The sequence below is a fragment of the Sciurus vulgaris genome (assembly GCF_902686455.1).
Source record: "Sciurus vulgaris genome assembly, chromosome: 7".
Taxonomy (NCBI): Eukaryota; Metazoa; Chordata; class Mammalia; order Rodentia; family Sciuridae; genus Sciurus; species Sciurus vulgaris.
In genome coordinates this window covers 24,636,610-24,708,698 of record NC_136467.1, presented here as the reverse complement: position 1 = coordinate 24,708,698, position 72,089 = coordinate 24,636,610, and the positions used below count along the sequence as shown (strand labels likewise).

The 72,089-nt window shown below is 35.0% G+C and overlaps 1 long non-coding RNA gene across 1 annotated transcript; it reads left to right on the top strand.

Annotated features, from left to right (window-relative positions):
- The first annotated feature begins 13,162 nt into the window (after positions 1–13,162).
- LOC306666286 lies at positions 13,163–39,061 on the top strand. Its single transcript, XR_013765263.1, has 3 exons — positions 13,163–13,458; positions 13,667–13,794; positions 38,839–39,061. It is a non-coding gene; the product is annotated as an uncharacterized lncRNA (long non-coding RNA).
- The last annotated feature ends 33,028 nt before the right edge of the window (positions 39,062–72,089 follow it).

The window sequence follows — 72,089 nt, the reverse complement described above, 5'->3', positions numbered from 1 at the left end:
GATCATGAGTTCAAAGCCAGCCTCAGCAACAGAGAGGCACTAAGCAACTCAGTAACACCCTGTCTCTAAATAAAATACAAAAAAAGGGCTGGGGATGTGGATTAATGGTTAAGTGCACCTGGGTTCAATCCCTGGCATACCAAAAAAAAAATTCATTAGGTGTAGGTCAGATTTTTGTTTATTTTCTTCTGAGTCTATTTGAGAAACTGCTATCATTTTGTGAATAAATGCACAGGGAATTGCATTTACTGATGTCTGAAGTTAAACAAGTCTTGAATACCTGGTATTTACCACAATTTGGTCATGCCATAGTTGCTTTTTATATTTGTTTTTTTATATTAATGAATCTGATAAGTCAATCAGTATTAATTAAGAGCTAATGTAAGACAGTTTATTGGTGTGAGGTCCACTTCAGACTTTCTCCCCAGAAAAACAAACACTTAACTGCTAAAGATTCTTTAGAAACACAACCATTTTCAAATTCTGGAAAGAGCATACAGGATATGGACAAACATTTTCAAACAGAAATATGCTGTGACACCTACCAGCATATGTAAGAATGTCCGCAGAAGTTTGTTATATTAGGTTCTATAATTACTATCTTTCAAATTTTGAATCTAAAATATGTTGTTGCATATTCATGTGATGAAACAATATATAGAAATGAGTTTCAATTATTTCTGCATGGAATACTCTGGCTGATGTCAAAGACATAATGTTGAGTGACAGAATTCGGACCTCAAAGAATCACATACCATATCCTTCCATTTATATACAGTTCCCAAACTGGCAAAATCCATCTATGATGAGTTCAGAATAGGGATTATTGGCCAGGAATGGGAATGAAGGAGGATTCTGGAATGCAGGAAGCACTCTATTGTGTGTATCTTACACAGAAGAGATGGTTGAACTTATAAATTTGAAATTAATGTCAAATATGGGCAGAAAATATGTTTTGCTGTGAATAAGTGATTCAAACTCAGGTCTGTCTAACATCAAGAAACATCCCTTAATATCAATTTTTGATGAGCCAGTAAAAAGGAATTATCAAGTTTGGGCAAGGTGTGGCATGCCTATAATCCCTGCAGCTCGGAGGCTGAGGCAGGAGGATTGTGAGTTCAAAGCCAGCCTCAGCAAAAGCCAGGTACTGAGCAACTAAATGAGAACATCTCTAAGTAAAGTGCAAAATAGGGCTAGGGATGTGGCTTAATGATAGGGTGCCCTTGAGTTCAATCCCCAGTACCCTCCCAAAAAAGGAATTATCAAATATGCCTTAAAATATGAAAAGTTTTGTCCAGTCATGGTACAACTGGGATCAGGAAGATATCATTTAGACCACGGTTATTCTTGACTTCCGAAATTAATTTGGTCCAAGTCTTCCAGTTATTAAATATTGCATGCAAAAGATGTCAGTATTATGGTTTAAACTAACTTTTAAAGTGCAAGAAAACTGTATGAAATAAATATATTATGAAATGTCATCATTTATTCTCATAAATAATGGCATGTTTAGGATGAATAAAACAAAAAAGACAGGGAGAAATTTCATTGTCACCATGTGAGCGTAGACGAGCATGAGGCAGTATTAGAAAGAACAACATAATTTACATGTTCATGTGTAAAATTTTCAGTGATTTAAAGCTGCAGATTTTATTGGGATCATAATAGATTTGTTTTGCATATATATTTCTCTTAGCAATATGTTACATTTCAGATGTCTCCTACTTTGGAATGTGAGTTGTAGTGTAATTATTGAAAGAATAACAAAAGTGTAAATATACACCTTGAGTCTTTATCTTCCTTTATTTTACAGTTTATTCTACTCTTGCATTTTTGGTTCTATTTTGTTACAGATACTTTTCTCTCACTGAGGAAACTTATACAATAGAGTTTTAGCCCTCTATTTTGGATATGGCATAGCTTTGGTCATATCAGGAAAGAAAATTGATAAAGCTTGTTTAAAACCGTCAAAAGAGAGCCCTGTAGACCTCTAAAAAGTAGTCAAACTTTTACATGCTCATATGGACAGAGAGTTCAAAGAAAATTACAAAACGGAATGATTTTTCTGGGAATAAGTCTTGGTAGCATCAAGTACTGTAAGCAAAGGTTTCAAACCATGTTCCAAATTTTCTTCCAAAGAAAAGGGGGATTAGCAATCTTTGGGAGTTGAAGGGGAGAATGATAAGATAGCTTGGATGGTGGGATAAAGTCAGATACACTAGCTATGAGGCTCAGGATGTGGAAAAAAGGCAAGAAATCCAAAGAAGTATCACAGGGCTTATGGATGCCATGACAGTAGGTCCAAGACTTGAGGCAGAAACTTTACAGCATTTGGGGGATGAGGCATCTACACAAATACTAGGTTCTCAGGATTGCAGTTGGTCTAGCAGTAAATTGATATACCATTGAAAGGTCACCCTCATTTGCATTTTCTCTGGTTAAAATGATAAATGATTCTTAGGGGTCAGGTCAATACTGAATTTCTAAGAAAAATTTAATTGGGACAACCATTAAGTATAAACACCACAGAGTCAAGGGCCAGATCTGTCCATTAGATGCATAGTACTAACCAGGATGAAAGCCATCTTTGGTGTGCCCTAAGCTCAATTATTCCCTGATTGAGGTAGAAATAATACAACTATATTGAGATATTCCCACTGGCACTTATTTTGCATAAAAACATCTTTATCAATCTAGACACTCAGAAGTTTCTCATTTGAAATTATATTGGCATATCATAACTTTATGGATTAAACTGCTCACACAAATAGAAATATCCATGAGGGAAGTCTTCATTTTATAAAATAAATAAATAATGAAAAAATATATAGAATTAAGACTAAAAAAATTCCATTTCAGGTCATAAAGTCATAACTAAAAGTCCTGAAGGATGCTTTTTTCCCATAAAGAATACTCAAGAAAAAGAAAAATGGGTATGGAGACCAATATTTATTGTATGGTTTTCATGAGCCATATACCTCAATATGTTGTTATCTCATTTGTTTCTTTCACAAACCACAATGACTATCACTATCATTTTACATATGAATATCCTGAAAAAGATAGGATCTCATCACATAGGTAGAAAGAGATGCAGTTCTATTATAAACAATATTTATACTATTCTGAATTTTGACCTTTTAAAAATATACCAGGCTGCATGCCTACCTATAAAATTCACTCTAACAGGATCATTTGGCCATTTATATAATTCAGATCACAAGGCATGTGAAAATAACTTTCAATGTGTCCCTAAATAATCAAATGCAGAGTACAGTCCTATATTTAGTTAATGTGTTTATGCATCTTTAATTTAGTGCTAATAGTTTTCTTACTACTCAATTCTTTGCTTGGTTTCTTATTAGTGGTTTTAAATACACTCTAATTTCCTTTGATTAAGTATTAGCTCTTTTATAGTAATACTGTAGGCAATTTATTAATGTTTTATACAGCACAGGAAATACATTTTTAATTATGTTCACTTAATACATTCCAGTTCCCCTTTTCAGTATTCTTTCTCTTCTCATTTGTGTTATGGGGAAGCAGTTCACTTAATAATTTTATGTAGGATGTATAATGAGTTTTTCATGTATTGGCACAGACAATTTTATGAATAAGAAGTATTATTACCATTAGGTACATATTTGTTTATCTTCTGGCCTTATTGAATCCATTACTTGATAGATAGTTAAATAGATACTAATTTATGTGGCACATTCTTTTTGACCACAAAAATGACAAGTCAAGCAGTTTTATTTTAACCATCAGATTCATTATCCTTTCAAATATCTTATTTGGATAACTTGCATAAAGGGCTTGTCTAAAATGAGCATTGTTAGTCCCTACCCTAGACTTAGTGAATTAAAATTAGTGGAAGCTGGCACCAGTCTGCATTTTAGCAGAAGTGTAAGAACACAGAAGGTTAGAGGAAACGATCAGATAAAACTGCCTAGAAGAGTGGTATTAACCCTCCCTGAAGTCATTGCTCATGTTGTAGAGCTACACTGTCATGAGGCAAGGGGCCATATTGGAGGAGCCACCCTGGAAAGGAACTAACTGCAGGAGCTGAGAGCAGACTCCACTGAAGAAACAGAAAACTTTAGTCCCGCAGTCACCAGTATTGAATTCTGCCAAACCCAACAGGCTTGGTAGTGGACCTTTCCCTAGTTAAGCATCTGAACAAGTCACAGCTCTAATTGACACCTGAGTCACATCCTAAAACAGAAATATCAGTTAAACTATGCAAATCTTTCAACCTACAGAAACTATTTGTCATCAGATGATAAACATGCATTGTTTTAAGCACCTAATTTTTTTGTGAATTTTTAATCCAAGGGCAGAAAACAAACAGAAACACATATTGCTCGGTGAATATTTTATCACATTTAATGTAACTTTCCAATAAGGTAGATGTATTATAACTCATTTCCACTTTAATCTTGAGGAAATGAGAATTATACTCATTAACTCATAGAAGTAAAAATTACTTCTATGGTTACATAACAAATAAGTAGCAAACAATAATATTTGATCCATGAGTCCCTGAATCCAGAGTCCATTCTCTTATAAGACCAAAAGACGGGTGAAGATTTCCCACAATCATTATGTGCACTCTTCCCAACAATTCAAATAACTTATGCTTGCACATCAACAAGTTGAAGAGGTTATGCGGATAGAGGTTTAAATTAGAACTAATACAGATGATCCCAGTGAGAAATTAACATCTGTGTCACCATCAACCTGCTGGGTAGTCCAGAAACCACAAGTGACTCATGTAATTCAACTGAGGTCAAGAGAGCCTAGACATAAACCAAACCAAACCTCACTCACACAAAATGTAGAGGCTCTGTTTCACAACAGGCAAGACTGCTGAGGCTACTAAGCATTAGTTGTTTTCCGAGCTAGTGAACTAGCTCCCAGAAGGTCAACCTGTCTGAGAAACACGGCTCATAGACTGAGAGTTACTTGCTCCTTGCATTCTACCAAACATTACAGGTTGGCAAGTGCTCGACTGGAAGACATAAGCCAAGTACTCATTTCGAAGATTCCTGGATGCCACCAGGGACTTGTAAGTTATAGACTTGTTGGGCCCCTGGGGCTGAGGAACACCCCTACCCTGAAAATACGGGCACAGTAGGCACTCTAAAGTAGGTGTTAACAAACTCTGATCCACATTTTAAATCCTACCACCACCTGTTTTTGTATGATTCATGAACTAAATTTTTAAAAAATATTTTAAATAGTTTTTGAAAATCAAGCAAGGAGCATTTTTTCATGACCCATGAAAATTATAATTCAATTTCCATTTTAGAATCTACGAGGAAAGTTTTATTTGATTATGCAAACACAATTTGTTTTAGCCTTGTAACTGCTTTTCACTACTTGTTTTTTGTTTTGTTTTGTTTTGTTTTGTTTTGTTTTGTTTTGTATTGAGTAGTTGGGAAAAACCTGGTGATCCACAAAACTGAACAGATTTACCTGTGGTCATATCTAGGAAAACCTTGCTGACTCCTTTACTAGGAAACACTATTCAAAGATTGGAGCAAGATTATATTTCTATACTTAGTTTCCCTTGGTTTAGGAACTGGAAAGGATTTTGTTAAGACGTTTAATAATAATAATAATAATAATAATAACAATAATAATAATAATATAAATCTTTTGTATTTCTAACTTTGAGGAAGCATGGAAGAGAGGTAAACACACTAATTATGACTACACATGTGACAGAATATACAGTTTCAAAGTGTTCAGGATACTCTCCTTCTAAAACACACACACACACACACACACACACTCCAAAGTGACAGATTTAAATGTTACTAATTAAAAGTTTAAGTCAAAATAAGAAGTGCATATGAATTTTGCTGAATTTAAGTGAAGAGTAAATTGAATCACTTTTTATACTTTAATGGCCAATGCCCTAAATGAAGGAAATTATTCCTAATAACTATTATAACAATCTTTAGGAGAAATTTTTTCAATACTTTGCAGGAATGTTTATCTTTTGTCTTCCAAATAGCTTTGAAGAAATGCAAATTTTCCAAATTTGGCAGAATCATACTGGTGTTAGGATAGCTGTGTCTTTCCATTATTAGAGATATTTAGAAAAAGTCATTTGTGTTCAAATATTCCTAAAGGTAGGTTTTACTAGTTAGTGCTTATGAAAATCATAAACATTTACAAGTGTGTATTTATGTTTATTTATTTACCTATCCTCTGCCAATATCTCTATCTAAATGTCAAACAAAACACAGTCCAAAATTACCATATTCAGAGGACACTAATAATTTTCTATATAAAATAACAAAATTTCTTGCATATTAATGTAGTTCTTCAAGTACATCTAACTTCCTAAAGTCACATTTTTGTACCTTTTTCAAATTATTCTTGGTATCCGTTATTTAAATCTATTGTCTGCCATGTTTTTGAGTTTCATGTTATTTTCAACCCATTTAAGCAATATTGACTATGAAAAGTATATTTAAGCAACTCTATAATCACAGAAAGTTTGATTCTAAAGCAAAGCCTTAAAAGTATGCCTTCAAATGTTTATTCATGTGAGAGGGAATTTTAAAATGTGCTGCAGGAAAGAACTGCTGAAGATGTTTTGATAATTTAAAATGTATTTGCTGAAAAATGTGTAAATAGCCATGCCTTTCAAAGTTGATATCCCAGATGAAATGAATGTCTTATGACCCCCCCAAAAAAAGGAACTTGCTCAGTCTTTCAGGCAAATCCCTCCTGTGATAAAATGATTTCTGAAAGACATAGGATTCAATTATAAAGAGATAAGTCATCAAAGAATTATCTTCCTGTAAGGATTTTCTAAGAGTTTGTCAGGGTAATTCTATGGTGAAATAGTAATGAGTTTAATCCTTGTGCTTGCTGAGGACAGAGAGAAGATGGAGAAAATGAAGGAAAGTTCCAGCATCATCTAAGCTCTGTGGAAACATGATCTGAATTGTCATCTCTCGCCTCTATTTAAGGGCAAAGCCAAATTGTGCAAATTAAAATCTATGGTGCATCCGTTATGATCTCTGGGGAAATGGTTGAAATCTCAGCCTCATTTTTTGGATGACTTGCTTCCCTTTGTTATAGAGATAGATGTTCTTCTGGAAAAGGTAAATCTCACAGAATGGTAGTAATTCACATGAAATCCTAACAAACTAACATCAGAGGATCAGATTTGGCTCTGGAGCTATTTATAGATATTTTGCTGGAAAATATTCAGTTTTCTTGAGTTTGAGATAGAGGAGAATAATAAGTAGAAACCAACTGGATGATTTAGGCCCCCACAATTTCTTTTGCTATACAGATATGAGAATGTGGAATCAATATTCATGCGCTTAACACTAAGAAGTCTTAGAAATACTTAAATATGCAAAATGTACTTTTATTTCCTAGAATTGGTTAAAGAAATTTGACATCTGCCTTGTATGTATATAAATGCTGACAAGGTAATGTGAAGCATTGTTCATATAATAATTATTTAAAATTTAAAATATTATGGTTATTGTTTGAAACTTGTGGTCATTCTGGACAAATATTTTCATTAACTCAAGTAAGTATTTCAACCCTGAATGCACACTTCATGTCAAATACAAAATGACACTCTCTGCCAAATTCCCTTGAATCGTATTATAGATATATTGACAATTCTAGTCTGGTGACCTAACTAATTCTAACTAGTTTGCAAATCAGCAAAATGCAGTCTTTGGATTCAATACTGTTTTCCAAAGAAAGTAAGAAAATCTGTTTTGCATTTAAGACTATGATGTAATGTCTCACATTTGCAGATTATTTAAAATGAAAAACAGGCTTTCACCACTTGGAAGTCCTTATTTTTATTGGTGTACATGAGAGGAAAAGCATATTTGAGGAGATAGATATACATATATATATTTCAATATATTTCAACTGGTGGGCCTGATCAGAGCAGGTGACATTAAATAATTAACAAGTTCTCTTCCAAACCACACTCGATGTTTTAATTAATATCATTCCTTAAAATAAGAAGTTGTTTACCAATGCTGCCTCTGCGAGCTGATTGCTACACACAAAAAAACCTCTGAGACATGACTATGCCCAAGGGATTTCTTTCACTTCATTGTTTATAATAACTACAAACAAAGAGCTGCAAAAGCTCATCTCGCCATGAGGCATCCTGACAATCTGCCAGTTTAGTCACCAATAATAATGAGACCGGCACCAGCAATAAGCTCAGTGCTAATCTAATGAGGGCCTATTTCATTCTTCTATTGATATTACAGCAGCTGCTAAGCACCCGATGTTTAGGACATACAAACAAGAGGTGTGTCTCCAACCAGTTGAAAGATAATTACCCCCACAATATGGCCTTGATAACACACATAAGCAGCAGCATCTTATTTTTCTGTGAGGCTTCCTAGAAATAGAATATCTTGTCAGGATTACAGAATTAATGAGGTCATCTGCCTGTGCTAAGCTTGAAAAAGACTCAATTAGTTGTTATTGTTGCTCATGAAGTTTGTTGTTGTTGTTTTGCTTTTTTCTCCCTCCAGTCATCCATGCAGATAAGAACATACATGTGATTTACGAACTTGTGGATATAAGGACCATGTGATGTCACTTCCTTCACTTAGTTCCTGGGGTGAATGCAATTATGAACAGATGGGCAAATGACATGATTCCACTGCTAATGAACTTCCCTACTGAGCAAGAGGACAGTGCATTACCCTTTTGTACTTCAGACTCTTAATTATCACTTTTTTTCCAGTGTGAATATTACACATGCAAACATCTTTGAATTGAAGTCATATTGATGAAGCATTATGGACATCATTAACTGACTCTGTTCTGGTAGAGAAGAAACAAATGCTTATGAATGCTACAGAATAAGACATCTTGTGCAGACAGAATTGTCACACTGGATTCTAAATTAATCATCCATAAAGGGAGAGATCTTAGCAAACATGCCATTAGTTGAAAAACAAATTCCATAAAGATTCTCTCACTTTCTGTTTTTTATATGAGATGAAGGAGAAAAAACATTCCTAAATAAGCACCTACTCAAGGTGGGGGAATTTTGCATCTGCCAGAGTGCATGTGTTAGAAGTCAACTCATACTTTAACTGTAGTTATAATCCATTACTGTTTTCATTAGAAATTATTTGTGTTACACTGGAAATTTCCTTTACCACATCTAAACTATTTTCAAATCAAGGTATCAATGGTACTTTGTCATTAAGCCAAGGGAATGTCATTTCCACAGCAGTCTTAAAAAGTTAGGGTCACATGCTCATTCTAAAAGTTCACTGGATAGAAGCGTCTGTAAATATAGTTCTATTAGGGTCACATGCTCATCCTAAAAGTTCACTGAATAGAAGAGGCTATAAATATGGTCCTATTCATAAGCATTTCTCAAATACCTAAACAAATTAAACTTATAGTTCTACTTTAGACAATATAAAAATGAAATCAATTTGGATACTGACCTGAATTGCCTACATTTAAAATAGATCTCAAAATGAAATTCTGAGTATTGAAAACCTTGGAATGAACTACTTCAGTCTTGTATCTCAGTAACATATTAAACTATGGTTGTGTTATAAATTACAGAATATAAATATAGGAGTCAGCTAAATATGAATCTTATATAAAGAACAAATAAATGTAAGTATGTTCCATGTGAAATTTGGGACATTCTTATAGAAAACAAATTGTTATACCTGAAATTCAAATTTAGTTGGGTGACCTGTATATCTGGTCACCCTAATCAGAATAAAAAGATGAGTTCTACCTTTTAAAATCATCTATCTAAATTTTCAGTGTTGCTATAACCTTCGGTTAAATGGAAACACCATTATCATTTAAATTTCAGTATCAGTCCTTTATTTTAGGGCTTTGAAGGTTTCTAGAATACCTTACATAATTTACAATTTTTTCTTAACTTGAACCAATTATTAGCAACTCCTCAATTGGGGAAGATAAAAATTTTGCAGCAGATGCCAAAGAGTGAATGTGAAAATAGGGATCAGAAGTCTTGTTGCCACTGTTAATCATTCATTCTTGTGCATCCTTAGGCAAATCAGTTACTTCTCTGAGACCCATCTTTCTTCTTATTAAAATTAAATAGCTTACTTTGAACAGTTTTAAGCAGTTTTGTAGTCTAAAATAGTATTTTTAAATTACTAGTCTCTTTTAAATTATAGTCTCTTCTCCCAGAAGAGACTTCATCCCCCTTGTCCATAAAGACCACAGAAAAATGTAGCGTATGCTGGCTAACTCATCTCAATTTTTTTTAACCAGACAATAAACCTTTTCTTGTATTTTTAAATTTTCTAGTTACTGTAATGAATACAAACTATTGTGCTCATTTTCCATTTTTGTGGTAACAAATTGCCACAATTTTTTTTTTTTTTTTTTGCTTCAGGTAACACGTAGTTAGTATCTTACACTTTTGGTAGTCAGTAGTTAGGAATAGGTTTACTGAGCTAAAGTCAAGAATTTTGAAGAGCTGAGAAAGTCTGGGAGAAAATTCCTTATTTATGTATTTCTTTATTTACTCATTTTGCTTTTTCCAGTTCCTGGAGGGAACCTAGGATCCTTGATTTGAGGTTTCTCCATTCATCTTCAGATCTGGCTGGGTGACGTCTTCAAATCTCCCTCTTAACCTCATCGTCCCGACTCCCTTTTTTCAGGAACTTTATGATTACAGTAGGTTTACGTGAAAATGCAAGATAATCTTGCTTTTCAAAACTCTTTAGTTGCACCTGTGAAGTATATTTTACCACATGAGGTTGCATATTCACAGATTTTAGAAAGCAGGATGTAGTAATATTGGTGGGCCCTAATTCTACTTATCACAGGTGCTTATTCATGAATTCAGTCAATTCAGTCAATTTCTTCATTTCATTTGCAATTATTAAACACCCAGTTTTCTCTTGGACAACAAACTTGATTTAAAGAATCACAGTAGGAGAAATTGGCAAAGAAATGGCATTCAATCAGGGTTAGAAGTCACGTGTCAACATTGGAGGGAACTAACTCAATCTGAAAAATGAATTTTTTTCAGAGAAAAAGAGAAGTACCACCAGAGGCTGAAATGCCTGAGGTAAGCTATGAGAGAGCAACAAGTGCAGAGGCAAAGAGACAAGCACGTTTCTTAAAGAAAATATTTCGTAATTAGATACTGACATACACATGGGTGGCGAGGGGTTTAGGGGTGAGCAGTGACCTGGGAAATGAAACCAAAGCTCTGGACGGAGGAGGACTTTATATAACATCCTAAGGAGAAGGCATGGCAATCACCGAGACAATTTAACTGGAAAATTACATGATCAAGTACACATTTAGGAAAATGAGTATTATTGTATGAGTGAGTCAGCCTGATTCACTAGGATCACAGTGATTCAACTATTGCTATGAATCACACATGAGATTGACATTATTTTAGGCAGTAGTAATGAGTATGGAAAGAAGGCGGGCTTCAGAGAAGCAGACACAATCCTATTTCAGGAGCAATTGAGGATGAAGATTAAAGTCTTCACTAAGTGTTTTCCATGCTGTTGGCCTAAATAAAGAGTTGCTATTGGCAAAAGAAATGGGCTGTGATGTAATGGTATAAAGATGACGGGTTCATTTTTATATACTTTAGAATTTTGGTGTTAGTAGGATTAGAAACTGACTTTTTTTTTTTTTTTTTTTTTTTACTGATCTCATAGTATCTGAGGCTAACTATAGGGGTCAGGATTAAAAACATAGTTTTTAAATTTATCTAACTACAGGTGGTAGAAGCCATGACAATAGATCAGCTGTATCTGGAAATATATTTAGATGAACAAGTCAAGAAGACTGAGTGGAGAAATATTACACAGACTAATTAATTAAAGGACAGACAGAGGGAGAATCTACAAAGTAGACTGCAAAATGACTGGTTTGATGGATAGAGGGAAAACAAATAGAAACTAAGTCATGAAAGCTACAATGGGAAAGAGTATTAGGGTTCTAATCAAGTAGATAAAAGCCAATAAACATCTAATGGGATTTAGAAACTAGAGGGCATTACTGACTTTTCAAAAATAACACCTGTTTTACAATAAGCATACAACACAGTTGAGGACATGATATAAAATTAAAAGATATTAAATGCTCACATGCACACACACATGCACAAATGTCACATACATGCACTGTACAAAGCACATGAATTTAGATTGACCTGTAAATTAAGTAGCTGCTTATTTTTTCCTTTTCTGACAACTTTGCCTGATGCTTCCAGTTTTAGCCTTGTGTTCCATTTATCAAGTGGATCAATAGACACAGACTTAACTTAGCTGCCTCCTCTCTGTCATTCCAGGTTATGGTCAATTATTTCTTCATTTCTGGAAATTATACTTCTGTTACTTGGATGAACATGAAAAATAGGATGCTCTTGTTTCTTTCAAAAATATTCATTTTAGTTGAAGATATTTAGACTCAGTCTAAATATGAAGATTCAATGGACATTTTATCTTTGCATTTTGACCAGTTTCTCTAAAGCAAAATTATTAGTATTATTTATGATAAAATGTTAAACAATGTTAACATTGTACTCTCCTCTTCAGAATGAAATATTTAAAATAAAATTAATCATTTAAAAGTTAGTGTGTTCTTCAACTAAATCTAGAACTGTTTTCTTTAGTTCAGAAAAATTATCATGTTATAACTTTCTCCGAGATATTTGCTCTATGTGAGTAAAATCACTCAGAATTTTCTCTCCATACGAAGTAAAATACATTCTGTAGTTTTAAACCATTGGTTCAAATTTTCATAATAATATATAGTAAGAAAATAGGAGGTAAAATATTGACAATTTTTTCAATGCGTTTGTGATGTATTTATATAACAATTACAAATCATGATTCAGATTCAATATGCTTTTAAATAGAAGATTGTCAAATGGCATGTAAAACTTTCAAACCTCTTTTCTTAAAAGATCATTTATATAGTTACTCAAATAAATAATATTACATAATGACCTGTAATGGTTAATTTGAATTGTCAACTTGATTGGATTAAGAGGTTTCTGGGTGTGTCAATGAGGGGGTGTCTAGGAATGACTGGAACGTGTGATAGTGAACTGAAGTGGAGACCCTCCCTAAGCATGGGCAGCACCTCCCACTAGAACGGTGGGTTAGATAGAAGGACGTTGGACAAACAAGGAAGCAGATGCAGGTGCAAGCTGGACTCTTCTTGAAGGGGTTTTTGATTGCTGCTTTGATCATCTGAGGATATCCAACTCTTGCTTCTTCACTCTTCCAAAGTGGACTCTGCTAGTGATTCTCCAGGCAGTTTCCAGAACTTTGGTCTAAGACTAGGGTAGCACTGTTGATCCCTCTCATTCTGGGGTTTCTGCTTCTTGGATTGTGCAGCTGCTGGTTCTTCCAGCTCTTCAGCCTGCAGACGGCCATTGTGGACTACCCAACTTCTGATGGTGTAAGCCAATCTAGGAAATCCCCTTTTATAATCATATTTCCTGTTGATTCTGTTCCTCTAGAGAACCCTGACTAGTACATTACCTTAACTTTCTTTTGAAAAGTAAGCCTCATTAAAGTGAATTCAACTTTGTTTTTTCATATTTTGAATTGAACCCAATAGTGCTTAACCACTGAGCTGCATCCCTAGCTCTTTTATTATTTTTCAGGCCTCACCAAGCAGCTGAGGTTGGATTTTAACTTGCAATCTTCCTGCTTCACTGTCCTGAGTCACTGGGATTATAAGCATGCACCATGCTGAATCCAAATTTTGAACTCTGGAATGGCACAATAATAGGCAAGTTGATTTTTTTGTTGTTGTTGTTTCATAGTTATATAATACAAAGATCATGTGGTATTTTTATTTCAGTACAGAACCCACAGATATGGAAGGTCAGGTATCCTTCATTTTGATAAATGCAACTTTCCATGCTTTCAAAATGCTTATTCAGGTCTTGTAATTTTCTACAAGGTAGGCATGACATTTGTCCCATGAGAATAGAGAAACCGAGGCATAGAGAAATGAAGCAATTTGCCTAAGCTAAAACTGGTGGTCACTTTTGGAAGTTACTTGCAAGATGCTAAGGCTCTTCTTGAGCCATATTTGTCAGAATGCAAAGCCAATATTAGTTAAGAGGTTATCTAGTGTGACTTTCTTAATGATTTCTCCTTACACAGTCTCTGGTAATAGATGCAGTCCACAGCTAGAAGAGAATCCTCTATTACTTCATTGCTCTTATCTCTCCGTCCCTGTGGCAACCAGGCTGAGGATATTGCTCTAGCCAGGACAATGGTGGCAGCTGAGCCTGTAATGTTCTCTTTGTTCCTCACTCCTGAAATATAATTCCTCTTGCCTGATGTCTTAGATTTTTTATCTAGTTCAAACTGGGGAGAAAATAGATATGAGGTGGACTTATGTATGTGAGTAAACATGTGTGGGAATAAAAGTGGGAGAATTGAAGGTCAAATAGAAGCCCAATGAACTAATTTTGTAATAACTAACTTGAGATGAATAGATGGTGCTTCCTTATGTTGAACCTGATTTTCTAGGGACATCAGCTTTGGTACGTGAGCCCAAACCTAACAAATAAACTGTTAATACTTTGTTAGCATGTATGTGTATCTTTCAGTCACCTTGCAAGGGCATTGGGAGGCATTAGCTATGATTTGTGATGGTTATACATCTCTTGAATAGTAAAGACAAATATTATATAAATATATCAAAACATCACCTAAAATTCTAAAGATACTTTTGAACCATGAAGAGCATCACTTCCATTCAGATTACTTATCATAAATGCATTGTGCTGTTCATAGGAATTCTGAAGTTCACTTCAGCACAGCCAATTTCTTCCCTTGTTTTTGGATCCCTTCTCTTCCTTTGGGACACTCAACTCTGAGATTTTTGCTCTCATAAAATGATTCTTATATTGAGATTGATGTTTTATCACTGATGAAAGTTATTTTAATGTACCATCTTCTGTTAAAAAAAAGAAAAAGAAAACTGGAAAATCCTTTGAACTTTTTGAGTCATCATCATTGGCCCTTAGAAATAGTATTATGGCAGCTGATGCCTTGTTAACAGCCAAATCCTCCCCACTGACTAAGCAAGCCGTAGAAGGTCAGCACAGACTCTTCTCATGAAGGATATGAATTTTTTGCAGTTTAAGAACCTCTGCTATCTTATTAGTATATATATATATATATCCTGATGAGTGGATGGGGGCACATTTTCTCTAATAAGCTGAAGAAGAAAAAGTACTTCAGTAGTCTTCCATAATAAATCCTAATTCTTAGTCTCTTTGCTCTTTAGAGAGTTTAATCAACAGACTCATTATCAAATAGGATCCTTTTATCCTTTTCTCAACATCATAAAATATGTCTCTCTTTTACTGTGACTCAACATAGAGAGGGTATTCTTAAAGCTGATAAATATCTGATCCAAAATGTCTGACTATATAAAGTAAGTTATGTCATAAAAAAAGATGTGAAACAGCACATGGCATGTAATAACACTAAAAATATCTAGCATTATCATTGCTACAACTTCTATGTTAAAATGATTCACATTTTTAACTGCCCTTATTATTTATTGATCTTAGGATATCAGTACTTTGAAAGATTAGATGTACCTATACATATTCTACTTCAGCAAATTGAAATTTATACAATAATAGCAGACAAATAATGCTGTGAAAAAATAAACACTCAAGAAAGAATTCTCACACAAATACACATACACATGTAAACGCGCACACATCACACACACACACACACACTCTCAGGAACATACAAAAATAAAGTCAGTATGATTTAGTTTGTTAATGTTTCACATTTAGCTGTTCATGCTTGCAATAAAATTTTTGCAGATCTATAATAAATTATAGATTTATTATTGGGATCTTAGTATAGTATCATGACCATGAATTAGGCATCTGTAATCAGGGATTATGAATATGATTTATATATGTTATTATTCCTATAATTTCTATATAGATGAAGAAAATGTTCTAACCCAAAAACAGATTTCTGCTCAAATTTTATCTTTATTTTTTATTTTTTTAATTTATTTCTATTGTAAACAAATGGGATACATGTTGTTTCTGTTTGTACATGGAGTAACAACATACCATTTGTGTAATCATACATTTACATTGGGTAATGATGGTTGATTCATTCTGTTATTTTTTCTTTCCCCCCAACCCCTCCTGCCCATCTTTTCCCTCTATACAGTCCCTCCTTCCTCCATTCTTGCCCCCTTCCACCCCCCATTATGTGCAATCATCCGCTTATCAGCAAGATCATTCACCCATTGGATTTTTGAGATTGGCTTATCTCACTTAGCAAGATATTCTCCAGTTACATCCATTTGCCTGCAAATGCCATAATTTTATTATTTTTTATAGCTGAGTAATATTCCATTATATATATATATATAATGGTATATTAATGGTATATGTATTAATGGTATATATAATGGTATATATTAATATATATATAATGGTATATATGTGGTATATATATATATATACCACAGTTTCTTTATCCGTTCATCAATTGAAGGACATCTAGGTTGGATCCACAATCTGGCTATGGTGAATTGAGCAGCTATGAACATTGATGTGGCTGTATCTCTGTAGTATGCTGATTTTAAGTCCTGTGGGTATAGGCCAAGGAGTGGGATAGCTGGGTCAAATTGTGGGTCCATTCCATGTTTTCTAAGGAATCTCCATACTGCTATCCAGAGTGGCTGCACTAATTTGGAGCCCCACCAGCAATGTATGAGTGTATCTTTTCCCCCACATCCTCTCCAACACCTATTGTTGCTTGTATTCTTGATAATCACCATTCTAATTGGGGTGAGATGAAATATTAGGGTAGTTTTGATATGCATTTCTCTTATTACTAATGATGGTGAACATTTTTTCATATGTTTGTTGATTGTTTGTAGATCTTCAACTGTGAAGTGTCTGTTGATATTCTTAGCCCATTTGTCAATTGGGTTATTTGTATTCTTCATGTAGATTATTTGAGTTCCTTGTATATTCTGGAAATTGGTGCTCTATCTGAAGTATGAGTGGCAAAGATTTTCTCCCACTCTGTAGGCTCTCTCTTCACATTGCTGATAGTTTCCTTTGCTGAGAGAAAGCTATTTAGTTTGAATCTATCCCAGTTATTGAATCTTGCTTTTATTTCTTGTGCCATGGGAGTCCTGTTAAGGAAGTCTGATCCTAAGCCAATAAGTTGAAGGTTTGTACCTACTTTTTCTTATATAAGATGCAGGGTCTCTGGTCTGATTTCAAGGTCCTTGATCCATTCTGAGTTGATTTTTGTGAGGGTGAGAGATAGGTGTTTAGTTCCATTCTGTTGCATATGGATTTCCAGTTTTCCCAGCACCATTTGTTGAAGAGGCTATCTTTTCTCCATTGCATATTTTTGGCACCTTTGTCTAGTATGAGAAAATTGTATTTATTTGGGTTTGTGTCCATGTCCTTGATTCTGTACCATTGATCTACTTGTCTATTTTGTTGCCAATTCCATGCTGTTTTTGTTACTATTGCTTTGTAGTATAGTTGAAGTTCTAGTATTTTGATACCCCCTGTTTCACTCTTCCTGCTAAGGTTATTCTGGGTTTCTTTTTCTTCCAGATGAATTTAATGATTGCTTGCTCTATTTCTGTACGGTACATCCTTGGGGTTTTCATTGGAATTGCATTGAATCTGTATAACACTTTTGGTAGTACGGCCATTTTGACAATATTAGTTCTGCCTATCCAAGAACATGGGAGATCTTTCCATCTTCTAAGGTCCTCCTCAATTTCTTTCTTCAATGTTTTGTAGTTTTCATTGTAGAGATCTTTTACCTCTTTTGTTAGATTGATTCCAAAGTATTTTATTTTTTTTGAGGCTATTGCAAATGGAGTTGTTTTCTTCATTTCCCTTTCAGATGTTTCATCGCTTGCATATAACAATGCTTTAGATTTATGCATGTTGATTCCATAGCCTGCTATTTTGCTGAATTCATTGATGAGATCTAGAAGTTTTCTGGAGGAGTTTTTTGGATCCTCTAAATATAGAATCATGTCATGAGCAAATAGTGACAGCTTAAGTTCCTCTTTACCTATTCGTATCCCTTTAATTTCTTTAGTCTGTCTAATTGCTCTGGCTAGATTTTCAAGGGCAATGTTGAATACAAGTGGTGAAAGTGGACATCACTACCTTGTTCCACTTTTTAAAGGGAATGCTTTCAGTTTTTCTCCATTAAGAATGATGTTGGCCATGGGCTTAACATAAATTGCCTTTACAATGTTTAGGAATGTTCCTACTTTGAGAAGCATTGGAATGAGTTCTTCTTTGAAGGTGTTGTAGAACTTGGCTGAGAATCCGTCTGGTCCTGGGCTTTTCTTGGATGATAGGTTTTTAATGGCTTCTTCTATTTCATTGCTTGATATTGATCTGTTTAAATTGTGTATGTCCTCCTGGTTAAGCTTGGGAGGAGCATATGTCTCCAGAAATTTGTCAATGTCTTCAGTAGTTTCTATTTTGTTGGAATACAGATTTTCGAAGTAGCTCCTCATTATCTTATGTATCTCAGTGGTGTCTGTCATGATATTTCCTTTTTCAGCATGAATTTTAGTAATTTGAGTCTTCTCTGTCCTTCTCTTTGTTAGTGTGGCTAAGGGTTTGTCTATTTTGTTTACTTTCTCAAAGAACCAACTTTTTGTTTTGTCAATTTTTTGAATTGTTTCTTTTGTTTCAATTTCATTGATTTCAGCTCTGATTTTCATTATTTCCTGTCTTCTACTAATTTTGCTGTTATTCTGTTCTTCTTTTACTAGGGCTTTGAGCTGTTATGTTAGGTCATTTAGTTGTTGACTTTCCATTCTCTTCTGGAATGTGCTCCATGCAATGAATTTTCCTCTTAGTACCGCTTTCATAGTGTCCCAGAGATTTTGATATGTTGTATCGTCGTTCTCATTGACCTTTAAGAATTTTTTTTATCTCCTCCCTGATGTTTTCTCTTATCCATGTTTCATTCAATAGCATATTCTTTAGTCTCCAGGTGTTGGAGAAATTTCTGTTTTTTATTTTGCCATTGATTTCTACTCACAGTTCATTATGATCTGATGGAACACAAGGCAGTATCTCAATTTTTTTGCATTTCCTAAGGGCTGCTTTGTAGCATAACATATGGGCTATTTTTGAGAAGGTTCCGTGTGCTGCTGAGAAGAAAGTGAATCCACTTGTTGATGGATGGAATATTCTATATATGTCTATTAAGTCTAGGTTATTGATTGTGTTATTGAGTTCTATGGTTTCTTTGGTTGGATTTTGTTTGGAAGATCTATCTAGTGGTGACAGCAGTTCATTAAAGTCACCCAGAATTATTGTGTTATGTTCTATTTGATTCCTGAAATTGAGAAGGATTTGTTTGATGTACAGCGATACACCATTGTTTGGGGCATAATTATTTACTATCATTATGTCTTTCTGATTTATGGTTCCCTTAAGCTGTATGAAATGTCCTTCTTTATCCCTTCTGACTAACTTTGGCTTGAAGTCCACTTTATCTGATATAAGGATGGAAACCCCCGCTTTTTTACTGAGTCCATGTGTGTGGTAGGTTTTTCCCCATCCTTTTACCTTTAGTCTGTGGATGTCTTTTTCTATGAGATGAGTCTCTTGCAGGCAGCATATTGTTGGGTCTTTCTTTTTAATCCATTCTGCCAGTCCATGTCTTTTGATTGATGAGTTTAGGCCATTAATATTCAGGGTTATTATTGAGAAATGATTTGTATTCCCAGTCATTTGGCTTATTTTTGGTTTTTAAGTTGGCTTGGTTTCTCCTTTGAGTGGTTTTTCTCTAAGGTATTTCCTCCCTTTGCTGACCCACATTGTTGTTTTTCATTTCCTCCTCATGGAATATTTTGTTGAGAACATTCTGTAGTGCAGGTTTTCTATTTGTAAATTCTTTCCACTATTGTTTGTCATGGAAAGATTTTATTTCATCTTCAAATCTGAAGGTTAGTTTATTATTTTTGGTTTTTAAGTTGGCTTGGTTTCTCCTTTGAGTGGTTTTTCTCTAAGGTATTTCCTCCCTTTGCTGACCCACATTGTTGTTGTTTTTCATTTCCTCCTCATGGAATATTTTGTTGAGAACATTCTGTAGTGCAGGTTTTCTATTTGTAAATTCTTTCCACTATTGTTTGTCATGGAAAGATTTTATTTCATCTTCAAATCTGAAGGTTAGTTTTGCTGGGTATAGGATTCTTGGTTGGCAACCGTGTTCTTTCAGAGTTTGAAATATGTTGGTCCAGGCCCTTCTAGCTTTTAGAGTCTGGGTTGAGAAGTCGGCTGCTATCTGTATTGGTCTCCCCCTATATGTAATCTGATGCTTTTCTCTCGCTTCCTTCAAAATCGTATCTTTATTTTGAAAGTTAGGCATTTTCATTATAATGTGCCTTGGTGTGGACTTGTTGTGATCTTGTGCATTTGGTGTTCTGTAAGCCTCTTGTATTTGATTTTCCATTTCATTCTTCAGGCTTGGGAAATTTTCTGATATTATTTCATTGAATAGGTTGTTCATTCCTTTGGTTTGTATCTCTGTGCCTTCCTCAATCCCAATAAATCTTAAATTTGGTCTTTTCATGATGTCCCATAGTTCTTGGAGATTCTGTTCATGATTTCTTACCATCTTCTCTGTTTGGGCATCTTTATTTTCAAGATTAAATATTTTGTCTTCATTGTCTGAGGTTCTGTCTTCCAAGTGGTGGATTATTTTGGTGATGCTTTCCATTGAGTTTTTTATTTGGTTTATTGTTTCCTTCATTTCAAGGATTTCCATTTGTTTTTTTGTTTTTGTTTTTGTTTTTGTTTTTTTTTTTGAGAATCTCTATCTCTTTGTTGAAATGATCTTTTGCTTCCTGCAGGTGCTCTTTCAGCTTATTGGTATTATAATTCATTGCCTGCATTTGCTCTCTTATGTCATCCTCTGCTTCACAAATCATCTTAATCATGTATAATCTGTAGTTCTTTTCTGACATTTCTTCTACCATACTGTCATTGGATTCTATTAATATAGAATCTAGATTTGTTTGGATCATTTTCTTCCCTTGTTTTCTCATGTTGTTCATGTATCTTCACCTCTAGCAGTGCAGATCTGGGATATTGCAGCTTTTCCCCTATAGGCTTGTAGTGACCCTACAGGTTTCCAAAACCTTTTCTTTAAGGGGAGATCAATATTAGCAGTGCCCAATTCAGACACTATACAATCCTAGACCAAATAGCCCCTATGAGGACAATAACAATATTGTCATAATAAACAGAATGAGTTCAAATATTATCTTCAGTAAAACAAACAGATTTGAAATAAGGTCTGCAGTTTCTAATGGAGGACAAAGAGGATGCAGAGGGATGTAGAATGTAGCTGTTAATGGGATAAGAAATGAATATACAGAAGTTCTAGATAATAGAAAGTGTGAGAGTATAATCAAAAGAAATTGAATGTAAGCATGCAAAAAAAGGGAGAAGGAGACTCTGAGGGAACAGGTAAACAAAAGGAAAAGAGAGCAAGAAAAGTAAAGAAATAAAAATTTAAAATTGTTCAATAAGGAGAAAAAAGGAAATCTACAGCATAACAGTCATATTTTAATGAAACCTCCCAATGTTCAGTAGCCTGATTCATGCGAGGTGCCTAACAATGAGCTTCAAGTCTCCAGGAGGCATCTCAAGATGGAATTTGCCCCACCCAAAATATATCTATGGCTTCTAGGATTATTCAAGATGGTTGCTCTGGCTTCCAAATGTGTTGGCAAATGGGGAGCTGCAGCTTGGGGTGTGGATGTGGTCGGCTGGAGGTCCTGGAGGCTGGGTGCAGTTGGTTAGGCAGGGATCCTGGAGGTTGGGTATGTTTGGTGTTGTTGCGGGATCCTGGAGGCCGGGTGCAATCAGTCGGTCTGGGGTCCTGGTGATAGGGTGCAGTTAGTTGGTCTCAGGGTTCTGGTGGCAGGGAGCAGTCAGTCGATGTGAGAGCCCCAGAGGCAGAGAGTGATCGGTCGGGCTGAGGGATCCGGGAGATGGGGCTCAGTCAGTCTGGCCTGGGATCCTACTGGGCCTGTTTTTTATCTCAAAATGGCGGCAGCCATGTGCAATCAACAGCAGGCAGTTGGTGCTCCACTGGTGGTTGGCAATCAGTTTGCTGACTGTTGTCTGACGATTAGGAGGTGAACCTCATGCATTGGGTAATGGATAGGTGTAATGCAGGCGATGGACAGGTGAGAGGCAGGCAAATGGCGGATGATAGGTGCCAGAGAGTGAGCAATCTGCACTCAAAAAGGGTGTCGATATGCTGGCAGACTGCAGGTCATCTCAGCAGACAAATGTGGTAAACAGCAGGGGATCGATATGCAGCACAAACTGCCTCACCAAGAAATAGATATCCTGTGCTTGAAACTGGAGTTACGGAGTGACAAGGAACACAGCCTCCCTCTAGTCAGCCATCTTGGATCCCGCAACTTTTATCTTTAAACATTAGGGTGAAATGATTAGGAATGGCTTTTCCTCCATGGTAAACACCCGGGTTTTATTAAATTTTGTATTACTTGAACCTATTATGTTAAATATTTGCAGGACACAAATTCTATAAAGACTTGATTAAATGAAAAGAAAAAATACAAAATAAAATGGCTCTTCAATATTTACCAGCAAACCTCATCATAACATTTATGTGCATGTTCAATGTCTTCCTAAGAATTATGAGGGACTCAGATAACTACAATGAAGAGAAAAATTATTATCCTTAATGAGCTAAAATGCTAAATAAAAAATGCATAATTCCTTCTTTCATACAGCAGATATTTGTTGAAAACAATTTTTATATGCTGAGAGCTATTCCTCTTCTGTTTTGGGGAAATACAGAACAAAATGCCTGCCCTTAGGGAAAAACTACATCCTAGGGAGGAGAAATAGAAATTAATATAAAACAATGAATGCAGAGAATAGGGATGAATGTACCTTACATAATACTACATTTTGTAATATGGTCTAGGAATGATTCATTGATACTGCTATACTTGAACAGAGATTTGTGGTAAAACTAGTAACTTGTAGTACTCTTAGAAGACAGGTATTTATCTGTGGAAAGAATTTCTAGGAAAAGAAAATATTACACACAAAATATGGGGGAGCAAGCATATACTTCATTTATCAATAGAATATAAAGGAGGAATATGAGGATTATATATGAAAAATGCTTGACCTCACTGGCCATTATGGAAATTCCAACCCTGGAATGACTCTCACACATTAGAATAACTTTTGAATAGTAAGCAATGAAAAATGGAAAGTGCTGTCAAGGATGTGGAGAAAAGGGAACACTGGTACACTGTTGGGTGAAAATGTAAATTAATACGGCCATTATGGAAAGCAGTAATAGAAGTACCATCTGATTCAGCAATCCAATTTTCGCATATATATTCAAAGGAAATGAAATTGGTATGTCAAAGAGATGTCTGCATTCCATGTTCATGGCAGCATTATTCACAATAGCAACGATGTGAAATCTACTGTTGTATGATTGAACATAGAAAAAATTTCATATTATACCCACACACATAAAAATGATGAATATTATTCAGTCTTAAAATAAATTCTGTCATTTGTGACAATATGTATGAACCCTAGAGGAACTGAATAGATTTAAATAAAAGCTTAAAATAGGATGTTGAAGAAAAGTAGAAAAGCAATCACATGAATGAAAATGAGACAGAGAAAACAGGTAAGAGTATGAGACAAAAATGGTTTAAAAGGAATATGGACAACAAAGACCAAATATAAGCAAAATTTTATTCCTTAAAAAGGAAATTTGATTGATGAAACAATTAATTTTAATGATAAAATTTACTTCATAAGTAAAAGAATGGAATTTACAATTAAAAACTCCATCAAGGCACTTGAAAAAATTCTCTCCATATGGCCAACTAAATGAATAACCAATGGTTATTGGAACTTAAAGAAAAATTTCTTATAAGTTCAGTGCAAAAAGATCAAGTAATTTACCAGAAGATGAGGCTGGCTTCATATTTTGGAAAAGCAGGATAAAAATTAAAGCAACATTGAAGCAAGTTTTAACTTACCCAATAAATATGATTTTGATTTTTGTCTTCCAGCCTCATTTTATATAAGACAACATATCCAAAATAGAGATGAACAAAGTAGAAGAATAATAAAGCAAAGATTCACATGTTTTCCCAGCCAAAGAAAAGTTCAACCGAAAGGAGATTAAAAACCACTTTAATACTTAAATTCACATTTAGCCATGATGATAAAACAATTACAAATATCAATGCACAAAACAATAAATAAAATACTCACATAAAGCAGTTACTATCCAAATTGGAAAGAGACTAGAGAGAAACACTTTTAAAAAGGAGACTTTAAAAAAACAATCTCAGTATAATATTGATAAAGTGGGAAAAAAGACAAATAAGGATAGAGAAGAACTAAGTAAACATGGTTGATTTTATAAACCAAACTTACATTCTAATTCTAGAAAGAACACTTTCTTATCTAACTCTGGCATACACAGAATATATTAAGATTGATTGGATTATAAAGTACCAAGAATTTCAATAAAGTAGAAATATCACTAACAAAATTACTGTTCACAACAAGGTAAAATTAAAACAAAGAAAAACATTTTAAAAACTTCTATGTGGAAATTTGCCATTATTTTATCAAAAATGTTCATGAGGATTAAACACCCAAAACCACAAATTTCTAAAATATAATGATAGTAAGACCAGATATCAGAATGAATTGGTGGTGTTCAAACTGAAACAGGAAAATATATAACTGACAATATTGCTACTAGTCAAAAAAAACCTGAATGAAAGAAAATAAATGCATTATATCCACAATTAAAAAGTTTAGATAATCCAAATATGCTCACTAGTAGGAAGCAACTAATGGTATGAGAGACATTAATGGGTAGAACATAGAAATACAGTGGATTAATATCATTCAAAACCCCATATTTTGGAAAAAAATAGACAATTCACCAGCTAAACTGAGGAAATTTTTAAAAGGAGCATAAAAGAAGACTGTAGAGGGGAAATAACCACCAAAAATGCACATTTAAAAATTACAGGAGAGCCTTTCCACACAGAGCCAGCCCCAAACCCTGGAACCAGTAGCGAGCTAGGGGCAGGTTTCTTCGGAAACAATGCATTATCAAGTTCCTCCAAGACATCAGGCTACTGAAGACTGGGAGGTGATACACTGGAAATCTACAGGGACACTATAAGCCAATAGAGGAAATCTTCAATATCTCAGAGTCCCACTGATATCTGACCAATATGAGAAAACAAGGGAAGAAAATGTCCCAAACAAACCTAGCTACTATATCAATAAAACCCAATGACAGCACTGCAGAAGAAATATGAGAAAGGGAGTTCAGAATGTACATAATTAATCAGGGAAGCAAATGAGGAGATGAAAGAGCAAATGCAGGCATTAAATGATCACACCAACAGTTAAAAGAGCAAATGAGGAGATGAAAGAGCAAATGCAGGCATTAAATGATCGCACCAACAGTTAAAACAGCAAATACGGGAAGCAAGAGATCATTTCAATAAAGAGTTAGAGATACTGAAAAAAAAAAAAAAAAACAAACAAACAGAAATCCTTGAAATGAAGGGAACAATAAACCAATTAAAAACTCCATAGAAAGCATAACCAATAGGATAGAATACCTGGAAGACAGAACCTCAGACATTGAAGAAAAAATATTTAATCTTGAAAACAAAGTTGACCAAACAGAGCAGATGGTAAGAAATCATGAACAGAGCCTACAAGAATTATGGGATATCATGAAAAGGCCAAATTTAAGAATTATTGGGATTGAGGAAGGCTTAGAGAAACAAACCAAAGGCATGAACAATCTATTCAATGAAATAATATCAGAAAATTTCCCAAATCTGAAGAATGAAATGGAAAACCAAGTACAAGAGGCCTATAGGATACCAAATACACAAAATTAAAACAGACCCACACCAAGGCACATTATTATGAAAATACTTAACATACAAAATAAAGACAGAAAAGAATCAAATTACATTCAGGGGGAAACCAATAAGAATATCAGCAGATTTTTCAATCCAGACCCTAAAAGCTAGAAGGGCCTGGAACAACAGTTACCAAGCCCTGAAAGAAAACGGTTGCCAACCAAGAATCTTATACCCAGCAAAACTTACTTTCAGTTTTGACGATGAAATAAAATCCTTCCATGATAAACAAAAGCTAAAAGAATTTACAAAAAGAAAGCAGGCATTTCAGAACATTCTCAGCAAAATATTCTGTAAGGAAGAGATGAAAAACAATGATGCAAATCAGCAATGGGAGGAACTAGCCTAAAGGAATAGCCAAATGAAGGAGAAACCAAATCATGTCAAAAAACAAAAAGGAGTCAAATGACTGGGAATACAAATTATATCACAATAATAACTCTGAATGTTAATGGCCTGAACTCATCAATTAAAAGACATAGACTGCAGATTGGATTAAAAAGAAAAAAATCCAACAATATGCTGCCTGTAAAGAGACTCATCTCATAGAAAGAGATAGCCATACACTAAAGTTGAAAGGAAGGGGAAAAACATGCCTTGCACATGGACACAGCAAAAAAGCTGGAGTATCCATCCTCATTTCAGATAATGTGGACTTCAAGCCAAAACTAGCCAAAAGGGATAAAGAAGGACATTACATACTGCTTAAGGGAAGCATAAATCAGCAAGACAACAATCATAAATATCTATGCCCTGAACATTGGCTCATCCATGTACATCAAACAAATACTTCTCAATTCCAGAAATCAAATAGACCACAACACAATAATACTAGGCGATTTTAACACACCTCTCTCACCACTGGATAGATCTTCCAAACAAAAATTGAGTAAAGAAACCATACACCTCAATAACACAATCAACAATTTAGACTTAACCAACATATATGGAATATACAATCCAACAATGAACGAATAAACTTTCTTCTCAGCAGCACATGGATCCTTCTCTAAAACAGACCATATTTTATGCCAGAAAACTACTGTTAGCAAATACAAGAAGATAGAGATACTACCTTGTATTCTATCAGATCATAATGGATTGAAATTAGAAATAAATGACAGAATAAAAAACAGAAACTTCTCCAATACCTGGAGATTAAATTATACACTATTATATGATGAATGGATAACAGAAGACATCAGGAGGGAAATTAAAATATTCTTAGAAGTAAACGAGAACAAAGACACATCATATCAAAGCCTCTGGGACACTATGAAAGCAGTACTTAGAGGAAGATTTATTTCATGGGGCGCATTCAACAAAAGAAGTAGAAATCAACAAATAAACGACTTAACACTACAGCTCAAAGCCTTAGAAAAAGAAGAGCAGACCAACACCAAAAGAAGTAGAAGACAGGAAATAAATTCAGAGCCCAAATCAATGAAATTGAAACAAAAGAAACAATCGAAAAAATTAACAAAATAAAAAGTTGGTTCTTTGAGAAAATAAACAAAACTGATAAACCCTTAGCCACATTAACAAAGAGAAAGAGGGAGAAAACTCAAATTACTAAAATTCAGAATGAACAAAGAAAAATCACAACAGACATGAGTGAAATACAAAACATAATTAGAAGCTATTTTGAAAATCTATATTCCAACAAAACAGAAAACCTCGAAGATGTCTAGAGACATATGAATTACCTAAACTGAATGAGGAGGACATACACAACTTAAATAAATCAATTTCAAGCAATGAAATAGAAGAGGTCATAAAAACCCTACCAACAAAGAAAAGTCCAGGATGGGTTCTCAGCTGAGCTTTACAAAACCTTTAAAGAAGAGCTCATTCCAATACTCCTCAAAGTATTCCATGAAATAGAAAAGGAGGGAACCCTCCCAAACTCATTCTATGAAGCCAATATCACCCTGATACCTAAACCAGACAGAGACAATTTGAGGAAAGAAAATTTCAGACCAATATCCTTAATGAACATCAACGCAAAAAATTTCAACAAAATTTTAGCAAATTGCATACAAAAATATATTAAAAAGATAGTGTACCACGATCAAGTGGGTTTTACTCCAGGGATGCAAGATGGGTTTAACATCCGGAAATCAATAAATGTCATTCACCATCTCAATAGACTTAAAGTTAAGAATCACATGATTATTTCAATAGATGCAGAAAAAGCATTTGATAAAATACAGCATCCCTTCATGCTCAAAACTACAAAAAATGGGGATAGTGGGAACATTCCTTAACATTGTAAAGGCCATCTACACTAAGCCCATGGCCAATATCATTCTAAATGGTGAAAAACTGAAAGCATTCCCTCTGAAATCTGGAACAAAGCAGGGATGCCCTCTTTTACCACTTCTATTCAACATTGTCCTTGAAACTCTAGCCAGAGCAATTAGACAGATCAAAGAAATTAAAGGAATATGAATTGAAAAAGAAGAACTCAAACTATCCCTGTTCGCTGACGACATGATTATATATTTAAAGGAAACTGGAAATTCCACCAGAAAACATTTCGAACTCATAAGTGAATTCAGCAAAGTAGCAGATTACAAGATCAATGCTCATAAATACAATGCATTTTTATACATAAGTGATGAATCTTCAGAAAGAGAAGTTAGGAAAACTACTCTATTCACAATAGCCTCGAAATAAATAAAAAAGTTGTGAATCAATCTCTCAAAGAGGTGAAAGACCTCTAAAATGAGAACTACAGAACATTAAAGAAAGAAATTAAAGAAAACCTTAGAAGATGGAAAGATCTCCCATGTTCTTGGACAGGCAGAATTAATATTGTCAAAATAGCCATACTACCAAAAGTGCTGTACGGATTCAATGTAATTCCAATGAAAATCCCAATGATGTACCTTACAGAAATAGAGCAAGCAATCATGAAATTCATCTGGAAGAATAAGAAATGTTGGGGGCTGTGCCATATTGGCTGCGCCAGGATGGCGCCTGATCACATTGGCAGCGAGGAGGTTAATTGACATAAGCACACTCAGGTGATTTTCTCGTACACACACACAATGTATGCGCATGTGTTCCCGAGCACTAATTGCCTGCTCCGAGCGTCTCGCCTAATCTTTGTGTAAGAGGCGTGGCCCTGCTCTCCGCCTCCTGGAGGTGATATAAGCATAGGCGGAGCGAAACACACCACAGCAGCCATTAGCAGCCAGAGGGAAAAACACGTGGCAGTAGCTAGTAGGGACATACAAAACAGCAGCCATTAGCAGAAAAGCCAGAAGAAAGAACACAGCAGCGAGTAGGGGCAGCGGCGGAAGGCAGATCGCGGAACAGAGAACTGAGACGCATCACTAGGGCACCTTAGGTAGACGTACCCTTAGTTCACAGGATGCAGGACTTTAAGCCTAGTAAGTTTCTCTCTTAAGCAAAGTCTCTCTCTCTCTGATAAGCAAAGTCTCTCTCTCTCTCTCCTCTCAAAGCAAGTAAACCTCATTTCCTCTATCCTCTATGAACAAGCAAGAAAGCAGTGCACCAAAGAGAAAGATAGAAGTGCCTCAGTTTCCACTCCACAACCCATAAGACCCGTGCAAGTTGTTGCTGCAGGCAGTGACAAATATCCACGGATTTTGGAACCGCAAAGAGCCAGCAACAAGAAACCCAGAATAGCTAAAGCAATCCTCAGTAGAAAGAGCGAAGCATGGGGTATCGCAATACCAGATCTTCAACTCTACTACAAAGCAATAGTAACAAAAATGGCATGGTATTGGTACCAAAATAGACAGGTAGATCAATGGTAAGAATCGAGGACATGGACACAAACCCAAATAAATACAATTTTCTCATACTAGACAAAGGAGCCAAAAATATGCAATAGAGAAAAGATAGCCTCTTTAATAAATGGTGCTGGGAAAACTGAAAAACCATATGCAACACAATGAAATTAAACCCCTATCTCTCACCCTGCTCAAAACCCAAGTCAAAATGGATCAAGGACCTCGGAATCAGACCAGAGACCCTGCATCTTATAATAGAAAAAGTAGGTCCAAATCTTCAACTTGTTGGCTTAGGATCAGACTTCCTTAACAGGACTCCCATAGCACAATAAATAAAAGCAAGAATCCACAACTGGGATAGATTCAAACTAAAAAGCTTTCTCTCAGCAAAGGAAACTATCAGTAATGTGAAGAGAGAGCCTACAGAGAGGGAGAAAATCTTTGCCACTCGTACTTCAGATAGAGCGCTAATTTCCAGAATCTATAAAGAACTCAAAAAACTCTACACCAAGAATACAAATAATCCAATCAACAAATAGGCTAAGGAAATGAACAGACACTTCACAGAAGAAGATGTACAAGCAATCAACAGATATATGAAAAAACGTTCAACATCTCTAGTAATAAGAGAAATGCAAATCAAAACTACCCTAAGATTCCATCTCACCCCAATTAGAATGGCGATTATCATGAACACAAGGAATAATAGTTGTTGGCGAGGATGTGGGGAAAAAGGTACACTCATACATTTCTGGTAGGGTTGTAAATTAGTTCAACCACTCTGGAAAGCAGTATGGAGATTCCTCAGAAAGCTTGGAATGGAACCACCATTTGACCCAGCTATTCCACTCCTTGGCCTATACCCAGAGGACTTAAAATCAGCATCCTACAGAGATACAGCCACATCAATGTTCATAGCTGCTCAATTCACAATGCCAGATTGTGGAACCAACCTAGATGTCCTTCATTTGATGAATGGATAAAGAAACTCTGGCGTATATATACAATGGAATATTACTCTGAAATGAACAATGATAAAATTATGGCATTTGCAGGCAAATGGATGAAATTGGAGAATATGATGCTGAGATAAGCCAATCTCAAAAAACTAAAGGACGAATGATCTCTCTGATAAGCGGATGATGACATATAATGGGGGGGAGGGAGTGGTTAGCGTTAGGGTTAGGGTTAGGTTTCAGGTTGGGAAGGGGGTCAAGAATGGAGGAAGGAAGGACTGTATAGATAGAAAAGAGTGGTGGGAGGGGTGGTGGGGAAGGAAAAATAATAACAGAATGAATCAAACAACATTACCCTGTGAAAATTTATGATCACACAAATGGTATGCCTTGACTCCATGTACAAACAGAGAAACAACCTGTATCCCATTTGTTTACAAAAAAAAAAAAAAAAAAAAAAAGAATTGAGAATTGATGGTCATACTGATTATGTTAAATTTGTATTCATGTGTTTTTATTTGTGTGTGTTTCTAAAGTGGTATTCTTTTCTTTTACCCTAGAGGGTATACTAGGGGTTTAAAGATATGTCATCTAAGAGCAGAGGCAGTGCAAGTACATCCACATCTATTGAACACTGCAATGAAGACTTTAATCAATTTTGTTTGAAAAAAAGAAATCAAATATGGGTATAAGAACTGGAAAGAAAAAATACAAACTATGTCTAAAATATATGGGAAAACCTAGAAAAAAGTCAATGAGAGGCTAATTACAAAATGTATATATAAAAATATATATATGTACATATACATATATTGTTTTTTTTTCAGTTAGTTACCAGCAAACAAAATTAGCGCCCATGTATCATTAGACTTGATAAACATAAACAGTAGTAGATGACAATAGAATAAAACCTATTTATAATAACCACAAAGTTCTGCATTAGGAATTATGGTAAAAAGGAATGTGCAAAGACTAGGAATAACTTTAAAATTGTCCTGAAGGATACAAATGTAGACTGAAATATGATGTAATAACAGAAATACTATTTTCCTTAAACTAGTTGTTTATTTTTAATAAAACCCAAAAGAGCCTTTGTTTTTGTTTTTTGTCTTGTTTTTTTGGCTTTATTCAGGAATCAAAGGTGGTATTACTATTAGTTGGTTTTATTGAAACATAAACACAAAGAATAATCTAAAAATAAAGAGCTGAGTAGCATGACCCCAGCATGTAGTAAGACACACTGAGAAGTACCTCTAATGAAAATTAAAAGAATGAAGGAACTTTAAATTAGAAGAAAATGAGAGGGAAGGGGTTATGAAAAATGGTGGAATGAGACAGACATCATTCTCCTACGTACATGTATGATTACACAAATGGTATGAATCTAAATCTTGTACAACCAGAGAAATGAAGTGATGTACCCCATTTGTGTACAGTGAATCAAAATGCAGTCTGTAAAAAATAAAAAATAATTTTTAAAAAATTAAAAATAAAAGTACAAAGTTGAAAAAATATAAAAATAAAATGAATCTTGGTAGTCAAAATACTATACTGTACACTTGACTTTTGCTAAGAGAGTAAACATTCTTACCATGCCCATAATAAAATGTATGTAAGATCCCAATGTCCAGAATTTGAAAAACTACAGAGACTGAAGGTAAATCAGTGGTTGCTAGGGGTTAGAAGAAGAGGGCTAGGAGTGAGTGCTAATGTGCAGGAAGTTTCTTTTGAGGATTTTGAAACAGTAAACATTAAGTCCTGGCGATGGTTGCAAAATTTGGTGAATCTGTTATCAGTATTTCAAAAAGGTGAATTTTATGATAGGTGAATTGTATTTCAATAAGTTGTTATATAAAAAAGATACCATTAAAAAAATTAAGGCATCTCAAATTGGTTGAGTAAAATGAACTTTATTTATTCATTTATTTATTTGGTTCTGAGATTGAACCCAGGAACACTTAACCATTTACATCCTCAGTTCCCTTTATTTATTTATCCTTTATTTTTTATTTTGAGACAGAGTGTCACTAAGTTGCTGAGGCTGGCCTTGAATTTGTAATCCTCCTGCCTCAGCTTCCTGAATCAGTGGAATTACAGGCATGGACCACCATAACCAGCTGAAATAAACTTTTCAAAACATGAAAATGCTGCTGTAAAAACTAGGTAGCTATTTAAAAAAAAGATCAAGTTAGATCTATACCTCAAACCCAAACCAAGAATAAACACAAAATGGATCAGAGATCTAAATGCTAAAAAAAAAAAAAAAATAATGCACAGATAAAGTTATAAAATACCACAGAAATACTACACTAATAGAATTCAGGGTACATTTTTCTACATCTGATTCATATTCTAGATGCAATGAAGGAAAAAACTAATAAATTTGAGTTCATCGGTTTAAAAAATTACGTGGTTGAAAAAATTGGCACATAAATAAATGGAAAAGGCAAATGAAAATCTGGAGAATTTTAGGGTAAAAGTCCAAACATACAACAGAAAAAGAAAATTAACAGACAATTCATGAGGGAGAAAATGAAATGGTCCACATATGTTAGAAGTGCTGTTAAATTTGCTCATATAAGAGAAAAGCAATTTAAAACTATTTGGATACCATCAAAGTAACAAAAATGAACAAGTTTCACCAAGTGTTCTATTTTGAAAATTGTGTGGAATAACAGGCACTTTTATACTTTGGAAATGGGAATATAAATGGATGCACCTCCTGTGGAGTGGAAACTGGCAAGATTTAGGAAAGGCACACTTAAGTTCATCTTTAATTCATCAGTCTGGTTCCTAGAAATTTACTCTGAATTTTCACCTACAATGATATGAAAATACCTCTGAATAAGGTCATTCATTTGCAATATTTTGTAATATTGTAAAACATTGCAAATAAGATAATTGCACATATGTAGGATAGTAGTTTAATTATGGTATATACGCAATGAAGATCCGGCTACATTTGAAATTATATTTAGGGCATATAGTTTCAGTGAAAAAAAGACACCTAAAAAATATTGATAACTGCTATTTTATATAAAAAAGACAAGAATACAGAGAATCAAACATTTTTATTTAAAAAATAGTGTAAGAAGCATTAACTATCAACTCATGTGATTTGGAATGGTAATAAGGAAGAAGTAATTAGGGAACAATGGCATTCTGAATATACCTTTACATTTAGCTATTGTTTTAGAAACATGACTTATCTGACATGCTTTAAAAATAAATAAAATTTTTAAAAATTTGTGGTAAAACCTGCCAAAATATAATGTAAACCAACATAACTGTACTAAAAGTAACTTAATATAAATATTTTATACAAAATATATATCTAATTGTATAGGAAAGCAATACTCAAGGAATTTTGTATCAGGATCAAATACACAGCAACCTGGCAGAAGGTGTTTCCTGATGCTGGTCATATTTTATATTATTTAAGCATTAAAATGGGTAATGGTATCAATAAAGGCTTATGTATACTCCCAATTCATATGTTGACATTCTATCCCTCAAGATGATGGTATCAGGAGGTGGGGCCTTTGGAAAATGACTTGGTCATGAGGGAGGAACTTCATGAAGGGCACTTATGCCCTTGGGCTAGCAGATCATAAAATAATTCTTGCCCCCTCTCTATCATGTGAGAACACAGCAAATAAGTGACATGTGTAAACCAGAATGTGAGCACTAAGTCTGCTGGCAGCTTAATCTTGAACTTCCATCCTTCAGAACTGTGAGAAAAAATATTTCTGGTTTCTACAAGTCACACAGTCTGCAGAGGCCCAACCGATTAAGAAAACTGGTTATAAACCAGTGACTAAAAATAGAATACTTGAGTCCTTAATGATGTCAATTAAAGTATATTAGTGCATAAAGCAGAAGGAAAAATTCTATGTATACTAGAATGCCAAATACTAATGCAAAAAATGATGGAATTAGAAAATCACAATTTGACAAATTTTTGACAAACAGTTGATCCTAGTAGGGATAATAAATGAGTTCTAAGTAGTGGAGGGAATTTATAAGGGATATCGTATACTCTCAAAATAGCTCCCCTTGAAATAAATATGAACTATTTACTGTTAATACAAAAGAAAAATATAAAATAAGCCACTTAGAAATCTTGCTAACCTCGCTTAACTCAGTAACCAATTAATTTTAATAATGAAACAAAGCAGATGCAAGATTACCTGCATGCCCTCAATTTAATGAAAATAAAATACTAGTCAAATAGAAATTGGAGGAAGTTCTAGAAAGTGACTGTAGTATTCAAATATGCCTAAGTCATGATAGAAAAAAAATGACTAAAGGACTTACATAGGTATTTTTAAATAGTGAATACATAATAAAATCGATTGCAACATATAATTTTTGGAATTAGAATGTAGAAGTGTTGTGGTTATTTCCTTGTCTGTTTGCACAGGACTTACTGAAACAACTGGCACTAATATCTGTAAATTAGTTGATAAAATTGCAAAAATTACAGTTGTAATATTGTAAAACTGAACTATCACACAAATACAATAATTATAAAAGATATTTTTGCTATTAGAGAATACAAACAAACATCATAACTAGTTTATTCTTAAATGGGTTAGGAAAGCATAAAATGTATTTAAATAGAGAGAAAATGATAAAAGAAAATAGAGTAAGTGTTAATAATTTGGGAATTTGGGTTCAAATCATAGTGGAGTCTTCTCTTATTTTTGCAACATCTCTGTGAATCTGAGATCATTTACAATTCAAAATTTATAAAAAAATGAAATATGAAGAAAGTTATAAAATACAAATATTTTAGTCTTAACACCCACCTTTCAGAATAGATAGCTTAGCTTAAAGCTTATAAGTAAGTACTCTGGAGCCAAATGTTTCGAGTGATACAATACCACCTTTGCCACTTTTTAATTGAAATATTTTGGGCAAGTTACTTCCCTGGTTTTGTTTCATGTTTTTTGTCTTTATAACAGAGGAGCTTCAAATGGGATTATTATAAAATTAATTAAATAGCTTTGTATGAACAAAGCAGTCAGGGAGACGCTGGCACATAATTAATGCTATGTAAACTTTTGTTAATAAAGTGAAAATTATTTATTTTGACAACTTCATTTACTCAAAGCATAAAGCACTCATTGTATTTAATACTTATCATCAATGTGGACAATAAAGGAACCATAGTATATTTTCATGAGAAATGAATTCCTAAGATAGCACATATGACATTAGTTTTAAAAGTAGGGGGAAAATGTGAACTAAGGCAACATAAGTAATAGTAATTTTGAGCCAGAAGACCATCTGGGTGAGTTAAGATCTACCATTAGTGTAGTTCAAATTAAAAAATCAGCATTTCTTAGTTTTATGATTTAAAAAAAGCAACACACCAATCTAAATTTGGACCATAATTCTAATACTGAAAGAAAAGAAATGGAATTCTTAGAAAGCTAGATTAAGGCAGACAGTTGAAATTTTGTCAGGAATAACACATGAACATAAAACTATACATACTTCAAAATGTCATGTGAAAGCTGACCAAGAAGTTCTGTAAGATAAATATGAAATTTGTGTATTGTGTTGCTAACTATATATGTTTTGGACATGGAATGCATAGTTTAGTCTGGATGCAATTTGTTTATGGATGTTTACAAACTCTGTATTACTATATATATTTAGAAGCATGTGTGGGTGCATATGTGTGTATATATATATATGTATATTACATACACACACATATATATATTTCTGTTTTGCTTTTATATAGAATCAACAAAATAGATAAATAGAGAACAGACTTTAAAAGGAAACATTAGCTATTGGGAAAGTTTAGCAAAGATGAAAGGAATGTTTTTGTAACTGCATCACTTGAGAGGAAACAAAGAAATAGGAAATGTATGGATTGGTTTGTTAGAAAGATTCTGGAGAAAGTGCCCAAAGAATGGATGCTGGAACCTGATTCACCAGAGCCATCTCCAAGAGCCAGCCCACGGGGCAAGAGGCAGCAAGTAGATGGCGGCACATCTGCATTCAATCAATTTTTTTTTAAATGCTCTCTTTCTCCTCTCCTTCTCTGAAATCATCACTCTTCCCAGAGCCCCAAGGCCCTGAGAACACATGTGCTTCCTCCTTACAAACTTCTCTTGGCATCAGGAAACCTGTCTCTGTTAATTTAACACAAAACCAAAAGTATACACCAAACAGCTTTGCATTGACTTAGTTTAAGGACTTAATAATAACGATCTGAAGATGTTGTCCCAAATTGTCAGATTTTCAGTCTGCCTAAATCACTACTCTGTCTAGCTTTAACCAGTGGAAAAGGGAGAAACTGTAGTAAAATCTCATTCATTCTTTGTGAAACCTCTTTCACACCTTACTCTTCTTTCTTTTTTAATATCCATCTGTTTCTATTTGAAGTGTTTGACTTTTTAAACTTTAGACTATGTGGAAACTTTTTTTTTTTTTTTTTTTTTTGCTTTCTTATCTCCTATATTTCTTCATTCCTGTGTTTTTAAGAGTGGACGTTACATTGGTGATGCTGAAGTAATAAACTCCATTGAAATAAAAGATTTTCTTTTATTTTCTCCTCTATTCTTTATAAGACATTTTGTGATAGTTTTAATCTAATTGAAAATGCCACTTTCATTAAGGTTATGGATTTTGAAAATGATAGCAGGTCTTTATTATCATCATTTCTATGCTCATTATTTTTTCTCTTATCTGTCTTGCTTGGGAATCATCACGTCCATTTTCCTAGTATATTTTAAGCAGTCCTTTTAGTTTAGTTCTTATAAATTTCCCATGACATCCTTCCCAGACATATCACACTAGCTCTAACTTAAAAAAATGATGCCTGTTTGGCTTATTTTTTTTTTTTTTTTATTTTAAATTTTTGGAATTTTCCCCAAAGTACGTATTTCAATTTTTATATGAAAATGTTGTTTGCTCTTTATACCAAAATTCAATTTAAACAAGAAATATTCCTGAGTTTTACCCTCACATCCTCATGTTCCAAATAGTGGTAGGAGTTTGTGATATTAAAATAAAAGGAAAGCATAGTCTAGGATTGTTCTCGAAAGGAGAGTGAAAAATGGGTTGAGTGTCACAAGAGAGGTTTTCCAAGAAACCCATGTGCAACAAAGCAAGAATAATGTACTATATTTTTTAGTAGAAGGGTAGCAAAATCTTCAGGGGCAATGGCAGAAAAATAGAGAAAGAACATTCCAGGAAATTGGGATACAATGAACAAAAATACAGATGTGTGAGATAGTACTCAGAAACTTTCAGTGTTGCTAGAGCATAGCAGGCAAAGGGAAGAATGAGAGGAGATCAAAATAAAAAGATAGAGGGGTTTTCAAGGATCTGTAAAGGGCTTTCTGCCATATTGTGGGGGAGAGGCGACACTGAGGAATAGGCTTGAAGCAAAATTAACAAAGTACTGATGTGCTCATGTTCATATTCTAGGAAGATCTCTCCACCTAAATATAGTGGAATGAAGGGATTTTTTTTTTTTTAGTTGAAAAACACGTCAATTTGGAGACTGAAAATATTAGGGTCTGTTTCATAAAAATATAAACTAGTGATCAGAAAAATTGAGGTATGGGAATGAATATGAAATCTACCAAGAGGTTAGACTTAAGATCCTGGGATCAACTGAATATGCGTCATGAGGAGTTAACTATGTTTTTGTATTCACCAGCAGGGTTGATAATTGCTTTAGTGACGGTGAGGAAAACAAACAGAGTAACTCTGTGGAATGATGGGTTGAATTTGAGTTTGCTTTCCATTTGAGCCGCATGGTTGTCAGTAAGGCAGGAACTCCTGGCAGGGGTTTTAAACCAGAGGTTAAGTTTGGGCACTGATGTCATGAAAGAGTGAAACATCCCACCCCAAATACCTTTCTTTGGCATGTGTTTAGTTATTATTCAGAGAAACTGTAGACCTCTGCTGTCACAGGAATGGCTCTCAAAAACTACCCTCTTATGAAAGAAAGTTACATCTGTCCCCATTAATAAACAGCACATACACACAGAGGCTTTTTGTATCTGATATCATTCCTTTCTTTCTGGAAGGGTCATTTCACAGGCAGAAGAGGCTGAGGATCTTATACGTGGCCCACATGGATCATCACAGGTGATATTGCCTGAGAGACTTCACCACGTAGCAGGACAACCCGGGTTTGCTGTGTATGCTCCCCATGGCCTGCCACTGCTTGTGCCACCTCCCTATCCCTTTAAACTCTTTAAATGGTGGTATATCCTTTTTCCTTGTCTTTGATTCTAATGCCCCCTTGACTCAGGCATGTAATTATATATGTATATATTCTTTTACCTGTTTTCTGTCTATTGCCCAGTTATTTCATGGACTAAAACTATCAAAACTTCAGGGGAAAGGAGCAAATTTAAACCTTTTCTAAAATAGCAACTCTGTAATAAGCAAAGGTCTCATCATGGGTGACATTGCACAGGTGGGGTTTGGCATAGAAAGAAAGCCCATGAGATCTCTGAAATGGCATCAGGGTGGGATGCAAGGGTCTTCTCAGAAATAACAGGAAAACAGAATTGAGCAAATCAGTGAGGTCAAGACTATACATGCTAAAGTATATAATTGGGCAATTCTGAGGCCATGCATGAGACCATCAGGATGATTTTGAGTGGAGGGAGCACAGACCAGATTACTGGGGATAGGAAGTAGAGAAATGGAGACAGAGCTCTCCCTTCAAGATGGTCCAGTTTAGAAGAATGAAAAGTGAGTGTGTAGGATAAGAGACCAAGGATGGTAATTATTAATACTGGCAATACTTGGACCTTTTTCTAGATGGAAAAGGATTTGCCTGAGGGGAGAGGGATTTGACTATTACAACTGTTGCAGCTGCTATTATTGGTAGTTAAGAGCGAATTATCCATTTGAGAGGTGTCAGGCAAAAATACAGGAGGGTGCAATGTTGACTTAAATAAATCACCATGTGTTAATAGATGACATATGTGCATATTTATAAGGAACTTGAGGAGCAATGTCCAAACCCAAATGTTACTAATAGTAGGAACTTCAGACATCGTAAATGGCAAGAGAAGGAATCTCTTGGCAAACAAGGCCTACTTAGTATATTAATTGTTATTATTCCAAGGATTCCTAATCCTTAAGCTTTGTTCCAGAAATCAGGGCCATTCTAAGCCCACATCACTGTGTCCATCCCTCTTCCACTGAGAAGCTTTCTTTCATAGTCAAACTCGTTTATTTACTCCCTCTGCTTTCCTCTGCATTCCTACACCATGTTTGTTTCTACATCCTTGCAATTTTACCTTAGCTGCTCATTCTCTTCCCTCCCTGTTTCTTAGGTGTTCTTTCTCCTTTATCAGCGAGATCTGCAGTTTTTCTCAATAAATTCAACTGTGTGATAATCAATAATTAAAAATGTGTTATAAGTAGTTGAGATTCCCAATTGAGTTGTGTATTGATTTTAAATCACCCATGGAAACGTATGTGTCTTTCTGAGCCCTGAAAAGGTCATACACCTCTTCTCTCTGATGCTTGAGGCAGTACATAGCTGAATGCTAGGGATTTAACAGTCATTTGTTAAGCTGGTTATTTATCAACAATGTTATATTCATATTACATAAGCGATCGCTTATTTTGCCTCCTAACAGAGTGAAGCATCTCTTTTTTTTTTAAACCTATATGGCTCATTCTCCAATGTTTGGAAATTTTTTGTTTAAACTCCACCTCAGGGTCATGTCCCTAAGCACATCATATTAATAACACCTTCCTTTCACACGCTGACACACGCTTATCCTCTCTCAATTTTCTCCTTAGGGTATGAGACTTTGTATATTTTGTTTATATTTTTAGTTCAGATTAAAACACTAAACAAAATAAGGCCAAGATGTTTCTCCATATTATTCAGTGATGTTATCTTTAAATGCCCACCCTGGAGCCTGATATGTAATAGAAACTTAGTAAATAGAAATACATTGAAAAATTCATAATTAAGCTTATGGCAGACATTTACTTGTCCTTAGAGCCCTACTTTTTCTTTTGTTAAATTCTATTTTCTATTTTCACAAGTGGTCAAACCACCAACTCCACTTAATATATTTATATAAAATGTTATTGTTCTTAAGTATTTCACCAAGTCCTGAAAGATATTGGGGAAGCTCTATTAATTCAAACAAATAGTATAAAATAAGTTTAATTTAGAATCAAATTGGGAACACAGTTTTGGAAACTCTTGTCTTAATGAGCCTTGACGAAAGTTAGGAAACAGTCTTAATTCTTTTGAGACACTTGGATTCTATTGAGTGTATTACAAGTTCAGTGGTTAAATAGTACCTTCATGGAAGGAAACTGAAACAACTCTATTAGACTAATGGCTAGGGTTCATTTGATTTTTTTCCTCTCTAAAACTGAGTACAAAAGTAGGTCACAGTGATGGATAAGATCCAAACAGAGTATGATGACTTGATATAGAGGGAAAATCTTGTCCAGAATTATACAGAATGAATACATAAAATGTTAAACTTGTGATTACGTATGGTGAATGATAAGACTAGTAGAAATGTGGAAATGAGAAGAAACAAGAAATGAGTCCCTTAGAAAGGCTAATTAGGGAAAGAGGGTTTTTTTTTCCCTCTATTTTATAAGTTAGGGATTGTTTAATGACAGAATGTTACACTTTCTACAGAGTTGTTGAGCAATTTGCAACCAAGCATGAGCTCATGCACTGTCTAGAGCTTGCACAAATAAGCACAAATCTGGCTATAACAGAAAGCATCTATGACCTTGCATTAAGCTAAATAGAAACTGATTGCCTCTGCAAACGATAGTGTAGAGTTCTGAATTGATGACTAAATTAGACGCTGGCTACTATCCTGACTAACTCTGTCTTTTATTTGACTGGCTTTAGACCAATTATGATAGGTTGTTAAGGAATAGACACAGCAATTCTTGAGATCTGGTTCTGCCAAGGAACAGCAAACTTTGGAACTCTAGGGAAGTTGGCCTCGAATTATCCCACTTGATCAACAAACTAAGGAATGTGCAGGAATTATTTCGTATCATTTATTTCACTTGGTGAGCAGGCAGGCATGTAGCCAGCCTTTCACAAAAGGCCAGCAACTCCAAAAAGGCCAGGAGAGTATGAAAACTCCCTGAGATTGGCAAATGGTGTTTATCACACTCAGTAGAAACATATTCTATGAAGACATTATCTGCAGCTGTGTATCTCCTTGAGGGCTCAGGGAAATTTGGTAAACTCTCATGAATGAGAGTATGCTGCGAATTCGCCTAGATCTTGTGACTTTTCTTAAGAGAGTCCCATATTCTCCGTCACTAAATACAATTCTTAAAAAAATGATGTCACTCTATCATGTGGTATCTTCCTATTAGTCAATTCCTACCCCGTTATATGCTCATGTTTAAGAACATACCACACATTAAAGGTGACATCAAGAATGTAACTGTAATTTAGTTTTATTAAACTCCTATGTACTTCTTAGCCTTCACAATAACTCCTTCTGACCCCCCCCCATTTTACCAAATCCAAAACCAAATTAACTCAACCACTAAAATTCAAATACTATGGAGCTTTCAAAGAGAGCTAACATTTTAATATTTATTGGGCTTACCATGTGATGCATAAACACTAGCCTAAGTGAAATTAATTACAGGCTCATCCAAACCTATGTGTCCCTGGTAGAGTAGAGCCTTCCCAGCCAGGCCTGCAGCTGCTCATGGCAGTACTGAACCAGGCACATCAACAGATGTTTTGAAACCCTATTGCCACACCTGTGTCCTCTCAGTTTTGATGCTAATAGCAGTGAAGAGTTACAGAATATGGTTTTTTGACCCAATGAAACTAAATTAAATTGATAAAAATAAGATGATCAGAAAAGCTCCAAGATGTGTTTTAAGATCCATTAAGATACAATTCATATACCATGACATTCCCTTTTGAAATGTATTAGAACCTAAAATTTAAATAACCCATGAATCTAAAAGAAATTATATCCAATGAAAGCACATTTAAAACTAGTTGGTAAAGAAAACAGAACATATAAAAACTTAGAGCTAAAGAAGTGTTTAGAGGAAAATTTATAATTTTAGAGGCTTCTATTAGTAAGAAAGAAATATTTTTTTTATCAACTATAAGTTTGTACTATAAGGATCTAGGGATAAAAGAGCAAATTAAACTCACATAAACATAAAACCAGTAAGAATGAGTGTAAGAACAGATATCAATGATGTAGAAAAACACTAGTGTTAGTTAACAAAACTAAAAGTTGTTTCAATGAAAATATTAATGCAATAGATACGCACCTTGATATACTGATTTGACAAAAGGACAGACAAGGGATACAAATTATCAATATAATAACTAATTTCTTAACAAGCATATTATAGGACTTAGTGAATATAAGAAATGAACTTTATTTCTACACATCAACAATTCTGTTTTTGCTGTTTTAATTTCCCCAAGAATGCAGGCTTCAAGAACTGACACAATAAGTTTTTTAAAGAGTGTTTAACTTCATTTCTACTAAATAATTTGAATTTGTCATAAATTGTAAGATTTCCCACAAAGAGAATTTTGAGCCCAGATGGTCTTTCTAGAGTATTCTATCAAAATTAGGGGAAAAAAAAAACAGTCGTACACACTAATACATACTAATACCAATCATACACAAACATTTCCAGAAGATTGAAGATAGAACAAACTTTGTAATCTCTTTTATAAATCTAGCATTATTCTGATCCAAAACCAGACAGGCATTACAAGGGAAGTGGAAAGCAATATTATACATGAATACAAATGCAAAAGCTTTTAATAAAATATCAGCAAATTGAATTTATCAATATGCAAAAAGAAGATAAAACAACATGATCAAGAATTATTTATTTCAAGAAGGTAAAGTTGTTATAATATTCAAGAATTAATCAGTGTATATCATGGTATGAATAGAATAAAAAAGAAAAAATATGATCTCATTGATTGATGCAGAAAATTCATTAACAATTCATAATGAAAATTGTTAGCAAACTAGGAACGGAAAAGTACTTTCTGAATCTGATAAATGACATTTATAAATAAAAGAAAAAAACATACTTAATGGTAAAGTACTAAGTGATTTTACTTAGGGAGCAAGGGAGTAATATTCACTCTATTTAAACCAACAAGTTTCTGGAAATTCTATTTTATAACATAGGGCAAGGAAAATAGTTTAAAAATGAAGAAACCAAAAAGACAAGATTTTTTTTTTTTTTTTGCATAGGTGGTATGATATTATACATACAAACTCTTAAGAAATATTCATAAAAGTTACTTGAATTACTTGGTTATACAATAACTGATCAGTTTTATTTCTAAATGCAATTATTAAATAATTGGGAAGTCAAATTGCCAAATTTATCTGTTTGCAGTGGCATTAACCAGCATAACATCCCAAGGTTTAACTTGATAGAAACATTTGAGATCTCTACACTGAAAACAAATTATACATTTCTGGGAGAAACTAATTCAATGGTCAGTTATAACATGTTTATAGCCTGGGAGATTTAATAATGTTAAATATCTGGATTAGTTAACTTCCCATTGTGTGACAAAATATCTGAAATAACCAACTTACAAGGAGGGATGTTTTTGTTGGATCAGTGGTTCACTCTGTTGGCACTGTTGTTTTTGGACCTGTGGCAAAGCAGGATACCATGGTGAAGAGCAAGTGGTGGAGCCAAGCTGTGCACCTCGTGGTGCCTGGGGAACAAAGAGAGGCAAAGGGACAGTGTTTCCAATATTGTTCTTAAATGAATGTCTCCAAGGACCTAATGTCATTCCACAATGTCCCACTTCCTAAAGGTTCCACTATTTTCCAATAGCTCTAAGAGTTGGTGACCAAGCCTTTGGCATTTGGGCCTTTAGGAGACATTTAAGATGAAAACCATGGCAGTGTTAGTTTTCACACATTAGTTTGTGGATACAAACCAATCTAATCAAAGTCCTAACAGGACCTTGTATTGACTTCAGGAAGCCCATTTTAAAGTTACATGAAATCTAAAAGATCTATAAACCAAGCAATCCTGAGGAAAGCTGAAGGACATACTCTACCTGATATTGAGACTCACAAAAGTTACTGTATTAATCCAGAGGGCTCAACACTGGTTTGAAGATACGGAGATGGAAACAAATATGCCCTGACACCTACAGTGGCAATAGATTTTAAAGGAAACACAAAGATAACTTAATGGGAAAAGGAAATATATTTTTTAAAATAGTGAGCAAACAGGGTAAGTATATAGGATGAGAATTGGGGGAGAGACTTTGGCCTGGCACTTAACATCAGAAACAATTTTTAGTTTGAGACAGGTAATAGGTTTGAAAACTTAAACCAAAATTATAAGTCATCTAAGAATACAGAATATTTTTGTGACTTTTGGTTGCATACCTGTAAAAATATTGACAAACTACTTTTAAATTAATGACTTGTATTAACTGAAATTTACCACTAAGAAAATGAAGTGGCGAGTATATTAGAAAAGCATTTCACACTCCATTTATACGTCAAAGACTGCCTCTATCATGAAAATTCCCACAAGTAAATTACTAGAAAATAGTGAACAGTAGAAGTCTAAAATAGTTCATTGCTTTACAAAAGAACATTGGTGTGTATGTGTGTGTGTTTCCTTATGCATATCACAAGATTCTCAACACAATCATAGGTAAAGATATATTAAAATTAAATATCTTTTCATGTTTAGTAGACAACTAAAAATTTTAAAATATTACAACACTGTATATTTTGGCTACATTATGATGCAGTTGGAACTGAAATTCATTGATATGGGAATGTAAACTTCACAATGACTTGGGAAAACAGTTTGGCAGATTTTATGAAGTCAAGCATTCACGTGCCGTATGTTAGCAATTTCAGTCCTACTATTCCAAAACCATCAATCATATTTCTTCAAAAAAATCCTTAAAAAATAATGCTCATAGAAGCTTTATATATAATAATTCCAACCTGGCATCAAACCAGTGACTCACCAACAGAATAGAGTTTTTTAAAAAAATGTATCTTATGCTTAGAGTTTAGAAGATTACCCCCAAGAAATACACATGAACTACTGATTGCTGTGATAATATAAACAAATCTCAACCTCATTATGTTGAGAGAAAACAAATCAGGTGCTAAAGAGTAGGCACTGTCATTTCCATTGGTATGATATTAAAGAATAGGTAAAACTAATCTGTGATGGTGGATATTAGTATAGTTGTTTTCTGTAGGTGAAAAGAGAGTATCTGAAAAAAGTCACAAAAGAACTATTGGGAAGACAGAAATTTTGGTTGGGATATAGTTTTCCCATGTGTATTCATATGCCAAAATTCACTGAATAAGAAAATAAGAGTAATATTAAAATATATAAAATATATAGTACAAATTGTCCCAATATTTCGTACAAATTCCTTACCAGGATTTTTCAATGCCCTACTAATGCTCTTGTCTCTGGCACTCATTGGTCTGTGGTTCTGGATACGTATCATTCACACTGTAGTCCTCCAATTGTTCAGGATCTTGCTCATGATTTTCCCTCCATGTAGTAATAGTCATGAGCTCAAATTTCACTTCTCATAGAAACTTTTCAGTGCAGCACATCTAATTCTGTACTGTTTTAGTGTTTTTTTTAATTATACCTTCACCTAATATTGCAGTACACACATCTCTGTTTATTGAGATATTTTCTGGGACATAATCTCCAAGAGCACAGGGTATTTGTTTTTGATATATTCTCAGGTTAGCATTATTTTTGATTCACAGTGGTTGTTCAATAAGCATTCTTTGTATGATCAAAAGAATCGGTGAATGGACAAATCTCATAAAATAGGATCTGCACAAAGTATTGATGATATAAAGTCAAACAAGATATAGACGATGTTGGGACAGAGATTTGATACAAAAGGAAAGTAGGGAAAAAATTAAAGGAATAAAATACAGGCAAGTAGTGCTTAGTGTGAAACATTAAATTTCAAAAAGAACATATTGTTTTACTCAAATGAATCAGTGACAATGATGCTAAGTTTTGCATAATGTATTAAATTTTTCACCTGATGGGATAAGAAAGAATATAATACAAGTTACATTTTAAAATTTTTGGTATTTCAGTAAGAGAATGCTGAGTTTTTTTTTTTTTTTTTTTTAACTTTCTTAATAACATTAACTCAGTTTTCCTGTTTCCTCTGTATTACTTTTCTGAGTTACTACACCTATTCGTTTCTAATTGAACTAAGTCCACTTACTTTCATGGTAGACTGAAAATAGTGGACACATGTCCTAATTCTGGAGAGTCACTGTAATCTACTTCTTGTGCTCAGTAACTAAAATATATGACTGAGGTTAAATCAGTAAATGTTATTTCTGGGAATATTAAGAGCAAGGCATTATTTTTACCAGAACTACTAGCTACTAGTGTTGTAATTCTGTAATTCTTAGGGGTTATTTTTGTCATCAGATGGGGACAGGCTTTCTCAGAATTAACCCTGGAGAGGATATAGGCCAAGAGATACAGAGAAAAGTCTCTTACCCAATGACATTATTTGAATTCTTGATTCAGCTATGGCTGTTGGAAATCTATTTCATTCCTTAAATTTCCAAATGTCATAATCCAAATTATTCATTTTTGAAATTCATGTAGTAGGAAAAGGTGAAACGAAAATCAAATCTCTTTAGAAATTGATAGGGGGAATGCTTTCAGTTTTTCATCATTTAGAATGATATTGGCCGTGGGCTTAGCCTAGATGGCCTTTACAATGTTAAGGAATGTTCCCACTACCCCAATTTTCTCTAGTGTTTTGAGCATGAAGGGATGCTGTATTTTATCAAATGCTTTTTCTGCATCTATTGAAATAATCATGTAATCCTTAACTTTTAGTCTATTGATATGGTGAATGACATTTGTTGATTTCCGGATGTTGAACCAACCTTGCATCCCTGGGATAAAACCCATTTGATCGTGGTGCACTATCTTTTTAATATATTTTTGGATGCAATTTGCTAAAATTTTGTTGAGAATTTTTGCATTGATGTTCATTAAGGATATTGGTCTGAAATTTTCTTTCCTTGATGTGTCTCTGTCTGGTTTAGGTATCAGGGTGATATTGGCTTCATAGAATGAGTTTGGGAGGGTTCCCTCCTCTTCTATTTTATGGAATACTTTGAGGAGTATTGGAATGAGCTCTTCTTTAAAGGTTTTGTAGAACTCGGCTGAGAACCTATCTGGTCCCGAACTTCTCTTTGTTGGTAGGGTTTTGATGACCTCTTCTATTTCATTGCTTGAAATTGATTTATTTAAGTTGTGTATGTCCTCCTCATTCAGTTTAGGTAATTCATATGTCTCTAGACATCTTCGAGGTTTTCTGTTTTGTTGGAATATAGATTTTCAAAATAGCTTCTAATTATGTTTTGTATTTCACTCATGTCTGTTGTGATTTTTCTTTGTTCATTCTGAATTTTAGTAATTTGAGTTTTCTCCCTCTTTCTCTTTGTTAATGTGGCTAAGGGTTTATCAGTTTTGTTTATTTTCTCAAAGAACCAACTTTTTATTTTGTTAATTTTTTCGATTGTTTCTTTTGTTTCAATTTCATTGATTTGGGCTCTGAATTTATTTCCTGTCTTCTACTTCTTTTGGTGTTGGTCTGCTCTTCTTTTTCTAGGGCTTTGAGCTGTAGTGTTAAGTGGTTTATTTGTTGATTTCTACTTCTTTTGTTGAATGCGCCCTATGAAATAAATCTTCCTCTAAGTACTGCTTTCATAGTGTCCCAGAGATTTTGATATGATGTGTCTTTGTTCTCGTTCACTTCTAAGAGTTTTTTTAATTTCCCTCCTGATGTCTTCTGTTATCCATTCATCAAAAGACTTAAAATTAGCATACTACAGAGATACAGCCACATCAATGTTCATAGCTGCTCAACTCACTATAGCCAGATTGTGGAACCAACCTAGATGCCCTTCAGTTGATGAATGGATAAAGAAACTATGGCATATATATACAATGGAATATTACTCCGCCATGAAGAATGATAAAATTATGGCATTTGCAGGCAAATGGATGAAATTGGAGAATATCACGCTAAGTGAGATAAGCCAATCTCAAAAAACTAAAGGACAAATGATCTTGCTGATAAGCGGATGAGGACATATAATGGGGGGTAGGAGGGGTTTGCGTTAGGGTTAGGGTTAGGTTTAGGGTTAGGGATAAGGAGGGTGGTAAGAATGGAGGAAGGAAGGACTATATAAAGGGAAAAGAGGGGTGGAAGGGGTTGGGGGAAGGGAAAAAAATAACAGAATGAATCAAATAATATTGCCCTATGTAAATTTATGATTTTTAATTAAAACAATTTTTTTGTAGTAGAGTGAAACAGACATTATAACCTCGTGTACATATATGACTGCTTGACTGATGTGATCCCACAATTTGTATAATCAGAAAGATGAGAGATTGCACTTCATTTATGCATGATCTGTCAAAACATATCAATGCATTCTACTGTCATGTATAACTAAGTAGAACAAAAAAAAAAAAAGAACCACGAATTAAAAAAAAAAAAAAAAAATATCGGGGTAGTGGGAACATTCCTTAACATTGTAAAGGCCATCTACGCTAAGTCCATGGCCAATATCATTCTAAATGGTGAAAAACTGAAAGCATTCCCCCTGAAATCTGGAACAAGGCAGGGATGCCCTCTTTCACCACTTCTATTCAACATCGTCCTTGAAACTCTAGCCAGAGCAATTAGACAAACCAAAGAAATTAAAGGATACGAATTGGAAAAGAACTCAAACTATCCCTGTTCGCTGATGACATGATTATATATTTAAAGGAACCTGGAAATTCCACCAGAAAACTCTTAGAACTCATAAGTGAATTCAGTAAAGTAGCAGGTTACAAGATCAATGCTCATAAATCCAATGCATTTTTATACATAAGTGATGAATCTTCAGAAAGAGGAATTAGGAAAACTACCCCATTCACAATAGCATTGAAAAAAAATAAAATACTTGGGAATCAATCTCACAAAAGAGGTGAAAGACCTCTACAATGAGAACTACAGAACACTAAAGAAAGAAATTAAAGAAAACCTTAGAAGATGCAAAGATCTCTCATGTTCTTGGATAGAAAGAATTCATATTGTCAAAATGGCCATACTACCAAAAGTGCTATACAGATTCAATGCAATTCCAATGAAAATCTCAATGATGTACCCTACAGAAATAGAGCAAGCAATTATGAAATTCATCTGGAAGAATAAGAAACCCAGAATAACTAAAACAATCCTCAGTAGAAAGAGCGAAGCAGGGGGTATCGCAATACCAGATCTTCAACTCTATTACAATGCAATAGTAACAAAAATGGCATGGTATTGGTACCAAAATAGACAGGTAGATCAATGGTACAGAATAGAGGACATGGACACAAACCCAAATAAATACAATTTTCTCATCCTAGACAAAGGGGCCAAAAATATGCAATGGAGAAAAGATAGCCTCTTCAACAAATGGTGCTGGGAAAAAATATATATATATTTTTTGTAGTAGAGTGAAACAGACATTATTACCTCATGTCCATTTATGACTGCATGACTGATGTGATCCCACAATTTGTATAATCAGAAAGATGAGAGATTACACTTCATTTATGCATGATCTATCAAAACGTATCATTGCATTCTACTGTCATGTATAACTAATTAGAACAAAAAAATAAATGAACCATAAATTAAAAAAAAAAAAATTGCTAGGAATATCTTCCTACAGTTCTCAATGCATATTTTGGTATTGTTGGGGGAGCTATTTTGGCATTTTCTGTGAGGAGCCCATTTGTAAAATAACTGATGAACTTATTCAAAAGGAAATAAGACCTAAGAGAGAGTTTTCTATTGGTAATATAAAGGACTATGTCAAGAAGAATGCTTTTCATGGGAGTTATGATTCTTATCTCTAATATGGAGAAAGGTGGTTTCTTTAGGCCATCAAGGTACTAGTCTTGAAGTTCTCTTGTACCAGGAAAATGTGACTGGAGAACAGGTGATGGAAAGGGAAGAGTGTAAATATGTAGAGACGCATACAGGAATAATAGACCCATGAAATCAACGCAAATTAATCTGAGCATTTTCTTTACAGTCTATAGAGTTTTTCTGAAACTATTTCTACAAAGAAGTTACAGATACTATCAAAACAGTAATTTAAATTGCTTTAATACATGCAAGTTTGTCTCTAAAAATACAAATCATATATATTTAACTCCCTTTTTTCAGTTGCTGGAGGACAGCTGGAAAGTTTAATCTAAAATCAGTTAAAGTACTGAGAAAATATCATGCAATATTTACTGAACCAAGTAAGTTTTCTCTTTTAAGACCTACTGTAGCTTGTTAATATTTCCATTTTATTTATATTTTTATTAGTGTAATATAGTTTTACATAATTTGGGTGTTCATTTTGACATATTCATAAATGAATATAACTTGCTCCATTTCAGTCCCATGTACTACCCCCTTCCTTCAAGCTTTGATCCCATTCCACTATTCTATTAGTCTTTCTTATATTTAATTATTGTTTTTAATAGTACATTATAGTTATACGTAAAAATAGAATTCACTGTGATGTATTCAGACATGAACACAGAATAATTTGATCAAATTCATTAATTCACACCCCTCTTTCCTTGGTCTGAATTCCCTTTCTCTACTCCACTATTCTCCTTTCTGTTTTCATGAGACCCCCTTTTTCAAATTTCTTATTTCTATCTTTCACATATGAGAGAAAACATTCAATGCTTGACTTCCTGAGTCTGGATCATTTCACTTAGCATGATGTTCTCTAGCTCTATCCCTTTACTAGCAATTGCCATATTTCATTCTTCTTTATGACTAAGTGAAACTCCATTGTGTATAAACAGTATATTTTCTTCATCGATTCATCTGTTGATGGGGACTGGGGCTCCACAGCTTGGTTATTTTCAATTGCACCACTCTAAACATTGGTATGCATATATGTAGGATGCTGATTATAATTCTTCAGAATCACTCCCAAGAAGGGGGATAGCTGGGTCACATAGTATGCCCATTCTTAGTCTTTTAAGGAATCTTATACCACTTTCCAAAGTGGTTGTACTAATTTGCAGCTCCACACAAAACACTTGAATGTACCCACATCCTCACCAGCATTTATTGTTATTTCTATTCGTGATGACTGCCCTTTTTTACTGGAGTGAAATGAAAAATTAGTGTAGTTTTGATTTACATTTCTCAGATTTCTAAGGTTGTGAACACATTTCCATATGGTTATTGGCTGTTTGCATTTCTTCTTTTGAGAATTGTCTGTATAGTTCATTTTTCCATTTATTATTTGGGTTTTTTTTTAGTATTTTAATTGAAGTAATCCAAGTAATTGTTTTATTTCTTCATCAATTGTATCCACTATTTTAAAATTTTCTTTTCTTCTTCACCATGTAGAAAGGCATACTTCTCTTTTATCTCCAATACATTCTTTACTTATTATTTTTAAGAAACAATAATATTTTAAAATTTTTATTTCAAAATAATTTAAAATATTAACAAATATAAGTTGGTAATACATTAAGAAAATATCTATTTTGACCACATGAAATTTATTCTAGGAAGACAAATTTGGTTCAATATTGTGAAATCCACTTATAAAGCATTCCATATCAATAGATATAATGAAAGAACATGATTGTTTATAATTATAAATGCACTAGAATTTCAAATATAATGCAGAGATTTTAGGTACTCCTCACAAATTTCCTCTAATTTTCCCTTATAGTTAAGTTTTATGTACTTATGGTACCTTATCAAAAATAGGCATTTGACATTGGTTACAGCAAGTGAGTGTGTATAATTCTGTCATTTCATTACATGCATAGATTTGTGTGACCTGTACTACATTCCAAACTGAGAACTACACCACTACCATCCAGATCTTTCTTATGCTACTTCTTGACACTTGCCTTCAAATCCTTTTCCCTCACCAGTACCTCTAACTCTTGGCAATTACTAAACTATGTCCTATCATTATAATGTTATTATTCTTAGAATGAAATATCCACAGAATCATACAGATTTTAACTTTGCAAGATTGGCTCTTTTATTTGGCCTAATGCCCTTGTGATTCATCCAAACTCTTGCAAGGACTGACCATTTGTTCCTTTTAGGTTGCTGACTCCTGTTCCCTGGCATGGATGTACATGGTTTGCTCAATCCTTCAGTAATGCAGGGACACTTCTGTTTCCAATCAGTTGGATTTCAGAGAAACTGCAGCCTCTTGCATTGCCCTTGGGAATATGAAGTGGAGCAACCACTCTGGTAGCAGTTTCTCAGTTTCTTAAAATATGAAAAATGCATTTGCTATGTGAAATAGCAATTACACCTGTGGACATTTATCTTACAGAAATAAAAACCCATGTTTGTACAATCACATGCATAACAACTTTACTTGTAGTAGCCAGCAGCCTTTTCTTTTTCTTTTTTGTTTCCTTTTAATCTCTGGGTAACAATAACTTTACCATCTAACTTCTCAATGCATATTCCTTACTCAGTTTGTAATTTTCTAAGATACTTGTGTCTTTAAAATAGCTGGACTTTGCTGATGTGCCTCAATCCCCCGGAATGCATTCTAAGCCTAACTGCATCTGACCAGGCCAACCATACTTTCATGTGTTACCTCATCAGGCATGTGTGACTCTTCTGTGCAATGTCTCCTGACCCCATCCCTACATGGGAGAATTGATTCCTCCTTAGAGATGCTTGCACACTTTCAATCTCTGTGAATATTCAATGAGTTCATTTTCTCACGTGCCTCCCCTTTTCTATAAGATCTTTTTGCGGTCAGGGCCTTTTTTTATTGGTCTTTTTTTGTTTCCAGTACTTGTTGTAATTCCTTCCTCAGTGTAGAAAGTCACTAAATGTTTGTTCTAAGAATAAATAGGTAACAATATGCCACTAAATGTGCCTGACTCTTTTAGATCAATTCTTACATTTTGAGTAGAGTTAATATTGGAGGAAATTATATTCCTAGCTTGTATTATTATGTCAAAATAAACCCCACAGAATGTATATTATCAAAGCATCACTAAAATACACACACACACACACACACACACACACACACACACACACACATATACAATTTCAACGAAGTCAGTTTAAAGTTTCATAGGCTTTTATTAATGATCTGTGAATTAGGATGTATCCCATTTGAAATGAGAAGCACCATTGGGTATAGAAGAACAGTTCGTTTTCATAAGAACTTGAGCAGGAAAAATAGAATAATATTAAACAAAACAAAACAAAAAAAAAAAGCGAACCAGATCAGTGGACAGCAGGCTACCTTCCTTGTAAGACCTCTAGTGGAAGAAATACTCTTGTGCAGGCTCCACTTGACTGGGTTCTTTGAGAAGAGTCTCCTGTTGTTAGGGAAAACTCTTCCATCTGAGGATTTTCTTTCTTCCTTAAAACTTTAGCTTGATTACATGGCATGCAGCATGAGTAATTCTATGTTGATTTTCTTTTTTTGGACCGATTGTAAGAGCTGGGCCCAAAACAATTGTTTCCTATAATTTTCTTTAACAACATGCATTGGTATCCCCAGTTCATGAAGAAAACATCAAAGCTAAAAAGAAAAAATTCAAACTAAACTTCACAGCTCAGCCTGGTGTTAATGGAATGTTGAGTTTCCTGATTAAGACCAATGTTTTTTCTACGATAAGCTGTTTCATAAATCAATAGATACCCCTGCAGTTTGTTGTATTATAAGCTACTGCTTAAATCTATAAATTGCCTTGTTGAACATTTTTAAATTTATTCATATTAGTTTTCAATTACGAAGTAAATTTTCTCCCATAAAAGGAGGTAAGTATGAGCGTGGGACCTGAAGAATGTACAGGGGATTTCTCTGTCAGCAGACTCAGCTTATCTTCTGTTGGGCTCTGGTTATTCACTACAGTACATGGTGCCTACCAATAACTAGGGAGTTTTCCTATCCTTCACCTGTCTGGGAAATATACTGTAAGAGATTTCACTGCATACATTTGTTTTAAATCATCCCTCTAAACTCTTTAAAGCTCATTCTTTTAAAGACAATTCTAGCAAGACCTTGAAACTCATAACGTCTGCCAATTTTCTTCTTTTACTACAAATGTAGGAAAAGTCTTTCTTCAATTTAAATATTTATTTTCATTAAAGACAGTAAGGATGCCAATTCCCCAGACTCTTTCCCAATCCCCTCCATTCTGTGCTTCCCCTGCCCTACCTTTTTCTCAAGAAGTAGGGAGGTAAAATCATGCCTTGGAACTGCATCAGACAACTTCTCTACCTAATTACTCAGGTCTTCTGTTTTGCCTCAGATTTTCTTAGCCATGTCTACGGGAACACTTTCCAGTAGTTAGTTTTATGACTTGATCTAGATATTGTGGGTAGTCAAGATATATTTAAAAATTAAAATATAAGTCAACCAGATTGTCTCCTTCAAGTCACATATCTGTACTGTATCACGATCAACTGTCCTATACACACCTAAATAATTTTTCAGCTAATGTAGACCTTTTACCTTCAGCATTACAGTTCCCCATAGATTACTGTCTAATTTCACAGATAGTTAAGTCACACATTCAGTCCTACATACCTTTAGCTAAATAGGAATCAGTGGTATCTAATAATTAGAGACTAAAATGCTTCAATTCCAACACTGATTGATTTCTTATTATTTCTCTGAGCATGTGAAACCATTCTTTGTTGTTCTTATTATTGTTTCTGAATTTGATTTGTTGATATAAAATGGAACTCTCTCTCCTTCTGTGAAATATACTCTGTCCAATTCAGCAAGTTGTTTCATTCATATTCTGGACATTTTATTTATACTTTCATTTTCTTCAGACCATAGTAACTGACATTAGCATAGAACTCTAATGTAATTCTCCCCCATTGCTGCAGTATGAAATAATCAGTTCAATAGTCAAAGCCTTTAAAACTACACATATTTAGCATCTTAGCATTCCAAAGGTTTAGCAATGAGGACAGAGAATTGCCCATGGAGACAGGTAGAATTTTCTTACCTGGAATGAAACAATGTAAGTTGCCTGATAGGAGCAGAAAGAGAAAGAGAGATTCTGCTGTGAGATTCACTTTTCTCACTTTTGATCAAGAATAAAGTCCATTACAAAATATCTAGATTTTTTTTTAACCCTCCAATGCCTAGCCTTCTAGGTTTCACACCTTATGTTCCCACCTTTTCCCAATATTCACTTTAATGTGTTTTGATAATCAAGGGAAAATAACAAATTAGGAAGGAAAAAGGAGGTAACAAAAGAACAGAACAACAGAAAGAAAGAACCCAACTAGATCATTATTTCAGAGGAACTGCAGCAAAAGTCAGTTTAGTGATACATATAGTTAAGTAAAAATTAAGTAAGGTAAAAATTACCAGGTTTGGAAGGCATTTCAGGTGAGGGTCTGTTAAGGGGATGAAACATAGAGTGAGAGGGAGAAGATGGAAGATCTTTTCTTTAAAAATAGATATTTTATTTAAAGGAGGCACAGATGTTTTTGTGAACTCAGACGTGAGAGGAGGGAGTGAGGGTTCATTGAGAGAAGACTGAGGGAAGAAGAAAAGACAGAGTGAGGTAGTTGACAAGAAGCTTCCTGTGTTGTTTCTCTTGGGAACAGCAGCTGTCCTTTCCTCCTTTAAATTTGGCTTACATAATGCTTTGTATAGTAAAATCAATTTAAGTATTGCTAATATCAAATTGCAGAGATGAGTCCCTCTAATATACTCTATATAATGGACTCTCTTCTTGATAAGGTATCACATTTGCTTATCGAACTAAAATAAAAATAATTGTCCATTTTACATGAATATAAGAGTGTGTCTGAATAGTAGCCTAGACAAATTTACCAGCAGCAAACCCACCATCCTTCCAAAAGCTCTATGCAGTTTCCAGCTTAGTTCAAATGGGCAGTGTTAAGTTGAATGTATCAAAGGCACAGAGACTGAATGAAGAGAACAAAGATATAAATTAAGTTCAGTTTGTCAAGTTGGATAGTTCATGTATGAGGGGCAAAAGAAAACTATTATTTGATTTTGGAAGAGGTAGGTGGAGATGAAGCATTTGATGAAATCTTAGAAACCTTTAACAAGGAGTTTCCATTTTTATCCTTCTAAGGCATGTCATGTGTTTGTGGTGCTCTATGTGTAAATGTTATAACCACTTTTAGATGGATGCTGATGCAAAGAGTTAGTGGCAGGGAAGGAGGAATGCACAGCTATTTTAAAGCCAGTATTTCTATTCTGAAAATTTGGTTGACCTCTTTTCCTGCTATGAATGCTTACATAATTTTATGTAACCATTGTATTTATAGCTAAATGGGGTGATAAAACATAGTGTATGATTTGTTATAATAAACAGAGCAGCAAATGCTACTGTTTATGTAGGACAAGTGCAGTGGCAGTGACATTGCCTGCTGTGGCGGTGACATTGGAAGAAAGCGCTGCAATGGGGAAAAAAACATTGAACTATGAAGAGCCTCGGCAGCTTTTGTAATGAGATGTTGTTATATAAACAGAGAAATAAGGGGGCGGTAGAGGTCCTTTGGCATTCTATTATCAATATGGATTATGATTTGAGATGAGTGGTAGAATACATGGATAAAGATAAAATAGGAAATTAAATCAGCTTTAATTTCAAAGGGCCAAACCTCTGAAATAAAATATCAAAAGGTACAGTTCCAATCGAATGAATGGTTTTGTTTTTAAAGAAAAGAAAGTCTTTAAAGATATGGAGAAAATTTTTCCACTTAACTTCCCCCCTTACAGCTGATTATTAGAGAGGTGGTTGAGCATGATTATTCTAAAAATATATGCAATATGGATCTATGTGAAATTATCTTTTTGTTCAATTTAATGGACACTTTAAAAACTGTTTCAATCAATTTAAAATAGACCTTATTTTTCCTAGTAAAGATCTCAACAAGTTGAATTATAATGCCTTGCTACTGAAGTGTGGGTATGTGTTTTTATGTAGATTATGTCATTATGATTCATGCTTTCAATGTATAGCTGAGGAAATGGGGTTAAACAGGAATAATACATTAATTATGAACATACAGCAAATGAGTAGTAGCACATTGGCCTGGTTACCCCTTTAACATTTCCATGCTGCTGAGAATGTGTGAGTGGAAAGAATTCACAATGGTTCTTATCAAATTCAAAAACATGAAGGAACAGCTAAAAAAAAAGGAGCAAGTATGCAAGATTATCAGTTCACTTTATAGAGACTAAAGGCAAAGTACAATGGAACAGTTATAATCTTTTAAGGGCTACCAGGTTAGTACTTAAAATGTATTCATATTGAGCAATTAGGTTTTGTCTGAGTTAGTTTAATCTCTACTATAGAGTTATTATTCTTGTTACCAATAGCTCAGTTATGCTCTGTAGGCATAACATGTGGAAAGATTATCAAATAGTTAACAGTATCTGTCAATCAAATATCAAGCTGTCACAAGATAGGAATCTTTTTGAAAATCAGAAGATTAAAAAGACAAGGCTCTCACAGGAAGATTGCTGGCCATGACAACAGCCATGCAAATATTTTACTATATGTGTTGCTGAATTACATAGGATTTTAATGAGCCAGGAAGTACACTAGGTATATATTGCATGATGTTAAGGTTACCTTCAACAGCTGTCTCTGGTGTTGACTGGCATTTTATTCCACAACAAAATCTTTCAAAGCATAACTTATGAATGAACCTGCTGATGTGGAAAATGCCAATAAAATACTTTGTCAATTTTCTAATGCCTATAAAATGTATTGACCTAAATGGTTTAGGGAAAAGAAATTTTTTCAGAATATCAAAAGCCTTGTTCTAAAAAACATAAGCTATTAAAACACTTTTGATAATATTTGAGATGTTAACAGCATTTTTATACCAATGTGATTTCCTAAACTAAGCAAACAAGCCAATAGTATTACTAAAAAATACAATGCAATTTTCATTTTCCTTCAATTTATCTTAAAAAGACTATATAAATGTTTTTAGAGTGAAAGTAATTTATAAAATAGATCAGTCATTCAACTCTAGGTTTCACTCTCTTGCTTCAGAGTCCCAGTTTGCTCTGCTGCTCAGGGGCTGAAGATCCCTAGGGAAAAGACTGGCTCCTGAGCATCAGGAAAAGAATACCTTCTGGGAACTTCTCTACAACAATGTGTATCGAAGATCCATGATGGCGGACTAGAGGGTGACTGCATCTCCCGTCACTCCAGAAGCCAGGATTCAAGAAGGGGAGGCAATGAGAGACTTGGACTAACATAGAGCCCTGGGGTGAGTCTCTCCCACCGAGGGAAGCTCGGCCCGGGCAGCAGGCCTGGACAGGGGCGGCTTCTCAGAGCAGGGCAGTGCAGCTAGTCTTCCACAGGCAGCCCTGCTCCCTCTGGTGGCAGGGTCCTTCCACAGCCAGCTTCTTGGAGCAGGCCGCCCAGTGGGAGCCTTTCCGTGCAGAGCCAGCTCCGGGCCCCAGACCAGAAGTGGGCCCCAGTCCACAGGCAGCTTCTGGGACCAGGGTAAGGCAGCCAGAGACTTCACTGGGAAGTCCTGCTCCCTCCAGCTGCAGGCTCCTTCCACAGTCAGCTTCTGGGAGCAGGCCACCCAGTGAGAGTCTTTCTATGTGGAGCCAGCTCCAAGCCCCGGACCCAGCAGCAGGCCCCTGCCCACAGGTGGCTTCTGGGACAGGGCAGGGAAGCCAGAGACTTCCCCAAACAGCTCTACTCCCTCTGGCAGCAGGCTTCTTCCACAGCCAGCTTCTTAGAGCAGGCCGCCCAGTAAGAGCCTTTCCGCACAGAGCCAGCCCCCAGCACTGGAACCAGTAGCGGGCTAGGACAGCTTTCTTCGGAAGCACTGCATTATCAAGTTCCTGCAAGATTTCGGGATACTGAAAGCTGGGAGGGGATATACTGGAAATCTACAGGGTCACTGTAAGCCAAAGAGGTAATCTGCAAAAACTCAGAGTCCCACTGATATCTGACCAATATGAGAAAACAAGGGAAGAAAATGTCCCAAACACACCTAGATACTATATCAATAAACCCAATGACAGCACAGCAGAAGAAATGTAGAAAGGGAGTTCAGAATGTACATAATTAAAACCATCAGGGAAGCAAAATGAGGAGATGAAAGAGCAAATGCAGGCATTGAAGGAGGAGATAAAGAGCAAATGCATGCATTTAATGATTGCATCAATCAACAGTTAAAAGAGCAAATATGGGAAGCGAGAGATCATTTCAATAAAGAGTTAGAGATACTGAAAAAAGAAAACAAACAGAAATCCTTGGAATGAAGGGAACAATAAACCAAGTTAAAAACTCCATAGAAAGCATAACCAATAGGATAGAACACCTGGAAGACAGAACCTCAGACATTGAAGACAAAATATTTAATCTTGAAAACAAAGTTGACCAAACAGAGCAGATGGTAAGAAATCATGAACAGAATCTACAAGAATTATGGGATATCGTGAAAAGGCCAAATTTAAGAATTATTGGGATTGAGGAAGGTTTAGAGAAACAAACCAAAGGCATGAACAATCTATTCAATGAAATAATATCAGAAAATTTCCTAAATCTGAAGAATGAAATGGAAAACCAAGTACAAGAGGCCTATAGGATTCCAAATACACAAAATTAAAACAGACCCACACCAAGGAACATTATTATGAAAATACCTAACATACAAAATAAAGACAGAAAAGAATCAAATTACATTCAGGGGGAAACCAATAAGAATATCAGCAGATTTTTCAATCCAGACCCTAAAAGCTAGAAGGGCCTGGAACAACATTTACCAAGCCCTGAAAGAAAACGGTTGCCAACCAAGAATCTTATACCCAGCAAAACTTACTTTCAGTTTTGACGACGAAATAAAATCCATCCATGATAAACAAAAGCTAAAAGAATTTACAAAAAGAAAGCTGGTATTACAGAACATTAACAGCAAAATATTCCATGAGGAAGAGATGAAAAACAATGATGCAAATCAGCAACGGGAGGAACTAGCCTAAAGGAATAGCCAAATAATGGACAAACCAAATAATGTCAAGAAACAAAAATGAGTCAAATGACTGGGAATACAAATCATATCACAATAACAACTCTGAATGTTAATGACCTGAACTCATCAATCAAAAGACATAGACTGGCAGATTGGATTAAAAAAGAAAAATCCAACAATATGCTGCCTGTAAGAGACTCATCTCATAAAAAGAGATACCCACAGACTAAAGGTGAAAGGATGGGAAAAACATACCATGCACATGAACACAGCAAAAAAGCTGGAGTATCCATCCTCATTTCAGATAATGTGGACTTCAAGGCAAAACTTGCCAGAAGGGATAAAGAAGGACATTACACACTGCTTAAGGGAAGCATAAATCAGCAAGACATAACAATCATAAATATCTATGCCCTGAACATTGGCTCATCCATGTATGTCAAACAAATTCTCAATTCCAGAAATCAAGTAGACCACAACACAATAATACTAGGCGATTTTAACACACCTCTCTCACCACTGGATAGATCTTCCAAAAAAATTTAATAAAGAAACCATAGATCTCAATAACACAATCAACAATTTAGACTTAATGGACATATATAGAATATACCATCCAACAAAGAACGAATGCACTTTCTTCTCAGCAGCACATGGATCCTTCTCTAAAATAGACCATATTTTATGCCACAAAACTATTGTTAGCAAATATAAGAAGATAGAGATACTACCTTGTATTCTATCAGATCATAAAGGATTGAAATTAGAAATAAAATGACAGAATAAAAAACAGAAAATTCTCCAATACCTGGAGATTAAATTATATGCTATTATATGATGAATGGATAACAGAAGACATCAGGAGGGAAATAAAAAAATTCTTAGAAGTAAATGGGAACAAAGACACATCATATCAAAATCTCTGGGACACTATGAAAGTAGTACTTAGAGGACGATTTATTTCATGGTGCGCATTCAACAAAAGAAGTAGAAATCAACAAATAAACAACTTAACACTATAGCTCAAAGCCCTAGAAAAAGAAGAGCAGACCTCACACCAAAAGAAATAGAAGGCAGGAAATAGTTAAAATCACAGCCGAAATCAACACGAAATTGAAAGAAAAGAAACAATCGGAAAAATAACAAAACAAATAGTTGGTTATTTGAGAAAATAAACAAAATTAATAAACCCTTAGCCACATTAACAAAGAGAAAGAGAGAGAAAACTCAAATTACTAAAATTTGGAATGAACAATGAATAGACACGAGTGAAATACAAAACATAATTAGAAGCTATTTTGAAAATCTATATTCCAACAAAACAGAAAACCTCGAAGACATCAACAGTTTCTAGAGACATATGAATTCCTAAACTGAACAAGGAGGACATACACAATTTAAATAGACCAACTTCAAGCAAGGAAAATAGAAGAGGTCATCAAAAGCTTACCAACAAAGAAAAGTTCAGGAACAGATGGGTTCTCAGCTGAGTTCTACAAAACCTTTAAAGAAGAGCTCATTCCAATACTCCTCAAAGTATTCCATAAAATAGAAAAGGAGGGAACCCTCCCAAACTCATTCTATGAAGCCAATATCACCCTGATACTTAAACCAGACATCGATACATCAAGGAAAGAAAATTTCCGACCAGTATCCTTAATGAACATCGATGCAAAAATTCTCAACAAAATCTTAGCAAATTGCATCCAAAAATATATTAAAAAGATAGTGCACCACGATCAAGTGGTTTTTATCCCAGGGATGCAAGGTTGGTTCAACATCCAGAAATCAATAAATGTCATTCACCATATCAACAGACTAAAACTTAAGAATCACATGATTATTTCGATAGATGCAGAAAAAAGTATTTGATAAAATACAGCATCACTTCATGCTCATAACAGTGGAAAAAATAGGGATAATGGGAACATTCGTTAACATTGTAAAGGCCATCTACACTAAGCCCATGGCCAATATCATTCTAAATGGTGAAAACCTGAAAGCATTCCCCCTAAAACCTGGAACAAGGCAGGCATGCCCTCTTTCACCACTTCTATTCAACATCATCCTTGAGACTCTAGCCAGAGCAATTAGACAAACCAAAGAAATTAAAGGGATACGAATTGGAAAAGAAGAACTCAAACTATCCCTGTTCACTGATGACATGATTATATATTTAGAGGAACCTGGAAATTCCACCAGAAAACTCTTAGAACTCATAAGTGAATTCAGCAATTAGCAGGTTACAAGATCAGTGCTCATAAATCCAATGCATTTTTATACATAAGTGATGAATCTTCAGAAAGAGAACTTAGGAAAACTTCCCCATTCACAATAGCTTCGAAAAAATAAAAAATCTTGTGAATCAATCTCACAAAAGAGGTAAAAGATCTCTACAATGAGAACTACAGAACACTAAAGAAGACATTAAAGAAAACCTTAGAAGATGGAAATATCTCCCATGTTCTTAGATTGGCAGAATTAATATTGTCAAAATGGCCATACTACCAAAAGTGCTATTCAGATTCAATGCAATTCCAATGAAATTCCAATGATGTACCTTACAGAAATAGAGCAAGCAATTATGAATTCATGTGGAAGAATAAGAAACCAAGAATAGCTGAAGCAATGCTCAGCAAGAAAGTGAAAAGCAGCAGGTATCACAATACCAGATATTCAACTCTACTACAAAGCAATTGTAAGAAAAACACATGGTATTGGTACCAAAATAGACAGGTAGATCAATGGTACAGAATCGAGGACATGGACATAAACCCAAATAAATACAATTTTTCTCATACTAGAGAAAAGGGCCAAAAATATGCAATGGAGAAAAAGATAGCCTCTTCAACAAATGGTGCTGGGAAAACTGGAAAACCATATGCAACACAATGAAACTAAACCCTATCTCTCACCCCACACAAAACTCAACTCAAAATGGATCAAGGACCTCGGAATCAGACCAGAGACTCTGCATCATATAGAAGAAAAAGTAGGTCCAAAACCTTCCACTTGTTGCCTTAGGATCAGACTTCCTTAACAGGAATCCCATAGCACAAGAAATAAAAGCAAGAATCAACCACTGGGTTAGATTCAAACTACATAGCTTTCTCTCAGCAAAGGAAACGATCAGCAATGCAAAGAGAGAGCCTACAGAGTGGGAGAATATCTTTGCCTCTCATACTTCTGATAGAGCACTGATTTCCAGAATCTATAAAGAACTCAAAAAACTCTACACCAAGAATACAATAATCCAATCAACAAATGGGCTAAGGAAATGAACAGATACTTCACAGAAGAAGATGTACTAGCAATCAACAGATATATGAAAAAATGTTCAACATCTCTAGTAATAAGAGAAATGCAAATCAAAACTACCCTAAGCTTCCATCTCACCCCAATTAGAATGGCGATTATCAAAGAACACAAGCAACAATAGGTGTTGGCGAGGATGTGGGGAAAAAACTACACTCATACATTGCTGGTGAGGTTGCAAATTAGTGCAGCCACTCTGGAAAGCAGTGTGGAGATTCCTCAGAAAACTTGGAATGGAACCACCATTTGACGCAGCTATCCCACTCCTTGGCCTATACCCAAAGGACTTAAAATCAGCATACTACAGAGATATAGCCACATCAATGTTTATTGCTGCTCAATTCACCATAGCTAGATTGTGGAACCAATCTAGATGTCCTTCATTTAATGAATAGATAAAGAAACTGTGGCATATATATACAATAGAATATTACTCGGCTATAAAGAAAGATAAAATTATGGCATTTGCAGGCAAATGGATGTAACTGGAGAATATCATGCTAAGTGAGATAAGCCAATCTCAAAAACCAAAGGACATATGATCTTGCTGATACCGCGGATGATGACATATAAATGGGGGGGGGTGGGAGGAGTTAGTGTTAGGGTTAGGGTTAGGTTTAGGGTTAGGGTTACGGAGGGGGGCAAGAATGGAGGAAGGAGAGACTGTATAGTGGGAAAAGAGGGGTAGGTGGGATGGGGAAGAAAGGAGAAAATGGCAGAATGAATCAAACAACATTGCCCTGTGTAAATTTATGATTACACGAATGGTATGCCTTACTCCATGTATAGAGAATCAAAATGTATCCCATCTGTTTACAATAAAAAAAAAGACAAAAAAAGAAAGTAATTTATAAAATAAAATATTATATTTTTGGAAACAGTTTGGTGAACTTGCTTACTCAATGCACATTTAAAAATTTTTGGAGGATAAACAAGTATGTAAAATAGGAGTACTCATTATTGTATATTTGTATGTATGCATAACAACATTTGGTCAATTAATTTCCTAGTACCTCTCCTTTCCTTCCCTTCCACTCCCCCTGATTCCTTTTCTCTACCTTTCTGCTCCCTCTTCTCTTTTCATGAGATTCTTTTTTTCCTTTTTTCTCTCTAGCTTCCACATATGAGAGAAAACATATGGCCCTTGACTATCTGAGTCTCATTTATTTCACTTAACATGGTTTTTTCAATTCTATCCATTTTCCTTTAAATGACATAATTTCATTCTGTCTTATGACTGAAGAAAACTTCATTTGTCTCTTACTCCATTCCCTTTATCCATTTATCTATTGACAGACAAGGCTGGTTCCATAACTTGACTATTGTAAATTTCACTGCTATAAAACATGGGTAGGTAATGTATCACTCTAGTATGTTCACTTTGAATTATGGGGGGAACTACTGAGAATGGTATAGCTGGGGTCATAGGATGGTTCCAATCCTAGTCTTTAGAGTAACCTCCATATTTTTTTCCATGGTGGTTGTATTGATTTTCAGTCCCACCAATAGTTTTATAACAGTTCCCTTTTCCCTGCATTTTCACCAATCTTTGTTATTATTTGTATTCTGGATGAGTGCCATTCTAACTGAAGATAAATAAAATCTCAATGTATTTTTTATTTACATTTCCCTGACGGCTAAAGATATTGAACATTCTTTCATACATTTGTTGGCCATTTGGGCTTCTGGTGAAAAGTCTGTTCAGTTCATTATCCAATTTCTCTCTTCGGTTATTTGTTTTTAATTGTTAAGTTTTTTGAGCTCTTTATATAATCTGAAAATTAATCCTCTGTTAGAGAAGTAGCTGGAAATAATTTTCTCCCCACATGAAGGTTATCTCTTCACACCATGGGTTTTCCTTTGGGCAAATCACATTTTACTCACGTGAATCTTACTAAAGGTCTTCCAACTCAATTCTTAAATAACCACTGTCATGCTTGCATTACTAATCTACTAACATCGTTTAATTGATGGTGTAGAAGAGAGAAATTGAAGTTGCAAATTCAACACATTCATGGCCAGGATTCTGGATGAGACACCTGCCAAGGTGGAGCTAAACTACTTGTACACTCTCTAGTTGCCTATTCTCTCTTAATTTAATGGCATGGATTGAAATTCCATCGTCTACATTAAGAAAAATAAAAGGAATACTAGTTTTAATGAATTGGTTCATTATAATTATACATAATGGGTTATTCATTATGCTGTGTTTTTTATATGCACATAATTTGATCAATCTCATTCCCTTTACATTCCTTTTCCTCACCTCTTCCCTCACTTGATCCACTTGCTCTACTCTATTGATCTAACCTCGATTAATATCATAATTATTTTAATCCATGAATTATAATTATATATAAAAGCAAGAATTATTGTGATGAGGCCAGGATTGGGGACAGGCAGTTAGTGTAAAAATAGGGAATTGGGTCAAATTGGGGAAATGGAGGCCATGAAAGTCATCTGCATCTGGAATTGGAGACTGCCCCTTGGAGAAAGGAATGTCAAGGATCTCCAGAGCCCATTGATTCCCAAACTTACCTGCCCTTATGGAGGACTACAGACAGAGTTGCTAATTAATGCCTCCCTGGGCCCTTATCTGTCTGAATCTCTTTGATCCTCCCCCTCCCCATGCTTCTCACTTTTTGCATCTTCAAAACCTGGTCTAGTGACATACACAGGAAGGAAAAAGATAAGGGGGAAGAAATAAAAGAATAAAACCTATAAAAAGAACAAGATTTACTCATCCCATGTTTTCCACCTTGGGTCCCCTTCTTCCACCCAGGGAGAAGTCTGCTTTTACATTTCTTTAATAAAGCTTCTTACTTTCTACTCTATACTTGCCTCGGCGTGCTTCTCTCGTGTTATACTTCAACACCTGAGGAAGCAGGACTCGTCAAGGTAAACGGAGGTATCAGTGATATATTCATACATAGATGTAGCATTATTTGTTAGGTTTCATTCCCCAGTACTTCTCCATGCCTTCCCCTCTTCCCTTTCACTTGATCTCTAAAAGGAATACTATTGAACATAATATTTCTATCTGTATTTTATTATACCCTATAACAGCTTCATTCACAATTTAGTTGAGATATATGGGGAATTAGAAACTTAGATTAAAAGATTTTCACTGTTTTATAATATCTACTTTACGGAATCATTAAAGTTCTTAGTGAATTTTTAGGTTTAGATAATGAAAGATACCTACAAAAATATTCTTTAAAGATCTTTCAAAAAAAAATTGTTCAAAACAAATAAGATTGGTCTGAGGAAAATCTAAAGAGTGTCAATCCTTATGAAAAATAAGAAAATACAAATATCTTAAGGAAAAAGAGCATTATTGATGCCATCTGGTTCCAGTGACATGAATTCCATTTCCTAGATGTGAAGATAAAACACCTGGGAAAGGCCAAAGCATGCATAGAACGTAAGTTTTAGATAAAGGATAGAAACAGACTTCTCTGGGGAGGAGGGAGGGGGCCATAGCTGGTATCCTGGTATCCCAAGAAGTGGGAGTATCCTGCCCCCATCTATACACCTTAGATTTCGTTGTTCTCCTGCCCTCTTCCTGTTCTCTCTCCCCATCGTGCATACTCCACACCGGCCTACAAGACCAGGCCAGGGTGAGCCAAAAAGTGGGAAGTAATGGGCAAAGGGGAAGGGCCAAATGGGGGAGTGATCCAGGCAGAAAGCAGGTCAGGAGGCATTAATTGAAAGCTCCTGCAGGGAGGAATAATTCCTGGGAAGGTGACTAAGGTTGCAACGGGTTGGAACTTGGGGAAGGGCTTGGAAGGAGGAGGAGAAGATGGGCATCAATTTGATTTCCTTTCCTTACCAACCAGCCCCACGTTTCTGATTGAAACAACCCATTTTTTTTGATAATTTTTTTTTATTAAAATCATAAATTTACATAGGGCAAAGTAGTTTGATTCATTCTGTTATTTTCTCCCTCTTTTCCCTCTTTTCCCTCTATACCAGTCCTTCCTTCCTCCATTCTTACCACCCTCCTTATCCCTAACCCTAAACCTAAACCTAACCCTAACGCTAACCCCTCCTACCCCCATTATATGTCCTCATCCGCTTATTAGCAAGATCATTCGTCCTTTAGTTATTTGAGATTGGCTTAACTCACTTAGCATCATATCCTTCAATTTCATCCATTGCCTGCAAAATGCCATATTTTAATATTCTTCATGGCAGAGTAATATTCCATTGCATATATATGCCACAGTTTCTTTATCCATTCATCAACTGAAGGGCATCTGGGTTGTTCCACAATCTGGCTATGGTGAATTGAGCAGCAATGAACATTGATGGTGGCTTGTTTCTCTGTAGTAAATGCGGATTTTAAGTCCTTTGGGTATAGGCCAAGGAGTGGGATAGCTGGCTCAATGGTGGTTTCCATTCCAAGCGTTCTGAGGAATCTCCATACTGCTTTCCAGAGTGGCTGCACTAATTTGCAACCCCACCAGCAATGTATGAGTGTACCTTTTCCCCACATCCTCGCCAACACCTATTGTTGCTTGTGTTCTTGATAATCACATTCTAATTAGGGTGAGATGAAATCTTAAGGTAGTTTTGATTTGCATTTCTCTTATTACTAGAGATGTTGAACATTTTTTCATATATCTGTTGATTGCTTGTACATCTTCTTCTGTGAAGTGTCTGTTCATTTCCTTAGCCCATTTGGTTGATTGGATTATTTGTATTCTTGGTGTAGAGTTTATAGATTCTGGAAATTAGTGCTCTATCTGAAGTATGAGTGGCAAAGGTATTCTCCCACTCTTTAGGCTCTCTCTTCGCATTACTGATAGTTTCCTTTGCTGAGAGAAAGCTTTTTCGTGTGAATGTATCCCAGTTGTGGATTCTTGCTTTTATTTCTTGTGCTATGGGATTCCTGTTAAGGAAGTCTGATCCTAAGGCAACAAGTGGAAGATTTGGACCTACTTTTTCTTCTATAAGATGCAGGGTCTCTGTCTGATTCCGAGGTCCTTGATCCATTTTGATTTGAGTTTTGTGCAGGGTGAGAGATAGGGGTTTAATTTCATTGTGTTGCATATGGTTTTCCAGTTTTCCCAGCACCATTTGTTGAAGAGGCTATCTTTTCTCCATTGCATATTTTTGGCCCCTTTGTCTAGTATGAGAAAATTGTATTTATTTGGGTTTATGTCCATGTCCTCGATTCTGTACCATTGATCTACCTGTCTATTTTGGTACCAATACCATGCCATTTTTGTTACTATTGCTTTGTAATAGAGTTGAAGATCTGGTAATGTGATACCCCCTGCTTTGCTCTTTCTCGTGAGGATTGCTTTAGCTATTCTTGGTTTCTTATTCTTCCAGATGAATTTCATAATTGCTTGCTCTATTTCTGTAAGGTACATCATTGAGATTTTCATTGGAATTGCATTGAATCTGTATAGCACTTTTGGTAGTATGGCCATTTGACAAAATTAATTCTGCCTATCCAAGAACATGAGAGATCTTTCCATCTTCTAAAGTTTTCTTTAATTTCTTTTCTTTAGTTTTCTGTAGTTCTCATTGTAGAGGTCAATCACCTCTTTGGTGAGATTGATTCTCAAGTAGTTTATTTTTTTCAAGGCTATTATGAATGGGGTAGTTTTCCTATTTCTCTTTCTGAAGATTCATCACTTACATATAAAAATGCATTGGATTTATGAGCATCGATCTTGTAACCTGCTACTTCACTGAATTCACTTATGAGTTCTAAGAGTTTTCTGGTGGAATTTCCAGGTTCCCTCTAAATATATAATCATGTCATCAGCTGAACAGGGATAGTTTTGAGTTCTTCTTTCCAATTCGTATCCCTTTAATTTCTTTGGTTTGTCTAATTGCTCTGGCTAGAGTCTCAAGGACGATGTTGAATAGAAGTGGTGAAAGAGGGTATGCCTGCCTTGTTCCTGTTTTTTAGGGGGAATGCTTTCAGTTTTTTCACCATTCAGAATGATATTGGCCATGGGCTTAGCATAGATGGCCTTTAACAATGTTAAGGAATGTTCCACTACCCCTGATTTTTTCTAGTGTGTTGAGCATGAAGGGATGCTGTATTTTATCAAATATGCTTTTTCTGCATCTATTGATATAATCATGTGATTCTTAACTTTTAGTCTGTTGATATGGTGAATGACATTTATTGATTTCTGGGATGTTTAACAACCTTGCATCCCTCCTGCCGCCAGGACCCCCAGACCAACTGGCTGCGCCCTATCACTGGGACCCCACACTGACCGATTGCACCAAGCCTCCAGGATCCCACCACCATACCAAACACACCAGACCACATGACCCCTGCCTGACCAACCACATTCCACCTACGGGACGTCCAACTGACCACGTCCATACCCTGAGCTGCAGCTCTCCATTTGCCAACACATTTTGAAGCCAGAGCGACCATCCTGGATAATCCTGGAAGCCATATCTAAAATCTTTAGGTGGGGCAAATCCCATCCTGAGACATGTGCTGAAGACTTGAAGCTCATTGTCAGGTACCTCTCATGCTTCAGGCTACTGAAAACTGGGAGGTTTCATTACTATATGACTGTTATACTGTAGATTTCCTTGGTTCTCCTAGAAAACAATTTTAAGTTTTTATTTCTTTACTTTTCTGGCTCTCTTTTCCTTTTATTTACCTGTTCCCTCATGGTCTCTTTCTCCATTTCTTGCATGCTAACATTCAATTTCTTTTGATTACACTCTCACTCTATTATCTAGAACTTCTGTATGATCTTTTCTTATCCCATTAATAGCCACATTCTACCTCCCTCTGCATCCTCTTTGTCTTCCATTAGAAACTGCAGACCTTATTGCAAATCTGTTTGTTTTATTGAAGATAATATTTTAACTCATTCTGTTTAGTATGACAATTTTGTTATTGTCCTCATAGGGGCTATTTGGTCTAGGATTGCATAGTGTCTGAATTGGTCACTGCTAATACTGATCTCCCCTTAAAGAAAGGGTTTTGGAAACCTATAGGGCCACTATAAGCCTATAGGGGGAAATCTGCAATATCCCAGATCTGCACTGCTAGAGGGGAAGATACATGAACAACATGAGAAAACAAGGGAAGAAAGTGATCCAAACAAATCTAGATTCTATATTAATAGAATCAAATGATAGTATGGTAGAAGAAATGTCAGAAAAGCACTTCAGATTATACATGATTAAGATGATTTGTGAAGCGAAGGATGACATAAGAGAGCAAATGCAGGCAATGAATGATAATACCAATGAGCTGAAAGAGCACCTGCAGGAAGCAAAAGATCATTTCAACAAAGAGATAGAGATGCTCAAAAAAAAACAAATGAAAATCCTTGAAATGAAGGAAACAATAAACCAAATAAAAAACTCAATGGAAAGCATCACTAGACCACTTGGAAGACAGAACCTCAGACAATGAAGACAAAATATTTAATCTTGAAAATAAAGTTGCCCAAACAGAGAAGATGGTAATAAATCATGAACAGAATCTCCAAGAACTATGGGACATCATGAAAAGACCAAATTTAAGAATTATTGGGATTGAGGAAAGCACAGAGATACAAACCAAAAGAATGAACAACCTATTCAATGAAATAATATCAGAAAACTTCCCAAGCCTGAAGAATGAAATGGAAAATCAAATACAAGAGACTTACAGAACACCAAATGCACAGAATCACAACAGATCCACACCAAGGCACATTATAATGAAAATGCCTAACATTCAAAATAAAGATAGGATTTTGAAGGCTGTGAGGGAAAAGCATGAGATTACATATAGGGGGAGACCAATACGGATAGCAGCCGACTTCTCAACCCAGAATCTAAAAGCTAGAAGGGCCTGGACCAACATATTTCAAGCTCTGAAAGAACACAGTTGCCAACCAAGAATCCTATACCCAGCAAAACTAA